The sequence below is a fragment of the Paramisgurnus dabryanus genome, chromosome 1 (genome assembly GCF_030506205.2).
Source record: "Paramisgurnus dabryanus chromosome 1, PD_genome_1.1, whole genome shotgun sequence".
Lineage (NCBI taxonomy): Eukaryota > Metazoa > Chordata > Actinopteri > Cypriniformes > Cobitidae > Paramisgurnus > Paramisgurnus dabryanus.
Window position 1 is genome coordinate 58,919,565 of NC_133337.1, and position 58,675 is coordinate 58,978,239.

The 58,675-nt window shown below is 36.6% G+C and overlaps 2 protein-coding genes across 2 annotated transcripts; both read right to left on the bottom strand.

The window, feature by feature from the left end:
- Positions 1 to 449: 449 nt before the first annotated feature.
- Positions 450 to 11,010, bottom strand: LOC135720494 (sterile alpha motif domain-containing protein 3-like). Its single transcript, XM_065242642.2, has 7 exons — positions 10,751 to 11,010; positions 8,052 to 8,099; positions 5,416 to 5,561; positions 4,233 to 5,243; positions 3,225 to 3,380; positions 2,581 to 2,673; positions 450 to 1,979 (listed from the first exon to the last, which is right to left on the bottom strand). Exons 4-7 carry the CDS (start codon positions 5,229 to 5,231, stop codon positions 1,671 to 1,673), a joined length of 1,557 nt encoding a protein of 518 aa, XP_065098714.1. The 5' UTR covers positions 5,232 to 5,243; positions 5,416 to 5,561; positions 8,052 to 8,099; positions 10,751 to 11,010; the 3' UTR covers positions 450 to 1,670.
- A 3,457-nt stretch (positions 11,011 to 14,467) lies between these two features.
- On the bottom strand, positions 14,468 to 53,240 carry htra1b (HtrA serine peptidase 1b). The gene is made up of 9 exons (XM_065242643.1): positions 52,603 to 53,240; positions 41,844 to 41,946; positions 39,987 to 40,191; positions 21,539 to 21,733; positions 20,960 to 20,992; positions 20,496 to 20,610; positions 19,640 to 19,697; positions 19,164 to 19,259; positions 14,468 to 17,193 (listed from the first exon to the last, which is right to left on the bottom strand). Exons 1-9 carry the CDS (start codon positions 53,063 to 53,065, stop codon positions 17,025 to 17,027), a joined length of 1,437 nt encoding a protein of 478 aa, XP_065098715.1. The 5' UTR covers positions 53,066 to 53,240; the 3' UTR covers positions 14,468 to 17,024.
- Between the last annotated feature and the right edge of the window lie 5,435 nt (positions 53,241 to 58,675).

Sequence of the window (58,675 nt, forward strand, 5' to 3'; positions counted from 1 at the left end):
TAATAAAGTTTTTGGTTAACTTGTAAAACACACCTGCCTATATTACATATCTTTGTCACGTCATTTTAAGTGTTTGATCACCACATTTGTGAGTGATCATTGCAAAAAAAGTATTTATATATAGTATATTCTGTTAATGTATACACTCTTAGAAATGAAATGTTGTATTTAATTAAGTAAGTTATGTCAACCGGTCCCACATAACTTAGTTGCTTAAATGTAAAAGGTAATATACAATTAATTGTAACATAATGTTTTAATTAAATCGCTCATAACTATGTTAATTAAATGGAACATCATACACTTATTTTGAATAAATGTAAATTATTACATTGAATTTAATGACTATAGCTTGAACTAACATGACCTGATTAAGTTCAATTTATTAAACTGAATTAAGCTTTGCTAATGTTATCCATTTGTGTTGATTGTGCTTAAACAGAGTAACTAAGTTCCAGTCATTAAATCTGTAGGTCAAATAAAAACTACTGAAGTAACTTTAATTATTTTTATTCAACATTGAAATATAATTTGTCAAAAGGTTCACTATCTGGGACTATCATGACTGACAAAATGTTTGAAAATATGCAAGCAAAACTTACATACAAATACAAAGTGTACAAATAAAATTTAAGACAGTAACATAAATCCACTTATAAAATGCAATTAGACCAATATAAAAAAATTAAAACAAAAAAAATTATGTGAATTGCTTTCACCAGCTGATGTTTAATCCCATAGCTTTATAGTCAGATAAAAAGTGAATCTGAACATTGACAACATAAACATTTTATAGGTGTTGCCTGCCGAAATAAAAATAGAGGCAAATCCTTTTGTTTTTTAGCTTAATAAACTGTTTTAACTATAACACTCAGACTAACAAACTAAATGGAAAAATGATTGCCGCATGCGCACTCCATGTCCACTATGTGCCAGATTTTATGTCTCAACTTTTTTTTCCATCACAAAATACATCACTGACATTGGGACAATGAGATATACAGTAATTTACCCTCTTTTTTTACCGTCAGAAACACAATGAGGCTAAATAATCATGTATATGCAGTAGCGTAATATTTAACCATTCCATTTAAGTGGAAATTTGGAGAGCCGAACCTCTACCTCTTTAAACAAATACATTTTTTATAACTTAGTAAACTCAGTAAAGTGAACTCAGTAACTTCACCTGACTTTAATAAACTTAATATCTTAAGCACGTTTAAATTCCCATCAAATTGATGAATTCAAAAAACAAATATAAATAAAAATTCAAAAATATAAAACTTGTATGTGAAGCTTTTACCATCCGACAACGTTCAATTTATGTATAATGTTTATGTAACCAAAAAAAAAAAAAACAATCCAGATTTCTACACCAGTGCACAATGTACAATTTAATATATTTTGATCCAATTAGAAATCACCAAACAAATTTCAATTTCCACAACAAACATTCTGTCTTGCTAGATGTTTTGTCTAGCAGCAGTCCAAAATCCAAAAGAACTGTCGATGAGCAACTACAATTTTGTCTGCTTTAGGTGATCTTACCACGTGTAATGGCAATTATTACAAACAGTCATTGGTCGCAGCTTTATTTTGTCTGGCAGCAGTCCAAAAATAAGAACATGGTCAATTAAAGTATTTTCCAGTCTTATCTGGTGCAAGTGGTTTTACTCATGCAGTTTGTTTTTGAGGACCTGCACTTTAGTGGAGAGCTTGTTCCCATCCAATTCCATCAACACTTTCTGAAAAAATTCAAAAGTGTATCGCAACTCCTTGGGATAACTCAAGTTTAAACAGTACATCAAGCCAAACAGGACTGCACATCCATTTGCAATCTCTCTCAGATCTTGCAGCACTGTGCAGCCTTCAATGACGACGCCAACATCCTCAGGTGGATCTGTAGCATCTGCTCCATCAGGTCGAACAATGTAGACACCCAAAGCCACTCTCTCCATTTCTGTCATATCCTCAATAGCCTGAAAGAGACACATTATTAATTATGCATCATTAGTAACAAACCCAAAATATGTTAAGTCTACAATTAGAGAACACAATACTCATTCCCAAAAAGTATATATGCTTATTATTTTGGTTGTCTGTTTGAATAAGGCAGATTGTTTATTTGGCTTAACTTAACTTGGCTTAACTTTAACAAAAATGTTATAATGTAGAAATTGTTGGCCATTATGTTTTTGGATAATTAATCCAATTAACCATCATATTCAAATTTCTTTGAAAATTAGATATATTGCCACCATGGGCAAGTGGTTCTCAATTCCGGTACCGGGGACCCACAGCTCTGCACATTTTATATGTCTCCTTTATCTGACACACCCAGTTCAGTTCATAGAGCTCCTTCCTAACGAGCTGGTGATCTGAATCAGGTATGTTAAATAAGGGAGACATACAAACTGTGCAGAGCTGTGGTCCCCCAGGACTGGAATTGAAAACCAATAGATAACATGCATGTTCTTAGCCTACACAACACACATCTCAATTCACAGATTTGTGAAATTAAAATATAAAAAATACCTATATTCTGTATACATTTTCTGATTGACAAAGAATGTAACTTACGCAGTACTCCTTAATAAGGCTGTCTGGCTTTTCATTCAAATAGACGCACAACGCCTTTAGGATGCATGTCCGTCGTACTTCAACACTGGGATTCTGTGGTAAACCAACAACTGATTTTGAACATTTTATTTGAAAAAACTGCCATTATCACATTGACAAATCTATTATGACCTTATTCTACCATGCTTTTTTATTAATTGATTTGTGCAATTTTTTAATTGATTTGTGTTTTCTCAAGTTTATACCATTAACAACCTTTAAGAAGGCAGTATCGTTCAGTTTGACAAAAAAAAAATCGAATGGACGAATGAACAAGTGCATCAGGCAATTCAGAAAAGCAGAGTCAACACTTCACAAGCAGAATTGCAGATGTACAACTGACATTTCATGGTAAACGTGCACAAAATATAAAGTATCCTTTTTATAAATTACAAACATTTACAGAAATACCTATATTTGTACAAATCATAGAATTTTCTATTTGTGGATAGCAAATTATATTTGTACAAAGTGTAGTATTTGTGGATTATGATATTTGCAAATAATTTATTTTTCAAGACCGTAATACAAAAAAAGCATAATTATGTAAAAGTAAATGTTAAACCCCCATGGGTCAGAGCCCTAAATAAACCCAAAACACATACCTTGTCCATTTCTGCAATGATTATGTCGATATCATGTCTTGCTGTTCCCCCCTTCTTTTTGAATACCCTTATTAGATGGCTGGAGTAATGATCCAGTCGGGACATAAAGGTTGAGAACAGAGGGACTGTGGTGATGAGGGTGAATTCTGCATTTACCTGAAACATATTAAAATACAGATTCACTACGAGTCTTTTAAGTTAAAACAAATATATTTAAAATGATCACATATGGTGTAGAGCAGGAATGTCAAAATCTGTGGGCTATATTTAGTCCATGGTACAATTATATCCAATTTGCCTCGATGTGGTGGTTCAATGTATCTGTAACCATTTTATATGGATGTGTGTGTAATGTGCATTGTAATAAAAGGTAGAACAACCACATGTGTAGATTCTTACCACATTGCCTCCAAACCTTTGTCAATTAAATATGTGCTCATTTTAGTTTTAATCCCAAATACAGTATTTAGACCTTAATTCCATATATTTAAATTAAAGGAGAACTCCAGTCAAATTTAACATTGAGCTCGTTTTTTTGTAAATTTGGAGTGCTGTCAGTACACAGAACAACGGAAAAACCCTGTTGACTTAAATGGGGCAACTTTTAAATTGGGGCAACTCGATTGTTGAGTTTGTGCGCGTGACTAAGCAACAGTGTAGACTCAGACGGGCGTGCATGAACTCGACAATCGACTACTTTGGATTTTGACCGAAAACAGGAAGAAAATACAGGCATGTACGCTGCTTGAATTAACTTTCATATTTTCCACATCTACTGCAGGTTAAAAGCAGGCATAAAAGCAGGTTTTAAAAGGTGCCCCAATTAAGTCAACAGGGTGCAAATTTTAAAAACGGTATAACACAGTGTAGACAACATCGATTATTTTGTTTTTTTTGTTCTGTGTATTGACAGCAATCCAAATTTCCAAAAAACAAAACAAAAAACAAGCTCAATGTTAAATTTGACCGGAGTTCTCCTTTAAATACAGATGATGAATAATACTTTACCTGGCTCTCAGAAAACAGGGCTGGCCATCTGTTTTTGAACTCCGCTATGAAGGGCATATCTTTAACGACTTCCTGTCTTCTATAGGCAAAGGTTCTTTCCATTTTACTTTTGATTAGCTGTTGGTTGTTCTTCTTTTTCACCTCCAATGTAAGTGCTTTCCTTTCTTCCTCAAGGCTCTCTTTAGTTTCGCCTGCAGGGTAATCAGGACAATAGTTGACTTCTGCTTTCCGTGGCTTCTTTACCTGGTTAGGTCCATGAATCAAGGCACCTCGCTTTTCTTTTACAGCATTGATGCTCAACTCGGGGCAGCCAATGCTCCTTAGTCTGGTGCGGTAGTTTGCCATTTTGTACTTTAGACTAATTTTCCATCCATAAAAGCCAGTGACAGATCCTTTCTCCTTTAAAAAGGGATACTTTGTTATCAGAGCCTGAGCCACATCATCAAGCTCTGTACTAGAAGGATAAACTTTGTATTTGATGATTTCTGATGCCAAACCATCTAGTATATCAGACCTAAGTTTGTTACTTGTTTTTAGAAGAGTTCCACTGCTGCAGAAGGCTTGATTTGCCTTTTCTAACTGAATCTGTACCTCATAACTGAACTGAGGTATTTCAAAGTTTGTGGGCCATGGCTGTGATCTAAGGGAAGCACCCGAAGATGTAGATTCAGCGGAGGAAAGTATGTCTGTGTCTGATGATGAGGACAGCAAAACATCATCTTCCCCTTGCGGAATAGTAGTGAATGTGAGTGTGACTGTCTCATCTGACAAGTTAATAACTTTAACTGTGCTCTTGTCTTTGATTTCTGAAGTTGCCGTTAAGTTCACAAACTCATTGTCGAAATCAACGTCTCTATACTGCAGCCTGAAATTTCCAGATAGGCCGAATTGTCTTTGAATCTCTCCTTTAAGGTCTTCTATGGAATCGGGTATTCCATTGGGCAGGATTAATTTTGGTGCGTCGTCTACTCCCAATATGACTCTCAGAGTTGCAGACATCTTGTATTTATTCTGCAAAACAAAAGTAAATTTTCTTTAAGGATAATTCATATTGAGTCTGAAAAGGCCTATATGTTTTCTATCAAAATGCAATTAGTTTTTGTATTATGAATTTGAGCACACTTTTGCTACACGACACCATTTTGATTAACCAATAAATTAGAAATGCATTTTAAAAAAGTACCTGTCATGTGTACAAATCTCTTTAAAGTCACCATTCGTAGGGATCCAACTTTGTAGTCGGCCAAAGGATACTGGTCAGCAAGCTCCTTCAAACCAACAGCTGCAAGCTCTCTTGTTGGATGTAACTCATAAGCTCGATAGTGCTCTCTGTACCATGAGATGAGTTTTTTGACAATGAAAATCAAATCATCTTTTATAATGCACAGCTGAATTATTTCAGAGAATTCTGGTAGACCCCCACATGATCCATGCACAACTATCATACCCTTTTTGTAGTTTATGCCATTAACAGTGACACTTTGGGCAAGGTTAACATCAGTGATGTCAGGGTATGTCTGGGTAATTGTGTTCAAAACATCCTCATTAAGGACATCAATGGGGACTTTTGAAACTCGTGCAACATCCAAGGAAGGCTTTTCATTGTCAGGACATAGCATATTATAGGAAACCATAAACTGATGCTTTGTAGCTAAAGACAAAGTTATGTTCCTGAAGTTATTTGTATGCCTAACAACTTGCTTGAAAAAGCTGTGTTTGGCCTCGAACCGCATAGTCCATAATGACACAAGGGGACCAAAACATTTAATCATTTCTGGATAGTGTTCCAGAAAATGATGTTTTGGCAACAACTTCTGATCAGGAAAGAGTTCCTGATAACGTTCTCGATGCTCTGAGATTTTGCACTCCAAATATGCAATCGATTCAAGACAATGAACAGGGGCAACAACCAATTCAGCAATGTCCTTTAAATCCAAAATCACCTGCCAAGCAGGTTCATCACTGGGAACAAGTTTACCAATGATAAAAGGAAGTAATCGAAGAAGACACCAGTTTTCGTGGGCATTGCCACCCACTGTGCGTTTCTTTTGAAAGGTTTTAGGTAGCAAATGAGGCCGGTTTGTTTTATCCCCCTCTTTGTATGGAAAAGAATGAATAAGATTATTAAGGTGTTCAAGAGTGAATAACTTCTTAGATAAAAGCACATTAATGCACCGTGCTAGTTCTACAGGAACTATGCCCTCAAACAAATCATGGACAATATCTGGGGGGTAACCACTTGTCACATTAAAGTGAGACAGACTGTCAGTTAAAACACAAGAAGTTTTTACACCAAAGCAGCTTTCACCTTTTTCTTGAGCTGTCTTTACGTGAAGCTGATGAACGTCCTTGGTTCTACGCTCAAATACCCCTGATTTCACTTCTGTTTCCTGAATTTCAGAATGCTGAGCTGTACAAAAGCGACAGAAATATTTTCCTGAAAAACTCTCTACAAATCCAGCTAGCCCATGAGCCCCCAGATTATCCGCAACAACGCATTGTACTGTGCCCTTGATAAATGACCCAAGTTGTGTAACAAACAGCCCTTGCTGCTCCAAAGTCACTATATCATGCAAAAGAGGCTCAAATATTTTTTTGTAGCCATAAGTTTTAACATGATCACTTTTGCATAGCAATGCTAAGTAGATTGAGGACAGGACTGAGCTGCTACCAGGAGGCAAGTTACCTAAAATCCAGTAGACTGCACACAGTTTGTGTTTTTTGCGTGAAGTACCCAACGGATTGCAAACTTCAAAGTCATCAATGTACAAACATAAGGAAATCCTTAAATCTTCATTTGAAAAGAAAGGGTTGTTTTTGTGGTATTCACCATCCTGAAAAGAAGCATACTGGTCTACATTTGCAGAAGAAACTGCATGATTATCAAGAAGCTTATCAACTATATCTTTACGTTCAAGTAGCTGCTGTAGAGAATTTAGTAAGGGAACGTACTGAAAGGTTTTGTTGGACCTTGCCTCTAGTACATACTCCACAGGTTCCACAACCTTAAAGTTTTCCTTATAATACTGTTTACGTTTGAAGGCTGAGGCTAATGGACCACCCTTAGCTATAGCTATTGCCAAAGGATTATTGGCAGAAATGGCTAAGATGAGTTCATTAATTACTGACTGATTAACTTGAAGGTTATGCTTATTGAAAATGTCAAAAGCTGTACTGTGTGATACAGGGACTGCAGCAGAAGTAAAAATGAAATGCAACTCTTCCAGTAACTGATCAATTACAGAGCTTGGTACATGCGACAAAGTCTCTAATTTCAGAAGGACTGATGCCAATTTTTTAATTATTGTATCTTGCAAGTTCTCGTTTTCTGCCTCCGCTTCAATCAAATTGTCACAATCTAAATCAGAAGCAATTTCAGCAGTTGAATCCTCTTCAGATAGTTGACGCTCACCATTTGTATCACGTCCTTTCAATAGTTCAACTTTAAAGTCTTTTATAGTACAATGTGCATGCTTCCTATTCTTATGGGATTTGAAAGTAGCATATATATTGGTTTGAAAAGAACAATTTTCAAACATACAAGTTACTGTTTCATAACTCCTCAGATGGTTGTTAACATGAGCAAAGTACTCTCTACTAGATGCTATTTCACTTCCTGGACACAAAAGGCATGTCAATATTTCTTGTTCTGTTGTAGTCCTTAAAGGTAAAACATTAACATGACTTCGACTCAAATGAGTTTTAAGTGCATTCCAAGTTTTGAATGAGCATGGGCATTCATAGTATGTGCATGGATATCTGGAGTGTCCCTGGCCATAATGGCCATGGTTCAATTTATAGTGTTTTAGTAATTGGTACCTTGTAGATTTACTTTCAGAACACTGTTTACACCTCCACATTCAGAGCCTAAAAAAAAAAAACATGAAAGTGTTAATGATACAGAGTCCCTTCCAAATCTATAACAAGTATATTTTGAGCCACTGGCTCATCTCATGATGGGTTCAAAGTGTATGGGCGCCTTAATGCCCGGTTCAAATTACACGATTTTGCACAATCCATTAGATGTACGGTCTTGTAGAGACGGGTGTCAGGACGCAAGATTCGATCGTTTAATTTCGTATACCCTAGTGTGTCATAGTGGGCGACAACCTACATCGCATTGGTGATGCTTCAGAAAAGACTAGCAGGTTTCTTTTTTTTCTGTCCTCCACAACGGGTTTCGTCAAGAGTGAATGATTGACAGTGCGTGTTCAAGAGAGCAAGTGTGTGTGCGAGTGAGTGAGCAACAGCGAATGTGTGTGTGAATGAGGGAGCAAACGTGTGTGCGGTGAGCGAGCAAGTGTGTGTGTGTGTGTGTGCAAGTGAGTGACAGTGAGTCTGCGAAGAGAGTGTGTGAGGAAATGTGTGTGTGTGTGTGTGTGTGTGTGTGTGTGTGTGTGTGTGTGTGTGTGTGTGTGTGTGTGTGTGTGTGTGTGTGTGTGTGTGTGTGTGTGTGTGTGTGTGTGTGTGTGTGTGTGTGTGTGTGTGTGTGTGTGTGTGTGTGTGTGTGTGTGTGTGTGTGTGTGTGTGTGTGTGTGTGTGTGTGTGTGTGTGTGTGTGTGTGTGTGAGAGAGAGAGAGAGAGAGAGAGAGAGAGAGAGAGAGAGAGAGAGAGAGAGAGAGAGAGAGAGAGAGAGAGAGAGAGAGAGAGAGAGAGAGAGAGAGAGAGAGAGAGAGAGAGTGCACGCACGAGTGAGTGTAAGCGACAGTGTTTGTGTGTGTGTCTGAGTGTGTGTGTGTAAGTGCATGCACGAGTGAGTGTGAGCGACAGTGTGTGTGTGTGTGTGTGGGTGTGCACGCACGAGTGAGTGAAAGTGAGCGAGCGACAGAGTGTGTGTGTGTGTGTGTAAGAGATAGAGAGAGTGCACGCACGAGTGAGTGTGAGCGACAGTGTTTGTGTGTGTGCACGTATGAGTGAGTGAGTGAGAGTGACAGAGTGTGTGTTTTGTGTGCGAGAGCAATGTGAGTGTGTGTGTCTGTGCGATAGCAACGTGTGTGTGTCTGTGTGCGATAGCCTTGTGAGTGTTCGTGAGTGACAGTGTGTGCGTACGAGTGAGCGATGTGAGTGTTTGTGCACGTGCCAAGATCGGTTCTTTTTTATGACTTTGCAACATGCACAAAGGAAAGCACATATCTCAATGAACATCTCACTATTTTTTATTCTGCTATTTATTCCATTCAATCGCCGGTTTCACACTGCAAGCGTGAGCAGCACGTATGTGTAGCGTGAGCAGCGCGTGTCCATTGTGCTTTCACACCGGCTGCGTTTGCAGCGCATACTGTGCAGACAGTATAAAAATCTCAAGTTCACATTACTTTATTTTACATGCATTAATGAGCAAAACCTCTTCAAGATGCTTTTTGATAGTCAGTGTAATTAATTTAACTGTGATTTGATTAATCCACATTGTTTTCGTGCTGTTCTGGTCTGTGTAATGACAGATATAGAAACAATACACAATTATAGACATAAAAAGCCCATGGCACATTAAATCTGTTTCTCTGAAGTTTTAAGATAAAATAAAAAAACTTCATGATTTACAGCATGAAGCAGTCGATTGTGTTTCCCTTCAACAGTTTAAGCCAGGGGTGGGGAACCCTGGTCCTGGAGGGCCACTGTCCTGCAGAGTTTAGTTCCAACCCTAATTAAACACACCTGAACAATCTAATTCAAGTCTTCAGGATTACTTGGAAATTAAATTCAGGTGTGTTCGGTTAGGGTTGGAATTAAACTCTGTTGGACAGTGGCCCTCCAGGACCCAGGGTTCCCCACTCCTGGTTTAAGCATAGATTTATAGATGTACCCATTTCTCTGAAGATTATAAATGAGGACTCATTTAGTGCTGGGCAGACAGTGAATGACAGGGCAGTCTGTGTTTTTAAATTGCATTCCTTTCTTTCAAATTGCTCAAAGGCATGACTAATAGGCGTCACAATTATTTTTTTGGTGAACTTACACTTTTTCGCGTCAATCCACGACCATTTATAGCATAAGCAATGCATTACTTTAATTGAGCGTGACCAGCGCAGCACAAATAGAGTCGACGCCGAAACCATCGGCACGCAGCACTGTTCATTCAGCGACGCTCCTGCCACGCGAGCACGCGCTGCTCACGCGTGCGTTGTACATGCTTTAACTTGTTAACACGGGCGCCGAAAAACACGCTCCGCTCACGCTTGCGGTGTGAAACCGACGTGACGTGACGTCACGCTTCATTCACGTGTGGCAGTGAAGTTATTTATAGTTTTTTCATTAACACGACGTATTTAACATGGTACTCACATTACAACACGGTTCAGCCCAGTGTGTCAGCCATGGCGTTGCGATAGTTTTTTTAAATGAGATCTTGGTAACTTTTTTAACGTAATAAAACTGTCTAGAAATCATTTGGATGGTTAAACAACCTGTTCTATTGAGCGCGTTTATTTATAACTCCTTTATTTCCATCACTGACGGCAACATTCTGTTGTCACAAACGTGCAATCATAAAATATATTACTAAAAAAAGTTATACTTACCAAATAGTTTATGGATGATAACAGATTCAAAGTTGTACGCGAACAGTTGGAAAATGCCGTCCACGGGTCGTCTCGTCTTCTCTGCATGTGCGATTACTACGGAAAGCGATTTGGGACAATCTTCATCCGCTAGTAGGTTTAAAGTGATCTGGTTACATTGGTTTTAATCTGTTAAATTTTTTAGACTTAAAATGTTATACTTTTAATTTAATGCAAAGAAACTTGCTTATTTTTACTGTATAAAAATAATACTTTTAGTAATTTTAACATAAACCAGTACTTAAATTTAACTACACGCATGCTTCATTTCTAAGAGTGTATAGGGTATTATATGTACAGTAGCCTGCTGTAGTATAATATACTGTAGTATATGTGTACTGTACTATAATATACACATAAAGAATATCGGCCGATATATCGTTATCGGTGTTTTTTTACTCCCTAATATCTGTATCGGCATCGGACCCATAAAATGCATATCGGTCGGGCTCTACCGCATACGTCATCAAGGTTTAATATTTCGGGTTTAATTTCAGAAAAGCAACCATTACATTTCAAGGTAAGAATGAAACTACAATGATTGTATGTCTTAAAAGAAATAAATCTTAATTTTCTAATGTATTTTAACTGAAATGTGAGAACCTCGATGACGTATGCGGTCGAGCAACGCGACTTCCGGAGAACGAACCCGAAAACATGTTCGGGACGTGTCCGGCGGAACTGGCACGAATGGCCACCCTAACTGCAGTTGAATTGATATTAATTGGAATGCACAACCAAAAAACGAGATTTCTGAAAAATAATTATATAGTAAAATAGTTATCTCGTTTTGCAACGAAACTCTTCATATGTTTGTTTAGTATAATTATTAATAACAATTCATAATTATTATTATAAAGTGCTAAAATACAGTTCATTTTGTAAGGTCTTTATACACTGATAATATAGTATATTATACTGCATTTCTATTGAGAGATCCTTCTAAAAATGACACAATGCACCTTTAAATATGACATGTTTTCATGAGATGAACCCATTGCTACAGCAAAGTTAATGAATCCTGAGAATTATGTAACAGTGAAATTGTTAAACTCTGGCTGTAATATTCCCGAAAGAAAACAAATAGACGTGTGGTTATCGTGAAGTATGACTGAATTGTTGTAAATGACATCTCGTATTAGAAGTTTTTATTCCATCTCTGGGCTCAGGTCACCCCAAGTCCAATCAACGTCCTCCAAGATCAACTGAAGCTGTTGCTGAGAGGAAATAAATGCAATTCTGGCATTATACCTGAATTCTTGTGCCTGAAGTCATCATGAAAACATCCCAAAAGTTATCGCTCGGATCTAATAAACTTACACAGGAGGGATGAGAGGGAGTTTGTGCATTGTGTTTGCTTTCAATCATACTGCACACGTTGCTTTTATTTACAGTATTCACCTTATTTTTGATGTAAATGTGGGCACCGCCATCTTTGAGCTCCTTTGTGTAAGACTTCCGGTGAGCAGTGTTACCAGATTGGAAATGTCCAAGTATCGTACCAGAACCTCAAAATTATGGTATTTGGAAGAAAATTATTGTCAAATGTGCAGAATACAGCTATTTTATCTAGACAAACAACTTTTGATAGCCTGTAGATTTTCCCAGTGGATAAATGACCAAGTGTACCTTAGTCGAAGAGTCAAAACAACTGGAAAAAGAAAAAGAGTCATTCTCAACGATGATTGGCCGAGAAGACATAACGTCAAAAGAGATGGAGTTGTGGCAAGAAGGGAAACAGCGACTGCTGAAATCACATGAAATCTAGCCGAATGAGCACTGTTTTAATCCTTATCCTACCCCCAAACCTAACTTTAAACCCAACATTTCGCGAGATTTAGGCCATAGCTGTATCCCTTCTAGCCAAAACCGCATTTGCATTCTCCTCACAATTAGGGGGTAGACGTAGGATTAACAGATAGATCAATAAGTACCATTTGAGGTGTCACAAAATGTGGAAATTATTGTACATTATGGGATTTTTTTTTCATTATTGATCGTACATTGTACAGAGGTAAAAATTATAGTACAAATACGATAATTATCATACATCTGGCAACACTGCTGTGTGCCGTTTTGACTGGCTTATTAATGTTTACTATGAGACCGGCATAATTTGTGCATTTATGGGTTACCATAACAGCTGGTACCAAAGCAGTTAATCCTACAAAACATTTGTTTTAACCGTAATGCATGCACAAGAATGTGTATGTGGTTGCACGTGCATCTGTATTCACACATCCATTCAGTAAAACCTTTCATAGACAGTAAACAATAAATACAATAATTGTTCAAAAACATCTACTATTCTGATTTTTCCAATTTATTAGGAAATTTTCTTATAAAAGTGGACTAATCCTTTAAGCCCTGTATATTATCAGGCTATGCGTAACCTTTGCATTGCCCAACTAGTTGTGCTACAGCCTAGGAACACTAAGCATAACTCCTGTGGTGTGATGTGCTGTCATACCCTTATATTGCAACTACGCTCATGTGATGTTTTATTAAAGTATGATATTATTTAACACTATGTTTGTTACATACTACTTTGAATTGCATTAGGTCTCAACACACTGTGCCTTCAATGGACTGACAAATGAGGGCAGCATATCACAACGGAGTGATGGTGAAGTTCTGTCATCTAGTATGAAAAACAGAACCTATATCAGACAAGGACAGAAATTGTGTTTGAAGGGTTTTAATATGATGATGGACTTGTTTTGATTTAATTTAGCCTATAGTGAGATTAGGTAGGTTCCTTTCATGTATGTATCCATCTCTAACTTAACACGTAATCCCAACCATAACCAAAAAATGCTACTATAATCAGAGTAATAAAATAACAATGACCTAAACCCAACCAAACATCTGACTGAACGATTGAACCAACATGGACTTGATCCAGGATCATGTCATAGTGAAATCATATTAAATTTGTTTTGACACGTGTGACTAACAGAATGTACTGGAAGATCGGCACTGAGCTCAGTGATTTGGCCGGATTTTGAAGAAAATCTCTTGAAGAGCAGTAACAGTCCAGATCAATGACAGCTTTATAAATCCTTCACCGTTCATGTTGTTTCAGGAGAGCCAGACCACAAGTCATGAGTCTGATACATTTGAACCAATTGATGAAATATTAGGAACCGTTAATGCGTAACAGGATGTTGAACAGTGGGGTATTCACGTGCATGCAAGAGTGACATCCAAACTAGACAGAAAATGAATGTGTTGGATTCAGTTTTGTTAAAGACATCACACATTGGAAAGAGCTGAGGAAGAACTCAAGTGAACCTTTTAAAAAACACTAAATGTTCAAGTTTGGTTATTGTATGGTATTTAATGTGAATTGTTTGATGGTTGAGTTTGCCTTATATTGGCGACCTTAGAAAATGCGTTCGATGTATATGTGGCCCTACCAGCTAAAGTCTTTTTTTGTGATTCACTGTTTTCTACATAAAATCATCCTAACATAATGTAAAGTATATTCTGTAAAACATAGCCTAACCTTGATATCTTTAACACTAATAGAGTAAGATCGTGTTACAAATTAAAATCAAATTTTGATGCTCCAAATCTTATCCTTAGATTAGGAGACTTTAATCTGGATTTCACAGAAAGGGCCACATATTGTATTATATTGTATTGTATGGTCAAAAAGCAGAAAATTGAAACAGATTAAAAATATTACCCTTCTTTAATTCCATTTCTGAAATTAGCGTCTGACAAACACACAGACACAAAAACATTTAGAAAGGGAAGGGAATTAGAGATAATATTCAGATATTCTCCAATGGTTCACATCTGCCCACAATTCAGCAGCGTTTGGTCAAAAAGTATGTTTTACATTTATTATCTTCAAGCGCAGTATTACAAAATTTTATTTAAAGTAAAAGTTTTAAAACCTGAGGTGTACTTAAACCCACTAAAATAACCAAGTAATAATATGAAAAAATAACACTTTACAACAAGGTTATTTGTTAACATTAGTTAATGCATATTTAGCTAACATGAACAATAAAAAATACAGCATTTATTATTTTATTATCTTATATTATTTTATTATCTTAGTTCATGTTAATTTGAATAAGTTTTTGAAAATCAAGTTGTAACTGTTAACATTAGTAAATACACAATAAACAAATGTATTGGCATTAACTAACATTACTAAATGCAGGAAAATGATATTGTTTTTTTGTTAGTTCATGTTAGCTTGTGCATTTACTAATGTTAACAAATACAACCTTATCGTGAAGTGTTATCTATGAAACTATATAAGAATATATAAGTAGCTTGGATTTATAGAGTGTGTTACTCAAATAAAGTTTAGGTTTCAATCCATAAAATTTTGTGATTTGTGTGTAAACTGTAATTTATTTAGTTAGTGGATCACTTCTTAAAGGGGACATTTCACAATAGTTTTTCATGATGTCAAATAAATCTTACGTGTCCCCAGAGTATGTATGTGAAGTTTTAGCTCAAAATACCTTACAGATAATTTATTTTAGCATGTTAAAATTGCCACTTTGTGGGTTTGAGCAAAACTGTGCCGTTTTTATGTGTGTCCTTTTAAATGCAAATGAGTTGATTTCTGCACTAGTTAGGGATAACCAACCCAGTCTCACCCCATTTCGTCAATATTTGACGACACTTGACCATTCGTCAATATGTGACGCGGAGGGTATACCTTTTGCGTCATTTTGTGACGAACTGGGGACTTCAATACTATTTCGTCCGTTGCATTCTCTTCTCCTATTTTCTTACCAATTTCGCGTCGGTTTAGGGTTAGATTTACATAATGACATCCCTACCCAAACCTAACTCTAACCCCAACGCCAGGTGACAACTGTTTAATTTCGCGTACACGGTTTAATTTCGCGTACACGGTTTAATTTTGCGTAATCTAACCCTAAACCGACGCGAAATTGGTAAGAAAATAGGAGAAGAGAATGCAACGGACGTAATAGTATTGAAGTCCCCAGTTCGTCAAAAAATGACGCGAAAGGTATACCCTCCGCGTCACATATTGACGAATGGTCAAGTGTCGTCAAATATTGACGAAATGGGGTGAGACTGTGTTACGATAACGCATTACAAGTAACGCGCATTACGTAATAATATTACTATTCTGACGTAACAAGTAAAGTAACGCATTACTTTATAAATGAACACATTAATATTTGAGTTACTTTTTCAAAAAAGTAATGCGAGTTACTTTTCCGTTTAATTAATTCAATTTAAAAATAAAATAATGTACTGAATTAAACTGAACATATAAATGTAGATTTACGCACTCTGTGCGCCTGAGCGGGAACAGTTTGAGTCAGAAACGGAGATGGCAAGCCAGAGCTTGACATTTTTGCGATCATAAAAAACACCTGCAAGGCCTGAAAGAGATTAAGCCTCAGCCAAGTAAGAAAAAGTAACTTTAAAAGTAACTTTCCCCAACACTGGCCATGGTTGGATAGTGCAGATTAAGGGGTGGTATTATCTCCTTCTGACATCACAAGGGGAGCCAAATTTCAATTACCTATTTTTTCACATGCTTGCAGAGAATGGTTTACCAAAACTAAGTTACTGGGTTGATCTTTTTCACATTTTCTAAGTTGATAGAAGCACTGGGGACCCAATTATTGCACTTGAACATGAAAAAAAGCTCCCCTTGCAGATTACGAATAGTGTAGCTATTGTCAATTAAATATTGCTTTTAAAAAATGAAGTTGAAACTACATTGAAATGTGGATTGTACAAAAGCAAATATCATGATTTAAAACATCAAAGCTTATAGGACTGTATGTTAAAAGATGCATCATCACCAAAAATCAATTTCTCTACAGAGAAAACAAACAAGACATTTACTTCTGGATCAGACTGGTGCACTCTACAAGTCAAGTATAAGGTTTGGATGTAAATGTAGAAATGATAAAAGCTGAGTACAGAAATCATTGCCTTGCTGACGAATACATAACAACCAAATATACTGTGAGTGTCAATGAACTGTCTGTATCTTAACTTTAACGCTCATATTTACAAAGGGCCCTTTTTAAAACAGTACAATATACACTAATGAATAACTGGAAAAGGACTATGCATCTGGGTAAAAGTAGGGTTATCTCCTGTCTAAGCGTTCAGTTGGGGTGTGAAAGTATTTATTACAGATTCTAGAACGAGTGATGCTCTGCACACACACACAGTCAAAGTCTGAGATCCAGCTCACTGGTGAGCGTTAGGGAGGTCAAGGGTCAATCTCCTCGGGTTTGATGGTAAGGATGATGTCCTCGTTGCCTCGTCTCACCACTGTCCTCAGAGTCTCGTCTTTCTTGATGGCCGTGCTGACGTCGCTGGCTGACGCGATCCTCTGACTGTTGATGCTGATTATGACATCGCTCTCCTTCAGACCACCCCTGTAAAACAAGAGAAGATGTCTGAATTAATTAACATCATTGAATTTACAAAGTTGGATTTTTGATATGCATCTTTGAGCTGCTTTCATTTAAAAGCACCTTGTCCTGTTTAATTTTAACATATACCATTAACATTGGTTTGTCTTAAGATGCACACTTGTAGTGTTTTTGTAAAGTATGTTTGTAAAAACCTCTTAAATGACCTAATATAAATAATGCCTAGTCCTGGATTAACCTTAACTCTGTCCGGGAAACTGCCCCATAATGTTGTTTTTGACTTGAGGTTGCATTTTTTCTTTATAGTATTTTATGTCCCAACAATATCACCGATACTTTACTGTAGTACCTTTTTATCTCAAATATTTTTTTGTTCTGTTTAATTGTGTAAATTTATTTACAACTGAAAACTCTATATTTGAACTACACTTTAGTTTAGTATTTTTAAGGCACTTTATATGTTAAATGAAAAGTGCTGGCGCCCCAGTGTTTACATTACATGTAGTTGCACCTCAGAACAGGCTAAGTTCATATTATTAATTTATTTTATGATAGCTTATAAGAAATTGAATGCTTACATTCTCTAGTCATTGCTAACTGGCATTGGCAGATGATAACTTCAAACTTCAAAATCCCATGTACTACTACTATTGTAGCATTGAAATCATTTAAACTCTGTCTGTCCACAATGATGATGTGGTTTCTTTTGAACTGTGCACTTCTTATGTTCACCCACGCACAATGAAATCTCTTTTATTGTTTATTGTTTAACTTTGGTGACAAACCTTATGGGAAAATGAAAAAACGCGTAATGGAAATTTGGGTAGGGGAGAACCTTTGTTACAAAAGTAACAAAGCGATTTTCTCAGTGTCCTAACTACATTTGCATTCTAAACTACGACTATCAACCCTTGACAGAGCTGACAAATATTGCATTATTTCATCATCTTTTCGCAAGTGTAGGTCCATAAGCTGTTTCCAATCAAGTAAAGCGGTCATTTTTTCCTTATAGCGTGTTGTGTTTCTTGTTTCACGTGTTACAGTTGTGATCAATCTACAGGTTATTTAGTGCTCTAATACATCCTGAAGTTTGACTTCTCAGAGTTTGTCAAAATAAAAGTAAATCGAGTTTGAATGTCAGGAGTTTCTGTCTGGACGAAAGTAACACTTGTTACTGCTACTGTTGAATTATGTTGAAAATTTATATTATTCTAATTTGATTTAATTCAATTTTATAGTGTTCAAACTGTTGAAAAAGGTTTTATTTTGAAACATTTGATGAAAACGTAATTTAATATTTTTTTGCAAAGATAAATGACAAAATGTTTGCAGTTACATATTATCAAGGTCATAGTCATGTATATTTACTAAAAACAAGTGTTTAACACAAAAATCTATTGTGTTACTTGTGACCCACCTCAAAAGTAACTACTTATGTGCGCTACTTATGTTTAAAGTGAAATTATACTGAAGTTGTTTTACATTTGTTCAAAATTCCATCTGGTATTGATTGACCACACTTGTCAAATATTGACAACAGCGAAAATATAGCTCTGTCTAAAACATTAGTTTTAAAAATTAAGTTTTTCTAAAATCTGGTCCTTTCACCCCTGCTCTCCCCTACTTTTATAGAGTACGTGTTGCTTCAGCAATTAGTACAAATATGATGTAAAATTGTGCAAAGAGTTTTGGCTTTTTGGGCTTCATATATAAGCCATCCTGTTCATACCCAGTAATTTGCAGTGCAATAATAGTAAATTAGGCATTGGTCCACTTTGTGTACGTTATACTGGCACCTGTGGATGCAGCTTAAAGTAAATGTTTATGTTTACTAGTGCAAATACCCAATCACAGCTTTATTAATCACTATCACCAGTAAATAATTTATTACTACACATAAAAATATTTAAAAATGGGATATGGAGCCACAGTTTTATAGTGGCTACATGTCAGATCTGTAATGGGTTACTCACACTTCAGCAGGTGTTTTTGGGATGACTTCAATGACGTAAGCTCCAGAGGTCACATCTGGGAAATCGCTCTGTCTTTCCTTTAGCTCCTTAGCAAGTCTATAATAGAGTAATATTAGTATATACATGAATTTGCTTGCATACAGCTGATTATGTACAACACTTATGTAATAATTATATATATTCTTATGCATACTGCTTATTACACAGCTTACTAAAATTCTTGATTCTGATTGGTCAGTTGTGACATTCAGAGGTCTGTTAACAATTGATAACATACTGCTCGTTTGGGTACTATGACTCATATTGACCCGTACTACTTGATGTTTAATATATTGCTTTCTTTTGCCAGCATAAACAAAATAGCCAAATATTCTGTATCCAATTATTTACTCATGTGGCAAATAGCCATGTCATAAGTGGGATAAAGTCCATTCAGTCCTGTCTGGGATTTTTTTGCAGTAACAACTGGGACTTACGTTGGGGTAAGCGTCATCATCCTTACACCAATATACCTCTTCTTTGTGGCTGTTTTTCCTAAAGACATAATACACTTAATATTATGAATAAGAATTAATGTTTAAAGGAACACGCCCAGATTTTGGGAATTTAGCTTATTCACCGTATCCCCCAGAGTTAGATAAGTCCATACATACCTTTCTCATCTCCGTGTGTGCTGTAACTCTGTCTTATGCAGCCCCCGCTAGCTTAGCACAAAGACTGGAAGTGAATGGCCTCAGCTAGCATACTGCTCCCAATAAGTGACAAAATAACGCGAACATTTTCCTATTTATGTGTTGTGATTTGTATAGTCACACCGTGTATAAATAATAAGGTGATATGAGACACAGCTAGCTTCTAACAGTATACATACTGGAATCTATATTCTCAGAAGGTGAAGCACTGCTACTGGGCGGAGTGATTTGCTCACAGCATCCGAGAGAATTGTGCAAATCACTCCGCCCAAGTAGCAGTGCTTCGCCTTCTGAGAATGTAGTTCCCAGTATGTATACTGTTAAAAGATAGCTGTGTCTGATATGACCTTGTAATTTGTACACGGTGTGACTATACAAATCACAACACATAAATAGGAAAATGTTGGCATTATTTTGTCAATTATTGGGAGCAGTTTGCTAGCTGGAGCCATTCACTTCCAGTCTTGTGCTAAGCAAAGCTAGCGGGGCTGCGTCAGACAAAGTTACAGCACGCACGGAGATGAGAAAGGTATTTATGGACTTATCTAACTCTGGGGGATACGGTGAATAAGCTAAATTCCCAAAATCTGGGCGTGTTCCTTTAATAGTTTTTGAAATTTGCATATTACTTGTTCCTTACCTTTAGCTTGTCTGTCATGAGACTCAGCCAGGAATTGTCGGATCTTGTCAGAAGGAATGGCAAAAGAAATTCCCGCTGTCACCTTTAGCGTGTTGATTCCAATCACTTCGCCATCCTGCAGCGACAATGCAAATGTAAATGTGAACCCACAAACACCCTGCACATCTGGAGTACACAGATGTCTTCCTGTCACGATTTGACAGTGATCGCAATAAATGCATGTGTTCACAGTCACGGCTGATTCAACACTGACTGCTTTTGCCAACACATGTTTCGATGCTCATGGTTAATAAAAACATTGTGCCATAATCATTACTGATTGTGCTCCAGGTCTGCATTCAATGAAGCACATAAAAAGACTAAGCGCATGACCACCATCTGATATTATGCAAGAAACTAAATTTTTATTGATAGCATATGAGTAGGCTACGACTTAATACAAATAAGACAAATTAGAAACTTACCAAGTTCACCAGAGGTCCTCCCGAATTACCGTACTGAAATACAAAAAGAGTTTTAGTTATAAGAAATCAAATGTGTTTGACTCACAGTAAAAGTTAATGAATTACTTTTTTCACTGTTTTTATATTTATAGGCCGATAGCAAATGAAGATATCTGAGATTATTCCAGTTTTTATTAAATAATAGTAAAAGATTATGCCAAACTATGTGAAAATATTTGGTTATCACATGTGGTGCAACATGTAAAACACAGCTAAAGTAATTTTTGGAGATTCACTATTTTCTACATAAAATCATCCTACATAATGGAAATAACATTCTGTGAAAATATAACCTTGATATCTTTAATATTGACACTAAGGTCATGTCAAAGATTTAAATTTGTTAAAAAAGATGTTGAATTTTCCTATTTTTAATTGATTAAAAATTTGTATTTATTGCATTTTTTAATAAAATGTGGAAAGAGGAAGACAAAAAGTACAAAAATAATTGTCCCATCACTGACTTTTTTCACACTTGTATTACCTAACAAACAGAGTTTTAATGTTTGTGATTATAAAATATATATAAAGCGTGCTCACATTGATAATAGCATCCGTTTGAATGTAGTCCATGTCCGAATTACGCAGACCCAGTTCTTTACCGCCCCTCTGAGTTGTGCTGACGATGCCTGTGGTCACTGTGTTCTGAAGAGAGAACGGACTGCCGATAGCGACCACAAACTCGCCTGGTCTCAGATCAGCTGATCTGCCCAACAGCAGCACTGGAAGTTTTGTCTGCAAAATAAATAGAAAAAATTGTAAAGCCACACTTTGTAAATCTGTCTTCATATGCAGCATCTATTGGGTTGCTTTTTATAAAACCCTGTTTAAATCTCTAACCCTGCTTTTTCTAACTAAACTAGATATGTTGAAAAGCAAGAGCACATAACATCAACATGTTTAGTACAGTAATAAAAATTATAAAATTATCTTAATATACCAGCTCTCCTTTGTAATGCAATTGGGTGAACTCAACATTTTTTTTAAACTACAAAAAACAATAAACCTCCATCATAAAAGTAATCCATGCGACAAAAATAAAAACTCAAAATGGTGAGTAAATGATGACATAATTTTTATTTTTTGTGAAGTGTTATTAAATCAAGAGACACCTTTAAGATTACTGGGGTCTCATTCTGAGGAGACACATCAGAGAGGCATGCCTATTTAATGTATCATCCACTTTCAAAGCTCCCTTATAATTATATTTATAAACATAACCATTAATGTCTTACCATAAACTTACTCTTTCGAGCATTTGCCTGTGTGCTTTGGCTTACTGGTTTGTTTCACGATCCTCTTTTGGTTTAGATCATGTTTTAATGAATAGTTTCATTAAGCTGAACTGCTCTCTAAGATTGCAAGCTGGCTTAAACCAAAAATCAGAAGAAACAGCCCATAATGCTTTCATCACCATGAATTACAGCTGTTATGAGGTTTTTTGGGTCAGGAGTTGGTTTGCATCAGAAGCCTGGCATGATGGTTTAACATCACTACCCGGCTATGTGCTGAAGTCAGCATGATGAGGTGATTTGCCTTGTGCAGTGCTTTAAAAAGTTCTCAGTTCTTAGATGATGTCAAATTTGTACGTCTGTAATGCTGACAATACGTAAATAATTAATGTATTAGTCCTGTCAAAACGTCAATAATATACATTCCAGTGTGTACTAAAACGTAAGTAAATGTATAAAAATACACACGTATTCTCACAAGATCACGTTGCCAACCCATACAACTGTTTTGGTCATTGTCCGTTACCCCAAATATGACGGCAGGTGAAACTTGATATACTTTAGCATTGGCTCTCATGTGTGTATATTTAAAACCAAAAATGTTTATGAAACAATTTGTACTTGTACAAATGCAGAAAAACTAAATGAGTCTAATCTGATGCATAAGGCAACCTTGAAACGCAACCGCAGGTTGTGATTGCTGCTGGTCGCTAGATGGCGCTTATCCCTGAAACGTAACTGTACGTCACAATAAGCTGCTTTCACAAACAAACTATGGGGTCTTATTTTTGGAGTCTTCAATAACCGCCACAGCCAAACAGCAGCCTGATGAGACTTTACATTATCATTCTCTTTCACTCTGGAGGATGTAAAACGTTTCTCCTTTTGGCATCATCAGGATGGTCATATGGTACTTGAAAGAAATAACAAAATGATTGTATTTCAAAGTAAATACTATATGCAAATCAGTATGAGCTCATATGTGGGGTTGAAGTACAGTCTATCATGATAGAGGTTTGTGTGGGTGCTTATGTGTGCTGGTATGTACAGCTGTCAGCTTGTGGCCTAAGGATATTTCAAGATGGAAAAAATGATGGTATTCCTATTAATCAGAGACGAGAGAACTTCAAATGGATTTTTTTTAACAAATCTAAAGGATAGTACGGTTTGTGGCACTACACTATCATTGACAAATTGACAGTCTTTTTTTTGCAGTTACTGATTTATTAAGTGTGCTCTTTTTGTGTAGGCTGCATTTTTAAGTTTAATCCTTCAACACAATTTTTTTTCCATTTGAAGATACTGTATGTAGATTACAAAGGAAATACTTTTTACATGTATTATCCTTGTGTCACTTTGCAATATATAAACGTATATTCATTCGTTTTGTATTACCCAATGAATAAGTAATTCAATTACACATTGATCTATTATTAAAACTGCAGTCCTAGAAATGTGAAACCGTAGGAGGTCAGAGAAGGACAAGCTGATATTTTTCGAAGTTATTTATTTACTTTGCATTCCAGGCAATTTGGTTTGCAGATGCACAATCAATGTTTGGCTAAAGATAACAAACGCCTTTAATACGCCTACACTCGTTCCCACCATCCCTGAATACACACGTGACAACCTACAATCACATTTCTAAAGCCAGTGGACCACGGCCTGGTCTGAATCCAGCTTTTCTAAATTTAGTCTCCAAATTATATGTATTTCTCTATGTAAGACAATATGCACACAGACCATAATTTAGTTGTTACAGTATAACACTGCACCTGCTTTGGATAGGAAACTGGAGCTTTGATGCTTTAATCTTAAGCCATTTTCAAACAGATATTGCGGAAAATACATGGAAAATGCATCCGGGATTGTTTGATTTTTGGAAAATTCACACTGCCAATGATTTTCTAGAACCTGTGTGTGCGTTCATACAGATAGCGTAAATATCCTGTAAAGACACGTGACATGTTTAAATTCAAGCTGCAGCTTCTGAAGTTTGCTTATTATCCATTATTTCTCTTTCCAGAAACCATTTGCGCACTTTTTTATGGTAAGATTATAAAGGAGCATGTGATGTGCCGTTCTAGTATGCTGGTGAATGATCTCAGCTTCAGATTGGATATCTGACAAGCTCCCGAGCTTTGCTTTATTTCAGTTTGCGGATATTTCTCATTGTGAATGTTAATCTGCATGTAAATCCATCTATTTAAAGAGCTGAACCATAACTTCATTGTTGCAATGAAACGTGCATCCTCACTACGGCATGCCCCTTACGGCATTGTTTCTGAGTCTTGTTCACACAGAGGGCTTTCAGGGAATGTTACGGGAATATTACTAGGTCCTCTTTCCAAGAGCGATACCAGAACATCTATGGGACGGGTTTGCATTCACACAGAAGTCTGTCGGCTAATTTTACAGGTATTTTCTGGGACCAAAGTGCTGTTTGAATGAGGTTTTTTGTTTGTTAGCTTTTAACCTACATGTCAGTGTATAAATGTTTAGTCCATCTGCATTTACAAAGTCCTAGATTTAAAAACCTAGATAAACATGAACAATTTCACAAGCAGTTGTAACTTTAAAAAGCATAGATTTTCAGCTTTATAATGGCATTGGATAGTGCCCCTTTTTAAAGCTTGCAAAAGCGCATCCATTCTGAGGAGAAGCAATAGGTTTTTGTAAAGAAACAAACTATTCATGAGCTTGTTGAAGTCAGGTGGAAGGCTGACCTATGACCCAACGTTACAAAAAACATCCATTTACCTCATAAGACATTTATTAACTGTATGGATTATTTGTTGATGGATCAATTAACTTTATGGAGCTTTAAAAATGGGGCACTATCAAGTGTCATTATAAATCTGAAAAGGATATTATTTCATTTAAAGCAACACTAAAGAGGTTAAAAACGTAATTGTTCATTAGCACTGTCGTAAATACTGCAGCATAGCTGGCTCTGATTGGATTGTAGGTCTGCCGTAAAGCAAGTTTTTGTAGTTTTCACTCGAACTACAGGACCACTACCCGACGGTTGGAAACTTCTTTAGTGCGGTTTTGGGCGATAGAGGGCTGCAAAGCAAATGTGAAAGTGCAATTCACCCTGTTTTGAGTGGATGAACCACTGAAACTTTTTTGGAAACGTTATTTTAAGGTAAAAAAAAACTCTTTGGTGTTGCTTTAACTCTGAATGTGTTTAGCTGAAAGAAGAAAGTCATTCATACCTTGGATGAGTTAAGTAAAATATGGGCTAATTTTAGGGTGAACTGTTCCTTTAATAAGTCAGATTTAACTGAGGTGTTTTCTTGAATTATTAAATGCATCTGTAATCGAATATTTTACTTTTGCTGAGTTAAACTCTTTGCATGTCCTCAGAAGCTTCAGGACAGAAACATTTAGTGCCGAAGAAGATAACTGGTGAAAGATGATCAGAATGTCAAGAACTGTCATGAAATATTATCAATAGTCATGTCCCAAAGCAAAACTCAGAAAACACTCCCTCCTTCACAATACAAAGAATGATAGTCAACTATGAAGCAGTACTGGGAAAAACTGATAGAAAATGAGTGAGATTTGGACACTGATGAAAATATTTGACTGAAGAGAGAGACTCGAAGCTTGGCCACAACTTTACATCTTTTTGTAAATCAATGCAGCACCAGCAAATATTGAAGTTCCCTGTAAAATATTGCACCATACAGGGAGTCAAATTATTAAAGCATTTCAGATTTTGGACAGCACTACAAATCTCTCACATATCTTATGCACTGCATACTGTAGAGAATAGAAAACTATTACAGCCATGTGTGATGACGACAAAGTTGATTACCAAGACACCTGCTGACACGTTCACTGAGAAGTTATTGTATCTTGGCATGACAACAGATCACTTTGTCTGTCTTATTATAGATCACAAAAACACAATGCTGGTATATAAAATCAAGGCATTTGAGTTGGTTGGCAAGGCATGGCATACACGTATGTACAACTTCTGTTTACTGTTGTCTCAAAATAACGTCTTTAAATAAAAGATCATCTGCAAGACGATTTAATCGGCTTGTGTAGTCTGTTAGAGTAGAGAAGAGGATTTGCAGACAAGTCCCTTCAATCTCTTTACAAGTGGATCACTGATGTGAATATAGAAGCTAATTGAGAAAAGAAAGTACCTTTGCCAGACCAACTCAATGTGATTTCAATCTGATCCACTGATGTTTTGACTCTGCTGATTTCACTACAGGCTGTGACTCAACTGCCTCAAGCTGTTATGTTCATCAAACCGGGAATTGATGTCTATATAAATCTAAACCTGCTATCTTTAAATCCACTGGGAAATGGCAAGTTGTTGAGTCATGCACCCTAACCATAGATTAACCCTAACCTGACATATTGGTGTCTGAATAACACATCTAGCCATTGCTGTAAAAACCATGAGTGTCTTTACATGCACAGAATAAGCGGATAACTAACAAAAATCTGATTATTATAGAAAATAATGCATTTACATGCAAATAAATAAACCGGCTAATGCAGAAAACTGCATTTACATGGGATTTGGACATTTGTCCGGTGTCTCAGGTAGAGGTAGTTACATCATAGTACAATAGTTGTTCAAAAAAGCAGACGTAATATCTGTATTAATCTGTCTTAAGCTTTGTTGTATCTCTTCTCATATCTGCAGAACCTGTAAATGTAAAATGAGCTTTCATTTTCGCAGTTTCTCTGCCAATGCTTTAGTCGAGTGGAGACTTTTATGCGTTACTTTGCGCTTAATGGAGACTTTTGCACTTACTTTGCACTTAATAGACATGCACACATGAACAAAACTGCGAGAAAGCCGGTTAAGGTGTTTACATGCCACACGAAATCAGGGCACCTGACCTGTGCCGATCATTTTTTGCTTACACCGTTTATGAGCTTTCCCCGATAAAAGAAAACCATTTTATGTGTTTACATGACCCACATGTTATCAGTTTATTAAGCATAAACGGTGTAAGACTGTGCAAGTCCATGATTTGTTTCTTGCTAGTTGAAAACTGATGGTATTTTGGGGGTTCCACTTTATATTAAGTGGCCCTTATACCTGTAAACTTACATGTAAAAAAATCCCACTTTATTTGCGGGGCAGGTTGGGGCATGTCATTAAAATACAAAAAACTTCTACGTTGTGTGGAATTCTCCATAGCTTACATATATTTGTGAATATATGAAGAGTTTCGTTGCAAAACGAGATAACCACTGTTTTTTTAATTGTGCAGAAATCTCGTTTTTTGGTTGTGCATTCCAATTAATTTCAACCGCGATCTGACGGTTGGAAACTTCTTTAGTACGGTTTTGGCCGATAGAGGGCTGGAAAGCGAATGTGAAAGTGGCGTTCACCCTGTTTCTAGTGGATGAATGACTGAAACTTTTTTGGAAACGTTATTTTAAGGTATTTTTGGTGTTGCTTTAACCAAGCTTTGACTGACTTTGACTTAGACTTTAAAGACTTGACTGGAATTCAACCTCTAGCTAATTTAAAATCATGTAAATAGCAGGACTCCCACATAGCATTCTGCATTTTGTCCTACATACAAAATCTGTCATTCTCTTACAAACAGAATGATACACAACAGAAACATGCACCTTCTTCCAGGACTCATCCATAAACACACTGGATGAGAAGACTTACAGTAAATAATTGAAAACTGTTTTAAAAAGTCTGATGAGTCAGGATGATTTGGACATGAACAGTGTATATAAAAACCCCTTCTAGAGTAAATCAATCTCAGCCCAGCTCTCCACATCCTCTCTAAACCCAAAATCTACCAGAAACACTATGACTGTGACTACCCATTTCTCAGCAAAAGTAAATGAGATATATGGTATCATGTCCAAAATCAATCTGACTGGTTAAAATTTTTTGACTTTGGCTCCATTTAATGGACTGACAGGGTCTGTTTTTGTCATTTTACTACTATCATAAAATGCAAGAGTGACATGATCATTTTAAATTCCAAAAAACAACAACATTTCATTGAAAACTAGAGAATGAATACATTTAAATGTAATTCAAACTCAAACTCAATGCAGAAAACAATACTGGAATTGAACTTTTAACTGTATACTTTTGATCTGAACCAACACGTGCAAGGTCCTACAGACAGTCAGGGACACACTCTCGATCTGCTCATTAGTAAGGGTCTAAACATTTCATCCACTGTTATCTGACCATTCCTGTGTTACTTTGATTTATTGATCTGTCCTGCCACTGATGCTAAGTCTGTCTATGTCAAAAACAGGTTCATGAATGAGAACGGCAGTGAGGTATTTATGAATGCTATATCAATGTTGCCAAGCATATCACCAGACTCTGTTGATGTTCTCCTTGAATATGTTAACTTAAAAGTTAAAGATGCTATTGATGGTATAGCTCCAGTAAAGGTCAGGATGATCACTGGCCGACGTAAAGCACCTTGGAGAAACACAACAACAGTACAGAGCATGAAAACAACATGCACAAAAGGCTGAACTTATGTGGCAGAAATAGTACATGACTTGAAGTAAATTATAGCACAGCTAGACAGACCTTCTTCTCAAACATTATAAACAACAATATAAACAACACTCTTGCACTCTTTTTGCTACTGTAGAAAGACTAACAAACCCCCAAATCTTCAAATTCCTCATGAAATGATCTCTGACAACAAATGCAATGAGTTTGCAATCTTTTTCTCTGAGAAGATCAGTAATATCAGAATGGCGATCAATACAGCCCTATTATTGTACTGTTGTCAGTCAGATCTCATTTCAACAACCTCAAAAATTAGTACTTTTCTCAGAATTTGACATAATTGATTTAAAAACTAGTTGGATGTAAACTAGTATTTCTGTATTGTATTTGTGTACACTCCATCAGTGTTTGTATACGTTTTTTCCCCCGAATATGGTCCTGTATGACATCATGAAGGAGAGAATTCCTTGCAACAAGAACTTTCTAGTGAAAGATTTGTCATTTAGTTTATAAATCAGGAAATCAAGGGTGTCACCAAAAAGTGTGTTTTTGTTTGTGAGGGAAATTTAACCTTGCTCAGCATCCCAAAGAACCCAACGTTAAGAGAACAGAGGATGCAGTGTGTTACAAATAACGTAAGCTGACTTGATACCTTATTGCTGACTGTGCAAAATTTCAAGCTTAATTTAACAACACTTTGCAAAGACGGAGCTGCTGTTTGCTGTTAAACAGCCATCTGCAGTCAACCGGTTCATTTTCCACAGAGCACTGCAATAAATGTTCTCAGTTTCGTTTTGTTCTATGTGTCTGCCTTGTTTAGCTTTGTATTAACAAAATAAAGTCAGCTATATAACAGAAACCTAACAAATCTCATGATGCGCTTATGCGGCATAGAAGCACATCTAAATAACACGTAAGCAGGTGGACAAAAAGAGACATCCTGGTGTAAAAAAACTTTAAATACTTAAATAAGTCTGCAATCTGAATTGCCAAAACAATCAGAAATACATACAAATTAATTTTCATGTATATTGTTAGTATACAGTTGAAGTGAAAAAGCATTAAATTAGCAGTAGGCTTAATTGGTCATATTATGAGATTTTTTAAGATGTAAAATAACTATTTTGTGTCCCCAGAGTGCATATGTGAAGTTTTAGCTCAATTATTTTTTTTAGCTAAAAAAGTCTGCCGTTTTGGGGTGTGTGGTTTAAAATGCAAATAAGCTGATGAAATGCAAACACTGATCACAATGATGGTGGTTTGTTGTAATTGAAACTCAATTGTGCTGTCAAGTACTTTTTTCTCTCTCTCTTTCTCTCTGCACTATGGCAGTGCTGTGGTTGGATATTGCAGATAAAGGGGGCGGTATTATTTTAATTCGCCTTGCTACCTACCTCACAAAACAAGAGAAATCTGAACAACCTAATTTTTCACACGCTTGCAGAAAATGGCTTACCCGAACAAAGTTACTGGGTTGATCTTTATTACATTTTCTAGGTTGATAGAAGCACTGGGGACCTAGTTATAGCGCTTAAAATTTGAAAAAGTCAGATGACCCCTTTAACCCTGCGGTGGCGCATTAAAAACAAACAAACATTCGAATAGCATTTTGTCTATTGCAGATCAAATATTTGACCATTCGTGCACATCCCTAGTTCAGGAGTGCATATAATGTAAAAAACACAAACCTATAATGAATCAAAAGTTATCCAAGTCTTTGCAGTAAGGAGCTTGACCCAATTTTACTCTGTCTAACCCATAATGGAAGAATGAGGTAAGACCGCTGCCTTGGAAGACAAGACCAAACCTTCTCAAATATGTGCTGAAACAAGTGTGCGTGCCAGCCAAATCTCTTGTGCTAAACACACTGGAGTATGCTTAGACTCCTATGTCATTTAACTGGCATTGATAAGTCTTAAGTACAACACAGCTAACATGAATTCTTGTGAACTTGCTTTGTGGTATGTAAAGCAAAACTGGATCAAGACTCCAGCTGCTGTTTATCCAGAAAATATCTACAGTACTCATTTGTATAAGCGACAGCGAGATGTTGAAGAGCTCTCTTTATTTTAGCCAAAGAAGTGTCATAAAGAAATGTCCAGGCTCTGAGCGAGAACTGAACCAAGACTAACCTCAAAAGTTTGACCCAGATTTTAAAAGACATCTACTGTAAATCAATGTTCCCCATTTAGAGAAATATTTGGCGTATGAAGAACTTATGGTAAGTTGTGGCAGAATAACTGTTGGAATATTTTACCATTGCAGTTGAGCGAAAAATTTGATCCATTATCCATTTAAAGCAGTGAAGTGAAGGTTTATGAGACAGTAATGTTGCCAGAATGGCTTCCAAAATGACCTGAGAGGAAAATTCCAGACAGATACGTTGGTACATTTTTTTGGATCTAATTAAGGGAAAAACTACATAATTTGACCCACATCATTTTAACACTGTAAAGTATCGTGACCCCCAGGGTCGGCGCCAGAGAATACAGAATGAGGGGGCCTCCTGTTTCACTAGGGGGGCACCTCGTTCATCTTATTATTTTATTATTAGTAGTAGTATATTATTATTATTATTATTAATTACTACTACATGGCACTGTAAAATGCTTGGTACTGATTGGCCAGTCGCCACATTCAAAGGTATTTTATTCCTTGAACAACCGCCTGAAACACAGCCTCACACAGGTGCTGCGTGCGAGTCACGTAACAGGGAGTTTAACACCATCAAATTATACAGAATAAATATTCTTAATTAATAACGTATATAAGATTGTATTTACATTGATTAAACCGAATGTTCATCTTTTGACTTTTAACTTGTTTTAATGCGTCTGGCTTTCACCCATTATGAAACGTACATGTTCCCAGAAGGTTTGTATTTCTTAAAAATAAGCTAATAAAAGACATCAAATATAAATGTTATGTCTATATATTTACTCGTATAGCAACTAGCCATGAAATAAGCGGGATTATTACAGCCGGCCAATTTGTTGTCACAAATAAATCCCTCACTATAGTAAAACCATAACTTATCATGACGCTAAAGTGCAAGACTGAAAAACTCACGCAAATCATAAAGACCAGTACATAACCAAATAACAGCAAAAGAAAACAATGTCACTGAGATATCTAACACCAGAATGAACTATGCATTTTACCTTTAGAAGAGCTGCAGGCGACGAAAGGATTTTTAAAACTTTTTAAGAGGGTCCTTTTAAAATTTCTTCATCTTGCTCAAATGCCGAGACTTAGCCTACAAGTGTACATTATTTAGATAGAGAATGAGTTCTCACGCATGGCGATTGAGACCCCGAACGTGACATTAACTTTCAGTGCAGACAAAACACTGGGGATAGCTTTAAGAATTTGTGTTGTTCAAATGTAGTGGCTGCGTGTATGAAACTGGCTGACTATGTTAGCATTGCATTGTGGGTTAGTATTTTAATTATTATTTTTTTATTAATTATACTCCTAATTTTAATCAGTATCCATTGTATAACCAAATTTATTTGCAGCACATTTTTTTAATTATTAAGTTCATTATTATTTTGAGAAGTAAGGGGGCACAGTGACTCAAGTGGCCGGGCCATGCCCCCTAGGGCCCGCTCGTGGCGCCGACACTGGTGACCCCCCAAAAGTAATTTTATTAGCTTCTCCTGAAAGTTACACAGATGTCCCCCTACCACAGTAAATAAAGGGTATTAAACTTATTACATCAAATTAACTATGAAGATTAACTAATGTTTGACCACCACACTGTTAAAACTCCTTGTTGCACTTTGCCACCCTACTAGTGAGTTGCTATAAATTATAAAAATAGTGTCGTTTTCCCAGACAGAGATTAGTTTAGTTAAATTTGGATATTAAAGTCATTTTTAAAAGCATAATTTATAAATAAACACTACTGGTGTGCATCTTGAGACATAAAAAGTGATATGTTTTGAGATATGTCGGAGCAAGTTGTTTTCAATCGAGACAGCACCAACATTTAAGTTAGTCTGGGACTAGGCTTAAGTCCTGTCTGGGAAACGTCTCATGCAAGTTAATTCAGCTTTATTTTTATAATTTATAAATGCAGAATATATAATATTTACAGTGCAAAAAGTGTTGTATCTCATATATCAACTGACCATTTTAAACCTAACAAACTTCTCTTCGTAAAATGTTTTACTGAATATAGTTCTTGTACGTTTTTTCTTTTAAATACACAACACCTGATATGATATTTTGTTTTCAAATGCAATAACTTTGAAACATACAGTATATTTAAGTGTAAAAATACTTTTAGGAGCCACTGTATGTTAGTTACAGTAATTAAAGTCATTATGCACTTACATTTTTAGCAACCCTGACATACAGTACTATAGATTTAAATCCTTGTTAAGAGCCGTTTACACTATAAAAGATAATGATAACTATAAAAACTTTCACACCACAATTATAAAGATAAAGAAATGAAAAACAAGTTTGTAGGAATCAGTTTCAGCATTTTTTTCAGCTGATGACCAATAAAACATACTGCCAATTTTATAATCTCTGGTGTTCTCCTGAATGTTTTTTTTTTGTTTGTTTTTTTGCTTCTGTTGATTGCTGCGCAGGTGGGAAATAATTAGGGTTGCAAAAATCAGGGAATTTTCAAGTCTGGAAACTTTCCATGGAAATTAACAGGAATTTAATGGAAATGTATGGGGAAATAGTGGGAATTTGACAAAATTGCAAGGTTGCCTATAAAGAACTTAAATGTAGTTAAAAAAAAAATGTTTTTTTAAAACAACAAGATTTAATGCAGTTTCAGTTTTTACTTTATACCTTGCACATTCCTTAGTCACATGCACACAGCACACTGCTTATACTAGAATGACTTCTGAAGGATTTTTATCAAATAAATCCAGGTTTGATGAGTGCAAGTATCAGGATTCTTTGATGAATAAAAAGTTACAAAAGAACAGATTTATTCTAATCTTTTTAACAATAAACACTACCGTACAAAAGTTTTGAGGAAAAGATTTGTTTCCATTTTTAAAAAATTGTATGACCTTGCATGCATGTCTTCTTATGACCAAACAAAATGTTTACTTATGTTTGTATATGATATAGTATATTTAAATTTCCCTAAACGTCCAATGTTGAGTAGCGTGCATGCCAGCGACGAGCACACCTTCAGCCTTCAGAGAGGGCATTCGTTTTTGCACACAGACTTTGAAGGGAAGATTATTCAGCATTGATTTACATCAATTTTTGTGACTATAACACTGCAGCATGTATGTTTAGAATTAACATAACGTTCATTATTATATAACATTATAACGTTCATTCATGTTATTATTCATAACATGAGCATTTTTGTTCATTTAGTGTTGATGCTAATATAGTTATATTTGTCTCTTTAATTATCATCACTCTGAACGCCAAAGTAGATATCAAGCAACTCAACCTTACTGTAGGGCATTTCTCTGTTCTTTCTTATTTACATAAAAAATAAGAGAAAACATATAAATTCGGATTTAAGTTTTGTAAGGTACACTAAAAAAGTGACTCATTCAATTTTCTAATTTTTATTTAAGGTAAGTGGTTGCAATCAATTTATTTAAGCTACATTTAAAAAAGAAAATAAAAATAAAAAACTTTTGTTTAAATGTAGCTTAAAATTTGAGTAAATTGAATGAGTAATTTTTTCAGTGTATTAGCAGAAAATAAAGTGTGCATTGACAAAACACAGAAGAACTATTGCTTAAAACACTGGTTGGCATTTGAATACTTTTACTGCTGTTTCGAGACTGTATCCTAATTACAGGGGCTTTCCTGTTGCAGTAAATTATAAAGCACGCACAGCAAGGTCAGACCTTTTGTTTTAATAATATGAAGCTAGCTTACACGACCCACATCAATTTACATATACCACAAACTCAAGACAGAATAGGGCAAAGGGTTCAGATGAAAGAAATCTGATAAAACAGTTTCCTGTGGTCAACCAAACACAGTGAAAACAAGAAATAAGTGGAGTTCTGGAATAAAAAAGAATGGAAGTTTATAGAGTCAGCAGGGTTGCCAGCAAGCTAAAGGAAATTTTTATGTCATGCTAATGAATTAAAGTTTGCTACTGTTTGCTACATCTTACAGCTGTTGTTTTTTGTTTTGTAAAATACTAACAAAACGATTAAGGACTTAAAGGTGCTGTGTGTAGATTTAAGCAGCAATGAGATTGCAAATTGCAACCAACTTCTACAGCTCAGAAAGTTTCTGAACTACTCTTTTGAATTAATATCAGCTTGTAATGCTTGATCAGACTTAGCACATGGTTGCAACCTTGTGCATATACTGTACTATACACTATAAAACTGTGTAAGAACTGGAAAACACTGTCTGTAAACCAGCCCTTCCCAGATGTACACAATCTCACTAACATCCATCGGATCTGTGTATATCATCAACAACATGTTTGGGAGTCAAAAGAACATCTGTGAAATCTGTCGGGTCTGTTAACATACTCAGTCCTACAGCGGAAACACATGTCCGCACACACACACACACACACACACACACACACACACACACACACACACACACACACACACACACACACACACACACACACACATTTTGGTTTCCATGTTTTGTGGGGACATTCCATAGACGTAATGCATTTTATTCCCCTTACCTACCCCATTCCCTAACCCCAACCATTACAGAAACCCTTCTCCTACTTCACATTTTTAAGAAACATCATTTTATTTGATTTATAAGCTGTTTCTTAATGGGGACCTCAAAATGTCCCCACAAGGTCACAAAAATACTGGTATTCCTATCTAATTGGTCCCCACAACGTGATAATTACCAGGAATGCACAAAAACTCTCACACATACCACACCCTCATGGATCTAGATAAGAAACATCAGAAACATACTTTTAAATATTAACACAAATTATCAAAAAAATATCTTGACCCAGATCTGAATGTACAGTCAAAGAGCCGGTGTGTGTCATCCTGACCTGTTTATTATTTCTCTTTACCTGATGTGGCCTGTGGAAACCTGCCTAAAACATTCACTAGATACTAACTGGAAATAAAAACAGCAACATGCTTTAACATGCTACACTGGCATCCGTTTTTCATCTCCACAGGGTAGATTTATCTCATCCAGAATGCAGGGTTAGGCCAGTTTCAAACATCTGCACAGTTTCAGTAAAATACCATACAGTATAAATTGAAAAAAAAAATTTATTTCAGGTTTCATATAATACATTTTATAATGAATTTATTAAAATATAATATTATACAGTACTGTGTAAAAACCTTAGGCCACCATGCCAGAATATTATTTTTATTTTTGCAATGTTATAGTGATCATATATAATTGTTTCTCACAGTCTCTTTAAGAGAATACATCCAGAAAAAAACAGGAAATGTGTATATAGTATTAAAAAACTGTTTAAAAATGTAAACTGATGTGTCACGTTTTTAGGGAAAACTCCCCTTCCACTTAAGCAATAGCAGGAAACTGCAGGATCTCTTAAACCTAAATGAAATTTAATCATAATTTTAAAGAAATTAGTGTTTTTACTTCATTCTGCTCAAAATGCTCAAGATGTGTTTTGTGCCAAGAGAGGCCACACTAAACACAGACAAGGCCTAAAAAAGACATTTAGTCCTGAAATTTTTATTTTTTATTTTTTGTCCACATTTTATATATTTTCTCTTTGTATCTTAATAAAATAGATTGAAAAATAAATATGGATGGACATTAAAACTTCTAAAAAAACAAGTCTAGTGGTGGTGGCCTGAGACTTTTGCACAGTACTGTATATTTTTCTTTTTTCCTATATTGAATTAAATTCTTATTAAATCACGTCACAAACTAAATGATTTATTCAATATTTAAATACAAGATTAAACCACTTTATTTCGAACAAAACATGAAACTTCATTACTCTGACTGCCAGCACAATATACCATCACCAAACATGAACACCATGCGTATTGTTAAATCTGCGTGTTGGTGCATATCTTTTCACTAAGCAAAGCCGTTGTCCTCCATTGCACTGCCAAGAAGAGTCACTTACAAATTTCCAGATCTAAAAATATAAAAATGAGTTTTTCCTTTACAAAAACCCGGAATTGAGTCACTTGCAATGTAAATGCGACCTGAAGGTAAGTTTACTCAACAACGATGTACTAAAAACCTACAAGTTTTTTTTTTGCGCTGATTGCGTGTAAACGTCAACGTTGTTAAAAGATCCCCATTTACACGGATCGCGAACATGTCTAAAAACTATGTATTATGTGTGCCAGGCCAGTAGTTGCCAATGTCATACAATGTCTGAACATGTATTGCACATACATGACTTCACCATTTTCACAAATTCACATTTTTTTTGTTTACACTGAGATGATGTGTAATTTTTAAATACTTGCACTTTGAAACCCATTTTGCATTTTCTGACCCCCAGAACAGTGTTAACATGTTTATGGACAACCAAAACATTTTCTGCTTTTAGTTGTGTTGTGCAAATGGCCAGGGGCGTCATGCACCAATTTTTTTTAAGGGGGCACAGTGTCAACAGCTCACAGAAATTTGTGCATACACAGACATCAAACGAAATATTATAGAGCTTTCAGTCTTTTCCATGGCACTTACATTTCTAACAATCTGAAAACCCCTGCTTTCATGCAAAAACCTCCAAAATAAAAGTGATGACTACTTTCATATCATATACTATTCAATCGGAATAATGACACATTTGCATCATATTCACATCTGAAACGGCATGTTTTATTTAAGTCTTAATGGCTTGTTTAATTGTGTCATTAATGCATTTTGCACAACAACTACATTATCATATAAAATTAATGTAATTTTAAATCCATAAAGTATATAAACAACGAAAATGACATAAGCTATAGCCACGTGATTGATTTTAATGTTCAATAATGATTTTAAAAAATATGTTTAGATAAAATTATTAGAGGAACGGATTTTTGCATTAAATTTTACCTCATGTGAGCATGTGAGATTCCGCGCCCGCGTGAACTTTGGCGAACTTTGGCGTTGTGCCAAGAAGATGAATCTCTGCTAATATAACGTTGAGACGGTCACATTTAAAACCATACATTTTCTACACAGAGAAGGTTAACTGCACATTACCGTACTGGGGTTTGGAAATGTTGTGAGCGTTTCTAACACGTTTTAATTCCTCAGATAGCCAAATGCAGCAGCAAGCCAGCAACTTCAGAGAGCTCGTGAGCGCGCCCAGACACTGATGACGTCTGCGACTGCGCTCTGACTGCAGCGCCAGCTGCCGCCAGAATAAAAGTAATGTAACATGATCAAAACACTATCAAAACGGCGAAAATCTCCGAAAAGTGACAAGGATGCAGCACAGAATGTATAATATTGTGCATATTAACAGATTAAAAGTCAAATAACAGATTAATGGACGCTTATTTGATTTTGAGGTTGGATGAAAATCCATTGGCTCAAAAAAACCAAGGGGGCAGGTGCCCCCTCAGTTTGAATGGGCATGACGCCTCTGCAAATGGCCCCTATTCATGCTGTTTTAGGGGTAGTTAAATAATGACAATTAACTGCAAGTCTTAGCACCGATTTGATTTTCCTAAAAGCCACTTGAGCTTAAAAATAATCTGCACTGGGTTTGGAAATGCTTACCACCCCAAAACAGCCAGACAAACAAAATGGGTGGTGAAACGACCCTCAGGCAAATTCTAAATCTGTTCATTTATAAAACAAGAAGGAATTTTCACCTATTTTTCTACCAATCAATCAAACTCTGTCAGGAAACGCAGTATGAGACAGTTACAATATAAATGATTCACAGTACCGCAGTGACTCAGCAGAACCTGAGCCAAAGGAAGGAAAAACTATGCATAAGAGTCTGGGCTGAATTACAGCAACGTGGCACTTCTGACTGCCAGCACAAGATACCATCACCAAACATGAACACCATGCGTATTGTTAAATCTGCGTGTTGGTGCATATCTTTTTTTGCAACTTCCCACATCAAATCCTTCAGCTGTATCTATTTTTATAAACTTGTACTTTCATTCATGCCTTATTATCTTGCGATCTGTCAGCCAATTAGCTTGCACTTAGCATTAATCAAACTGATTGGGGTTTCAGGTAATTTATAGCAATAACAATGCATTTGAATAGTTGGCATGTTGTAAGCTGTATCATACAGAAAGTTATCAGACCGGGAACAATCACCCACCTCCACCCCCAGCTCCACCTGCCTAGATCTCTTTTCGTTAAACTTGTGCTTAACGTTGCAGAAGCATTATTTGCAAGCTCTTTTGAACTTGCAAGTTTTCATACTTGCTCTAAAACAAGAGCAGCAGCAGCTTAAGCAGATCTTATTCCTCCAAGATGAAATACACTGACATGTCATGACCGCAAATATGACAAAATGTATCCAGAGATTTATTAAAACTGAAATCACGTTTTCTCTCTCTATGCTAGCTGAGAGAAGTTTTCAGTGTAAACTAATGTACATTTCTATGTCTTTTTGACTGCTAATGCTAAAACCTGATAATATATTACAAAGTTTTCCATACAGTATAACATGCACTAAAGCTAAAACAACCCCTTGACTTGTTTGGTGATTGGTCTGGGTGTGGAGTCACAGTTGTTTAGTGGAGAAATTCAACACTGCTTATCAGGGTCTGTCTCTTCCTGTACAGAAGTGACCTCTCTCTAAAACAAAGTCATTATTCTCTGAGCTACACCAAACACAAGCCAAGTAAAGCATACAGAAGTGCAGCTCTGCTCTATTTGGGAAAAATATCAAGAGGTAACCCTGAAACTAGGGCAGCAGATTTCTTTCATAAGTCTAAGATGTTAACATTAAACAAAGTATAATGTATTACTCTTTCTCTCTGTAATGACTCACACTATTTTCCAAAATCTAGCTTCCTTGCTGTCTGTTGCCTACATAAGATTTCTAAAGACTAAGACTAAAAGTCTTTAAAAAAAGACTTCATTTTTCTCATCCTTTGCATCGTCTTGGATGACTTTGTTCTACTGACCTTATAGCAAAGAATTATGGGATTGCCTTATTTTAATGGAAGATACTGTAGGATGCTACATTTGAATTTCTTATGTATTTTCCTACATGAGACATCCTTTATATGTTGAATGTATCGATAATGTATCGATAATGGTAGGCAACTTATTACTCTGTGGAAATGAGTGATTTTGTGTTAGTGCTCACTTCAGCTTTGCCTACTCTAAGCATAAATCTGCGGGTACTCACTGGAGCGTCTATCTTGATGAGAGCGATATCGGCTTTCTCATCCACATCTTTGATCTTGGCATCGTAAGTGGCGCCGGTCTTCAGCTCGACCTTCACCCGATGCTTGTTGGCCACCACATGAGCATTAGTTACAATCAGACCGTCTTCAGACACCACGAATCCAGAGCCACTGGCCACTGCCACCTCCCGCTTGCTGAAAGCCATCCTACCGAAAAAAGAAAGAAGATAACTTTAGGATAGATATTAACCATTAAGTAATATCATTTACATTCCACCGAACAGCAAACATTGAAGGTGGCTGAAAATTCTTTTTCAACATCTCAAAGTCTTTAAAATGAGGTTGCATGCATTTTACCCTCGAAAAAACAAAGTCTTGCTCGATGAGAAACAACTTTTAAAATATTTTGATATTTGTGAGAGGTCTATTCATATCTGGTTTCAAGTCAAAACATGTTTAATGTTGTGGATCACATATAGTATCATTCTTACCAAACAGCACTTAAAATAACATCCGTATTTAGTTTTTTTCTGTCAGAACTTTACAGGCCAGATCCTACTGCTAACCTTTAGCTCTGTTCCAAGACCTAGAGATCATCTTAGGTTCACGATCAACATGAGCAACACTAGCTTGGTCGTCATGCATCTTTCGCAGAAGAATTAATCTCAGAATGCATTGTGACATGGTCAGTAAAAACTGTTAGTTAGTGTCAGAAATGTTGCCTATAAATACAAATCATTCAAATTTATGTTTATATGCTATCATATTTATTTTTATGCTTATAACTATTATGCTGTTAACTTCACATTAGCAGCATGATATTCGAGTCAAGCCCTTTCAATGTGCTTCAAAATGATTGTGAAGTGAGGATTTTGTGTTGAAGTTTGACACAGATAAAGGTCCTTCATGATCTTAAAGGAATATTCCATTTTCTTAAAAGAAAAATCCAGATAATTTACTCACCACCATGTCATCCAAAATGTTGATGTCTTTCTTTGTTCAGTCGAGAAGAAATTATGTTTTTTGAGGAAAACATTGCAGGATTTAATAGAGCCCAACATTTGATACTTAACTCAACACTTAACAGTTTTTTTCAACGGAGTTTCAAAGGACTCTAAACGATCCCAAACGAGGCATAAGGGTCTTATCTAGCAAAACGATTGTAATTTTTGACAAGAAAAATAAACAATTTACACTTTTAAAGCACAACTTCTCGTTAAGATCCGGTCGTGATGCGCCAACGTGACCCCACGCAATACGTCATGACGTCAAGAGGTCACAGAGGACGAACGCGAAACTCCCCCCCAGTGTTTACAAGTGTGTTGAAAGAGGAGCGTTCCGACGTTGTTGTAAGTCGAATGATACTAATTAATGTCTTTGTGTCAGTTTATTGTTTACAATGGTCTGCAAATGTGCGTTTTATATATGTAACACGTGACCTCCCTACGTCACTACGCATTTACGTTAGGTCGCGCTGGACCGGATCTAGACGAGAAGTTGTGCTTTAAAAGTGTATATTTGTTATTTTTCTTGTCAAAAATGACAATCGTTTTGCTAGATAAGACCCTTATGCCTCGTTTGGGATCGTTTATATTCCTTTGAAACTCCGTTGAAAAAAACTGTTACGTGTTGAGTTAAGTGCTAATTGTTGGTGTCTATTAAAGTCCATTAAAATTAGAAAAATCCTGCAATGTTTTCCTCAAAAAACATAATTTCTTCTCGACTGAACAAAGAAAGACATCAACATTTTGGATGACATGGTGGTGAGTAAATTATCTGGATTTTTCTTTTAAGAAAATGGAATATTCCTTAGGTCATTGACTAATAAAGCGTGCAACTGAGGAGACAGGAAGCCATACTTGCGAAACAGCTCAATGTGAACCACAGCTGGAGCGATCTTGTCCACCACATCAGCAATGAAGTTATATTTGTTTCGGAGACTGTCTGGATTCTCCTTGTGACCTGGAAGTATGGCAAACAGAAAGGTCAGAGGCATATACAGTACCAATTCAAATGCAATTTTTACATGCTTGAATAGTGCATTGCATTAAGGTGGCCAGGTGCTCGACAATTCCAGGTTCGGCTACTACGAGACCAATTTTTTATTTTCTATTGCCAAATCATGTGATCTTCAGAAATCATTACACACAGTGTTCTATAGATGGGAACTATTAACTCTTTCCGCGCCAATGAGAAGTTTTTTGTCAATCCATATTTCTGCTATTATCCACTAGGTGGCTCTCTTACACAAATATAAATTAATATAAATATTATGTTATAAATATATAATATAAAGTAAAAAACACTAAAGTATCTATGGATTTAAAAACAGTTAAAACTCTGTGTATGTTTTGATTATCACTCTGAATCTAATCTCTAAAAAAGTCCTTTACAAAAATGCAATTTTCTCAGCTTTTTTGAGGGTATTTTGAAGAAACCTACCCATATGTCAGTAGGATGAAACAATTTGAAAAGATTTGAAAGCAGAGGTTCTGTTCTATCATTTGATATATTATATGCACACATATTTAAAGAAGAACATGTTCGGGAAGGCATTAAACTTTTGTGAAAATCATTAAAAATGTTGATGTTGGCTCACAAATGCTGGCGGGAGAAAAAAACTGAACTAGACAATTTTAAGTAACAGACGTATATAGATTTGTATAATAATACATCCTTAAAGTGCCCAGGCAGTGCAAAAGTGCTTATAAAATTTGGATCTGAGTCAAAGTCTTTTCTAACTTTTATAACACTTTATTTGACCTTGTATAACAATCCTTTCACATCATCTTCGTGCAAACACATATGCATTCTTTTTGCGAGTTGGGTTGCATGCTATCTGTTTTTCCCTACGGCTCTGTGTCTGCCTCTATGCATCCACTGTTTGAAATCGTCTGTGATGAATAGCACCTTGACCCCTCAAACACCAAAACTTTAATGACCTTTTTTTATTTCTAGGAGGTTTGCTGTAATACATAATTGAAAACCGCTCAGCATTTAAGTTGTTAAAGGGTGGCAATTACTGTAATGCAATACAGATGCGTAAACGTTGATGTGCGTTTGCCAAACCAAACACAGCCCACAACATTAATGTGAACCCAAGCTACAGATGCATCCCTGTCATTCTCAATCATAAAAAAATATTTTTTCAATAAAAATGGTTGTAAATATGAGTTACATCATTTCACTAGAAACCAATTCATTAATAAAAAAAATTATAGCTTTATACAAGTGATAGCCTTCACATCATGATTATGGAATTTTGATAATGCTTTTCAGCCCTTATGTTAATATGGCTCCACATCTGTGGAGGGTTTTGCACATTTAAAGTAAGAGAACATTTTATTTATGTCATAGCTGGAACACATCTAACACTCGTGTTTTATATGAAATTCAAGTACAACTAATGATTCGATATGCTCTGGGGGAATGTTAGAGGATCGGGAAATGGCCACATCTGTTTCTCAACAAGGTCATCAACAAAATGATGTTTTGATTTTTCACACATTTTGGGCACTATGACATATAAAGTCACGTTATATTATGAATTTAAAACCTTCTGTGCTCAATCTTATAAGTTCATTTTAACCTCTTGTCTAAATGGTGGCTTGTATAGTGTTCTCTATACCAGCTACTCCCCTGTTCATATGGCATTATGTCCAGGTTATATTCGGTTCTTGTGTATGACTTCATGTGGCACTGCACAGATTGATCGGCCAGTGACATCAAAGTATCACAAAAGTTATTCAAAATCAGTCTCATTGCAGTGCTCTCTTTGATGATATATGTCAGTCGGTCTGCACAGTGCCATGCAAAGATTAATTGAAGCGTCTAGCATGCATTGTTATTGCTTCTATCAAGCCAGGCTGTGGGCTTACTTTTTAATTTAATAGTTATAAAACTACTACTAATTCAATTATAGCTACACTGTTGTTTTTGTTTAGCCACCAGCATTGAAAATTACACATTGTGCTTTGTCATAAGTCTGGCATATTTGTAGCAATAGCCAACAATACACTGTGTGGGTTTATAAATTTTTTTCATTAGGATAAGATCATATATCATAAAGATATTTAAAAAATGTCCACCATAAATATAAAAAAAATGTACTTATCATTAGTAATATGTGTTGCTAAGGACTTTGGACAAAACATTAGCACTATTATGCATTTTGTTGTTGTACATGCATAATTTTCTGAGTATTTTTTATTGTTAATGTTAATTTAGTTTAATTATCATTTTAAAGGAGACATTTCACAAGACTTTTTTGTGTGTGTCCTGTTAAAAGCAAATGAGTTGATCTCTGACATAAATGGCAGTGCTGTGGTTGGATAATGCAGATTAATGGGCGGTTTTTATCCCCTTCTGACATCACAAGAGGAACCACATTTCAAGGATGTTTTTTCACATGCTTGCAGAGAATAGTTTACCAAAACTAAGTTACTGGGTTGATCTTTTTCACATTTTCTACTTGATACAAGCACTGGGGACCCAATTATAGCACTTAAACATGGAAAAAGTGCCCACTTTAAGGCATTTGCAGTGTAATACAATTCATTTTACTGTGAGATGGACAATCACACATTTACCTGAACCTGTTCTTTGAGTTTATAAAGATGACTGATCATGGTGAAAGGCACAAAGACTGTTTATTCTAGAGGATATAGAGGTTGTGCAGAAGTCTTCAGAGTAATAGATTCTGGTTATCAGGTCATGGAGTGCCCTGCAAACTCATCTTTTTGCTTCTCTGCGTGTTGCTGCAGAAAACACTGCTACTTTATCATTCTGAGGCCTGTTGCCTTTCTCGTGGATCGTTATTGTCACGAGCTTGACTTATGCAAGTTTATTTGCTGCAGAGAATCATATCAGACTCAGGAGAACAACATGCAATGAGTCCGCAGCATCTTTGGGGCACCGCTATAAATCTGGATTTTATTCTGAATCTTGCACCAAGCACCATCAGTAGGCTATAGCGAGCGTTTCATTGATTTTAAATGCGAGTTATAGTTTTGTCACAGAGCTTAGTCTTCATATTTTGGTTTGTCTGCACTGAACCTGGGACATTCAATAAAGCTACGCACAAATGCACAACTTAAAGGGAACATTGATTGTAACGTTTGGTGGATCATGTTTTACATTTTTAACCAAAAAATGCTTGTGATTAAACTCCTGGTTGAAGACCAATACTTTAAAACCATGCCGTTTTTTTTAGTATTGAGCCAAGAGGTCAATCTGTTTGTCTGTCTTTTTAATTAATGAGTTTCGCTAGAATTCTCAAAACTTTGGAACACAGTTTTATAAAATACCAGTTAATAAAATATAGGCCTACATTTCATTAGCATCTAAATGACGATCTTTCTCCCCAGGAAGTATCTACTTTGAAAATCTGCTATCTTTGCTTGTGGCTCGATATCTTTTGGTGGTAAGTTGTTTTTGAGCCAGTCACTGCTTGGAGCCATTTCAAGTCACTAATGCAATATGATAAATTACTCTGAAGCTATGCTACAGGCAAATGACCCAGTGATGCTAAACGACCAAGAAAACGCACAGGTGACAAGCTGTGACCTCAGCGGCAGTAAAGAGGTTTCTTTATAAAAGCCATTTCTCACTATTAAGAGGTATTAAACTGGAGAATTATAACAATATACAATTCATTATTATTTAAATAGTTGCATTATACAGTTTGCATGGATACCTTTAAATACTGGAGAAAGTTACAACCAGATGGTATTATCATAGCACCTACCAGCAAAGCCAGCCCGCTAACAAGAAAAACTTTGACCTCTTAATACCATTTGCTGTTATAAACCTAGTAAAGCGTTAGAGATTAACATCTCTCCAGTCTTTTGAGATGTTCTTCTTGATTAGGAGCCATTAGGAGGAAACTTATCTCGCCGTGCATCAAGGTCATTTTAGTACTTATAATGTTATTCTTATGAGATTTTATTATGTGGCCCTGCGTGGCTGCTGAATTTTGGGAGATGAACGTGATCATGCAAACGTCTCTTTTGAGTGACTCATTGCCCAGCACTCCTTATTATGTTTTAGAAAACAGCTGGACACTTGGATGTGTGTTGACCTGATTACTGTACATTACCAGAATGATGATAGGGATAATCTGTTTTTCATTTCATTACAAATAAGCCAATCAAATGACACAATTTGGGCTCTTTTTTAGAAAAAGTAAACACATGCTTAAAGTTAACAAGATATCAAAAGGTTGGCCCTATTTACTTTATAACTACACACTGACAATGGCATTATGTACATGTGAACAAGAGATAAATGTTTTTTATTTTTTAAGTATTATGTAATGGGCTGATGACATCATACTCCTCACAAAGAACCTGTCATGACACATTGGTCCAGCATCCTTGTACAAAAGTTTATTTTTGCCTTTGAAGCTATATTTTATCTGGCCTTTAGGGTTTCATTATGTTAGGGATAATGTGAAATAGCCGGCAAAATAGAGTGGATTTTTGAACATGTTTTGAATTAAGGTTGGGAAGAAATAAGTTGTAACCATGAATTATGATTCATTTGAATCATGTGAAATGGTTCACACATTCCAGGTGAAATTTTGGAGTTTTCTTTTTATGAATGGGGAAGTTTTTATAACAGATGTTGTAGCACAGAGGTCATTAGCCTCATGTGAACTATCCACTGTGTCATCTCAGGATGTGCCAGCTATTCTGGGAAAGCTTGTAAACAGACTTTGTTGTGATGTAACATTGTTACGTGCTTCAATAGGTCATGGACATTATACCAGTAGTGGCAGAGGTCTTGACAATTTTGTTAATCTAATAAAATGTTTATGTTGAATGCACTATAATGCACTTTAAAAATGATGTAATGTATGTAAATGTTCCTATTAAAAAGTGTACGTTTTTCAAGCTCAATTTAGTCCCAAGTAGCATTTTATTTACAAAAAAAAAATATATATATTTTATGTTCTCAAGAAAATTGTAGCCCACCCTATGTGGGGTGGTTGTCAGGGCAATGCTGCAGTATTTTATAAAATGCTATAAAACTGGGGCCACCCTGGCACCGTCTCCCCACACACCAGTTTGGGAACCACGTAGTTAAAGTATCATTCACACACCAAACCTCAGCATAACAAAGTTGAAAACTTAAAATCTGTAAAAACTGTGGTCACATTCCTATTTCCTTTCAAAATGTGCGAATTAAATTTGCGAAAAATACGCCAAATGGAAACATGGAAAGTTTTATGCTCAGATTAAGTGTTGTTTGCGTTTACAGGTCACATGATCAATGCGTTTACAGGTCAACTGATTTGCTCTTGTGGCAAGCGGGAATAATTCACATGCAGCTGGTTTTTATCACAAAATAAAGCCCTTCAGGGTGTCACTGATTACCTTGTCGGGTTCATTTTGTGATAACAACCATCTGGATATAAATTATCACTTCCTTATAGAAACCAAAAGTTTGAGTCTTGCCTCAGACACTGGGTAAGAGCATGCCCACTTTCTGCTAAATTTTCCACATCATTGGTACGCTGCCTAATCCCAGATCTGCCCGTCAATGTAAATTTTACTTTAAACGTGCAGTTTTTCCTAAACCACATGCCACCGGCTGAGACGGGCACAATGGTACTGTATGAATTTCCTCCTGTGATGCAAACTCAGCACTTGGGGTAAACCAAACTCAACATTTGTGTTACTGCAACACACTTCCTTCTCCAGCTAATGTTTGACTGAGATTATTTGTGCTTCAACGTCTGCAGTAAAACAGTAAATCATCCATTTATTGAAGAATCGATGTCTGTCAGCAATTAAACTCTGTCAATATTTTCTTCGCAGTTTGGGGGCTTTTAATGTTCTCTGGGGATCCTTTGGGTGTACGACATTTGGCATGACCCTTGCTCCTTAGGGACATTTACAACATATCAGGGTGTTACTTTAGGGCTTGTTACATTCCAGTGGTTAATTTAATGACATATTTCAATTTTTAATTATGAAATGCAAGGGCGTAGATTTGGTTACATTTCCCATTCTCCCTGGAAAGCATTGCGTTGACAGCGCAAAGGTTGTGGTTTCGTTTAAACGGAACACACATCCTGATATAAAAATTTATTGATGCACTCTAAGTTTGATTAAATTGTGTGCCAAATGCATAAATGTAAATGTGAGCATAGAAATTGGATGAAGAACACACAGCCAAAAACATGCAGGTTTGAAACCTCTACGCAGGGGCGTAACTATCGGTAAGCAGGGTAAGCATTGCTTACGGGCCTGGACCAATCAGGGGCCCGCCCGACTGGAAGAATTTGATTGACAGTCGGTGGGCCCTATCACATATTCGTTACTATCTGCTGTTCCCAGGCTTTCTCATGGGTTTTCAATAGGCTTGTTCGACTTCATGCGGCGCCACAAGAACCCGCAGCCGGATGATGTCAAAGTTCCGCGAGAGCAATTTAAAAGCAAACTCCTCCGTATGGTTTCGCAAATCACTTTCGCGGTAGTTTGACGTCACCCTGCTGTCAATTCTTTGCGTCGCATGAAGTCGAACAAGCCAGCGCCCAATGAAATCACCGCTAGCGATAGAGCCCAACCAACCACAGCCCAGAGTTTCTGTGCACGTTTGAAATCGGCTGGTTTGTATCTTTTGGTTTCTTAGCACAAACAAGAAACGATAATGCTTTAAATACCCAAACACTACACCAGACACATAAAGCAAAGCACAAAGTGCAGCAGTAAGTAAACACATGATTTTATACAGTATGGATCGATCCTACGTATGTAATGATTGAGCTGTGTTTTGTCTGAAGTTTAGAGCTGCTGTGTGCATCATGCCATCCAGAACTGAAGCCCGGAAAATGCAGCTAAAAATTATAATGTGGTTATAATGTAACGCTATAGCCTATAATGTAAGTGAGCATCTTTTTTATGTATTTAGACCTAGGTGTATGTGTGTGTAGTCTCCCAAGGGTTTTTCCTCCTAGGACTTTTTTTTACTTCCCCGGCTAAAATTCCGGGGGGTTTTTTTTCTCCTAGGGGGTTTTTCAACCCGGGGAGGCAGCCTTTTTGGGCTTAACTTCTATACGTTACATTAGTAATACGTTTGCTTATAATGTTGATTTATAGCCGCAGCAAATTTAGCTGCTTGTGCTATCGTGTATTATGTTGTGCTATCTGTCGATTTTCTGTGCTTTTCACTACATCTATTATGTAAAGCTGCTTTGATACAATTACCAAATTGTGAAAAGCGCTATGTAAATAAAATTGAATTGAATTGAATAGTCATAGCAGTGAGTAACAATATGTTATAGTGTGCTGTCACCAGCAGTGTTTTTTCATATGTTATGGTGCGCTGTCACCAGTGTTATGTTTTTGTTGTGGTGCGCGTAGGCTATTTCTGATTTTGTCAGTCATCTAATGTCTCTATGATCCTGTCCTATAAATTGTAGCCTGCTTGTGGACATTGCGTCATCATGTGCTGTAGTAAAGGGCCCGCCTTGATAATTCTGCTTAGGGGCCCGGTGTTTGCTCGTTACGCTGCTGCCTCTACGCATGGGAAAAGAGTCTTATGTTTATATCAAAACTAGACAGTAACTGGGGGATAGAGATAAGTATACTGTATATGTTGCTCTTTATAACTCACTTATTGATTTGCAGATGGAATGATTCATATTTTGGATCTAAATCCTGGTGAAGGCATGACAGGGTTGTTTTGTAATTACATTGTCAATACAAGAAATATCTGTATGATTTAAATTGTGAAGGGCATTGTCACTGAAGGCCTCTCATACTTTTTGACTGCATACTTATATGCAAGCAATAAAAGATTTATATTTGTCACTTCTCATGTGCCTACATGTTTTATTGTTTGTGTATTATATATGCAGTGCAACATTCCTTTTGCAAGACACATACAGGATTTTAATTTTTTTATGTTATCAAATAAAATAAATCATTTGAAATGTGCTGGATATGGCATTTGTTGATTCTATAAAACTAAACGACATTCAATAAATAACAAAAGTATGTTTATAGCCCATTTTCAGTCCCAAATCCCTGGTTGCACCAACACTATCTCACGAGAATTCGTACATATTTTACGAGTTGGCTAATTCATTTTAATTAATACGACCATTCGTAAGTTTTGGTACGATTTGCCTTGACCCATGTGACGTTGGCATTAGGGGTTCGGTTTTGTTGTTGTTGTTTTTTCATGAGAATCATATGCTTTTGCACGATTAACTTCGTATGAATTTTTACGAATTAGCCAACTCATAAAATATGTACGATTTCTTGTGAGATCAGACTGACAGGCGACGCTAAAGTCTAGTGCTAGACTACGGCACATGTTTGAGCTGTCTCAACTGAAAATAACCTTAAAATAAGCCATGTTTATTAAAGATGCTTAAACATCTTAATTTAGCCAAGGCCTAGTCGTGGCTGTTAGCTAAGCCTTGTCTGTGAAACCAGGCCAAAGTGTCCACAGCTGAAGAAACACTCATTAAAATATATAGCATGTCTTTTCTTCACATTATGGGTTAAGACATAACAACAGCTCAAGGACTTAAAATTTTGACCCAGATATGAATCCTTGGAGAAAATATTTGTTAGATAATGTCCGGCTTCATGAACTGCAGATGTCTTATTGTAATGACCTCAGCTGAGCGAAAACAGAGTTTCGGCTCTGGATCTGCTGTGAGGTTTGAACGTAACCGTGGTGCACACACACAATCTCTAGACTTTATAACACTTTTGGGCCAGTCAAACTATGACTGAAACCAGGATGAAGTGATAAGGATCAAGGCCCGATTTGGACATCAATACATCCAATGACACATATACCTAATTAATTACATTGGTTTGGAGTCTTATTTAGTGTTTGTAAGACATAAGAAATTCAACTTTGGACAGAATGCTTCCAAAAATGTACGGCACACTTAGTGTTCTACCCTGCTGTCTACTACCTACACAGGCACGCTACAATCTTCATACACAACAACAATAATTGATTCCTAACTCCTAAGAAGAGACACAATGCTGCAGTTATGGGTTCTGCATGTCCACTCCAAGCAGGATTCAAGTGGTGGGTGTTCAAGATGGCATAGTTGTGTACACTAATAAGAAAAGCCACAGCCCCTAGAATTAGCTAGTGCATCTCTTGAGGACAGGGGAGTAAAGTTTACACACCCTACCATTTATCACGCACCAGATGACATCTGCTACACTGCCCATCATCTGGATGCCTTACAAAGCTCGCACCACTAGGTCTTGAATCAAAGACTTGGAGTGAATTTCAGGTTTGAGCGTTGACAATGAGGGAAACCACCCCTTTTTAAAATGTTTTGCTGACTAAATTTGTTTCATTCTTTTTGCACTTAAATAACCTCTTTGGATTTATGTTGGGCAAGATCCAATAGATCAACTAGATTGATGCTCATTACATTATGAGCTCTGCTTTCTCTCTCTCTCTCTCTCTCTCTCTCTCTCTCTCTCTCTCTCTCTCTCTCTCTTTGGAATCTATGTGATTTCTGGAGAATCTGGCTGAACTACTGCTAACCTCTACGAGAATGTGTTTAGGTTTGAACTTCTTGAGCTCTTGTTTGGTTATCTGCTGGGGTTTCTGTTTTAGCATGAGCTTCAGTATATTTCCAGTGCCAAGCATAAATCCCAAATACCTTAGAGTTCGGTTCCTGGTAATGGAGCTTCAGACAAACTGGCAACATTTCATAAGCTCCTGCGTATTTACTAATCTATTTTAAGAGTAGGTGTGAGTAAATAAAGTGGAAAAACATTAGGACATGCCAGCAAACTAAATTGTATATTTTGTATGCATTGCTCTTGTGTGATTGGAATAATTGCTCAAATAGTTTACTGCAGGCTAAAGGAATTTTCACATCTTCATTTAGTCATTTAGCAGACGCTTTTGTCCAAAGTGAATTACAAATGAGGTAAACAATAGAAGCAATTAGAGCAACACAAGAACAGCAGTACATAAGTGCACTGGAAATAGTTTCATCAAGTCTAACACAGTATACATTTTTTTTGGTACATTAGACATGTTTTTGCATTCATGCTCACTGTTTTTAAAAATGCAATTTGTGAGTGCAAATGGGCACACATAACATAAACATCTTTGACTCACACCATGCATTTAAGATGCTGTGCTTAAAGTTATATATAAATAGTACAAAAGTATTTGACAGTGTGATGCCATAGATCATAATATCACAAAGCGCTGTTCCCAAAACCCAAAATTATGTTTAGCACACTAGGTTTTGACATTATGATGCTCATAATGTTGTCTAGACAGAAAGTACACTAGGTTTTGATGCTGTGATGCTCAGTGTGATTTCTAGATACAGCAAACAAGGTTTTAACGTTATACAAAACTGCTGAGGAGGCAGCACACCTGGTTTTGACGTTATGATACCCATGCAGACAGCACACTATAGGTTTCATCGTTATAGGTTTCATCGTTATTTTTCTAAAAAAAAAAAAATGCTAAACACTCAGCACATGTTTTGACGTTATGATGTCCATAATGTTGTCTGCGTAGGCAGCAAACTTAGTTAATGCAGCTCAAACATGCTATCTGTATCAAAAAAAGTAAGTATTATATCACTAGTTTTTGAGTGTTTACCTTTGCCGCAGGCTCCCCTCTGGATGAAGATGACAGGCGGCTGTTGAAGTTTCTGCGCCCGGTTGCTGACTCTCTTGAGCTCGCAGATGTTCCTGTATGAGACCCCATCACTGCCGCACACGGGATCCGGGTTCTTACACACGCACACGCCACTCTTTCCTCTCCTCCTCACCGTGGCCGTGGATCCGACCCCGTCAGACACCACGCACTCCAGACCTTCTCCACACTCCGGGTCTCCAAGTTTCCCCGTGCCGCCACATGGCTCGTTCTCACCGGACGCGCACACCTGACAGCAGTCGCACTGGTCCAGGATGTCTCCGGCCAGACAGCTGGCCGGTACGGGCGGACACAGACTCTTGTCGCATCGGTCCGGACAACCGATCACGTAACGCTTGGAGATGTGCGCGTCGCACAGCAGCGGCACCAGGATCAGAGAAGCGCATAAAACCCATAGATGCATCATTGTAATTATTCTGCGAGAACGATGCTTTTAAAAACAAATAAATTTTAACAACACTGAAATCTTTTTTAAGTAAGTGAGCTAAATAGTCAAAAGTCAAGGAACGGACAAAAAGGTAAAGCGCGTAAACTTCAGTTGCTTTGTTGCGCTTCAGTGGCCGTTATCCTTCTCCTCAATGACATGCTTTATAAAGCCTTGGAGTATAAACACGGATGCTAATTGGTTGGTTATCTATGGCGTCACAGACGTGGGCGGGAATAGGTGCAATGGTAAACAAGTCGGTAACGCGCCAAACATGTGTCTAAATAATACATCATGGTAACATTCACTTTTTAATTGAATACAGTCGTAAAAATATTATACAGACATAATATTATGATTTGAAGCAACACACAAAAGTTTTGAATAAGGCTATGCCCAAAAATGCAATTTTGATGAGGACAACAATGACAATGACTAGCTTTTGTGACCATGATGCCCAAAAAAATGCTGTAGTAGTAAGATTTCATACTATGATGCCCAAAAATACTGTGTGCAGCAAAAGTTTAGATTTTTATTCCGGTACTTACTATCAGAAAAGGTATAAAAGCTATGACTAGGAAATGGTCCTAAAATGAACCTTTCAGGTATACCAGTCCCTTTGAGGTAGCCTCCTATTAATGCCCCCTTTAGCTAGAAATGTGTACTTTTAAAGGTCCCATTCTTTCTGTGTTTTTGAAGCTTTGATTGTGTTTACAGTGTGCAAAATAACATGTGTTCATGTTTTATGTGTAAAAAACATGGTATTTTTCACACAATTTACTTATCTTTTTAGCGCTGTTTTCACTGTCCTCAAAACGGTCTGATGTCTTCCTTGTTCAATGAAGTCCCTCCATCAGAAACACGTAACGAGTTCTGATTGTGTAGTTTGTTTAGTGTGTTGTTAATCGATATCAGCTTAGCTTGCCGTTAGCTTAGCTGGTCACTGACGTATTCCTGTGGGCGGAGTTTAGTAAAAAAACTGTTCTAGTGACAACATTAAAGCAGGAAGTAGAGGGCTGTAGTCCAAACTGGCCGTTCACTGTAGGCTTTGAAAGGGGAATTCTGTTAAAGAAAATATATCGCCTGGCAGTGAACGTTAAGCGTTATCATTTTACAGGTATTTTTTATACTATTATAGCAACATTACACACCAACTAGGGTTTAAAAGATGGGATCGGAAAGAAGATGACCTTTAAAAAAAATGTACTGCCCTGGTGAGCTTTTGTACCTTTGGTTTCTGAGAGTGTACTTTGGCATTCAAGCATCACATCAGTTCAGTTCAGTTCATAATGATGACAATACAATTCATTCATTCATTTAGTGTAGTAATGTTAAAACTACATTTAGTTATTTGCAACAGTCTTTAATTGTAAGAAAAGTCTATATCATTTGACAGAAGTAGCCCTTACTGCCATATCAATTTGATTCAAAAACATTTCAAAACACACAACAAGAGCAAAGGCATTTCAGGAAGAACAAAGTTATAAGCTCTGTGTCCACAGCTCCACCCAGCTGCAGCATTCATTTGATTAAATATTCAGCTCTGAAATCATTGTTGCTCAATATTATGTGTTCTTCTAAACTGCACAGCACCTTCTGTCTCCATCTCTAAAGATTCTAGGAACGTACCATCAAGTGAACAATAGCAACTAGACATTTCATCTGTTTTGTGTTTTTCAGTCTGTATTATGGACACTTAACAAGGAACTGTAAGTTTTAGTTAGGGTTAGGTTTATTCAGCACATACAACAAAAGACATCAAGTGTATCTCAAGTAAAAAAAAAAAAAAAAACATAAAATAGTTTTGAGTAAAAAACAAAAGTCATTGATTATCTTCCTCTCTAGCACTTGCATTTTCAGATTTTTCAAGATTGGCATGATGTGTGAAAGGATAATAATTTAAATGTGGGACTGTTTTTTACTCTGAGCTAGCAGATGACCTCAGAAGACATGTAATATATTATGGTAAATAAATACTTACAGTATAACACTTGAAACGCACTGTTTAAAGCAGATGAACTTGTGTTCAGTAATGAGCTGTAATCCTTGATGAATTTTTAAATGTGTATGTCACAGTGTTGCAGGTTCAAGCTGTCCTCCCATGCGTGCAGTTCTCTCTGAAGGGAGTATCTCCAGTATTATGTAAATTGATCTTCGAATACACTCCCTGCAACGCGGTCACTTTCACAATGACTATATTCTGGGATTTGAAGCTATAACTATGGACCAAAATATGACATGAATCATGTGCATTGATATTTGTGTTTGCCAAGAAAATTGCTGTTTCTAATATTTTAGGTTATCCATAGTAACGCATTTATCTTGGACTCACTACTTCATGCCTCAGATAGGAGTAATAACTCAAATTGTGTGGCTTAATAAGGCAAACAAAACAATTCAGGTACGAATTTATCTACAAAATGAAATTTTAAAGAGATGGGTGGATGGATGGGCGCTTGTGAATTGGACCACTTTAATCACCACCCAGAACAGCATAACAACCACACAGCAACATCCCAGGGGTTTGGGCATTACTTGCTTTTAAATCCCAAACTGTTGATATTGAAGTGGAGCACACCTTGTCCTGCACATGCAGTGTTTACTAAAGTTACTGTTACTAGTGTTTCCTCACTTTATTAAAGGAATATGTAAGGGTGGGAACGCAATCATGACATCATCTAACATACTTTTTCAAGTAAAACACAGTTACATATACTACAGGAATTAGACCTAATTTGCAATTACAGCGTTTGGTGGGGGAATTTCATTACATAACAGTAAACTGTCACAGCTCTCCTATAATCATGTTTGACTTGGTATAATTTTTTGCAGGCTATGCAGCATATGCTGAAACATACTGTAAACTAAATTTAAGAGCAAGTTTTACTTCTATCATACAGGATTTTAATCCTCACTGCATTTCTGCTTTAATATAGCCAGGATTTCCCCATGCTGCCTTGCGTGCAATTTATTCCACCTGCAAGTCTCTATGAGACTGGTCTGGTGTTAGCCAGGCTAGCTTTAATACAGTGTCAGAAAAAACTGTCACTGGGGCAGTATCACTTTAAAAGGTTCATATAATTTGTAGCATATGTTTACATTTGGTACCAGTATGTACCTTTGAGGCACTAATATGAACTCTTTAGGTACAAAGCTGTACTTTTTTAAAGAGTAGTACCATCATTCTTACCTTGAAGATGCACCCGAAATCCTGGCCCGTATAGTATGGCACGTATAGTAATATAATACTAAAGCAATAAACCCCAAGAAGCAGTGGGTTACCAGTGCATTTTATAACAGCTAAGGGGCGTTGTTAGGCACGACGCGAAGCGGAGTGCTTAAAACCCCCTTAGCTGTTATAAAATGCACTAACCACACTGCTTCGAGAGGGTTTATTGCGTTTATAAAACGGTTACTTCTTATGCATAACGTTAGAGGGATTTTATAAAATAAAACACAAATAAGTTGTAATTATATTTGTACAAATATTACTCTTCCGCCAAACAAAGTAGTTCCTCAGAATCAAGTGTGACTGAAACAGAGCGCAGATTACAACCAACAGAGATGCAGCAAAGACACAATGAAAATATGATTTAAGACTGTGGTGTTTATTTAAATAAATCACCATTCATCTAATTTATACATTAACATTTATATCGTGCAACTGTTGAAGTGATGATCAAATATGCTTGGAAGCATGCTTAACTCTTTCCCCGTCAGCGTTTTTTTTTTTAAGTTGCCACCCAGTTTTAGTTTGCAGAAAAATTATCTTCTTTAAATAAACATAAAATATCAAATGAAAGAACAGACCATCCGCTTTCAAACAAAAACAAAAAAACGTTTCATCCTACCTTCATTTGTTCTCTTATCACCTCTCAAATTTTTTAGCTAAAAGCGGAGATAATTCCATTTTTGAAGAACTTATGTAAGAGATCAGATTCAAAGCCATCAAAACTTACACGCTGTGTTTTCAGTGTTGAGTGAATGCGTCAGTGTTTAAATTGGATAAGATCGCCACCCAGTGGATAATAGCGGACGTATGAACTTGAGTTAGAAACTCCTCAGACAACGTTTTCTCTTTATCGACGAGATGACGCAACAATATTTATTGACAGTTATCTGGATATCGTAGGGTGACCATACGTGCCATTCTTCTCGGACGCGTCCTGGCCAGGATTTCAGTGCGTCTTCCAGAAGTCGTATTTGTTGACCGCATACGCCATTCAGTTAAAAACATAAGACATACAATCGTAGTTTCATTTTTACCTTAAAATGTAATGGTTGATTTTCTGTAATAATAATAATAATAATCATCTATGACGTATGCGGTCGACCCGAAATCCTGTCCAGGACGCGTCCGGTAAGAATGGCACGTATGGTCATCCTAGGATATCGCCATTAAAGCTCCACTGTGTAAGATCTACTCCCATCTAGCGGTGAAAGTCTATATGACAAGCAACTGAATAATACTTTATAGCCCCCCCCATTCGGAACGCGTTTTAACTCGTACGGTGGCCCGGCCGTGTCATGCCAAGGTTAACATGGCTTCCAGTAGCAAAAGCAATGAGTACAAAATGAACAATTTGCAATGTCCTTTGCCTGTGATCCATCAAAGCACACAGATTTATGTTTAACATGAAAAAAGTCTGATTGTCATGATATGTCCGCTTAAAATCACATACAAAAAGCAACCATGACGGGTTTAAATGGACGCGAATTAATATTATGTCAAAGTACAATGCTTATGTTTTAAGTAAACGTTACATGTCCGTGTATATGTAAGAGCTTTCTCTCATATTGGTGAAAAAAGATCACGCAACTTTCACACGCTTGTAAAATGAAACGAAATACGCGCAGATCAGACGCTTTTATCAGAGTATTATGTCAGACATTATGTCAGAGTACAATGCTTATGTTTTAAGTAAACGTTACATGTCCGTGTATATGTAAGAGCTTTCTCTCATATTGGTGAAAAAAGATCGCGCAACTTTCACACGCTTGTAAAATGAAACGAAAGACGCGCAGATCAGACACTTTTATCAATGAAAGGCTAAAAATAGCGCTGTCACCGTGTGTTTGTGCTAGAGGTCAGAAAAGATGAAAAACATTTATCTCAGTACCTCAGATTACATAAATGGGCGGAGAGACGGCGTGTGTCGGTTTGAACACATTAAACCACATGCATGTTTACACTAACAAGTGTTATGCATAATCATGCTAAAGTTAGCCAAGGAACTATAAAACTTCAAGTTTACAACATGGACTGTATAGATGTAAACGAATATGCTGAATTACCTGTGGAGAATATAACGTAGAAAGTGCAACTTCAGTGTCCCTTGAGCCCCCTCTTGGAAAACTAACTCCAATAGTGACTTTGGTCTTGATGTTTTTCTTGTCACGTTGTCGTTTAAAATCCCCGTTTCGCATCCTTGGCGACTTGTTTTAATGTCCTCGAGAATATGTCCTCATCAGGCTTTCAAATCAAAGCATTAGATCGCAGGTTCATCACGGTGTGCGGTTGTTGTAAAATCCGAAGGATTCAGCTACGCGGTCACAGGCTGGATACGTCATCAAGCCTGGTTTATTTAAATC

Excerpts from the sequence above, each read along its gene's own strand:
- LOC135720494 (XM_065242642.2), bottom strand. The coding sequence starts at position 5,231 with ATGTCTGCAACTCTGAGAGTCATATTGGGAGTAGACGACGCACCAAAA. Across the intron at positions 3,381-4,232 it reads CCCTGTTTTCTGAGAGCCAG|GTAAATGCAGAATTCACCCT; the intron begins GTAAAGTATTAT and ends AATATGTTTCAG. Across the intron at positions 2,674-3,224 it reads TCATTGCAGAAATGGACAAG|AATCCCAGTGTTGAAGTACG; the intron begins GTATGTGTTTTG and ends GGTTTACCACAG.
- htra1b (XM_065242643.1), bottom strand. The coding sequence starts at position 53,065 with ATGATGCATCTATGGGTTTTATGCGCTTCTCTGATCCTGGTGCCGCTG. Across the intron at positions 41,947-52,602 it reads GAGGGGAGCCTGCGGCAAAG|GTCACAAGGAGAATCCAGAC; the intron begins GTAAACACTCAA and ends CCATACTTCCAG. Across the intron at positions 20,993-21,538 it reads AAACGGATGCTATTATCAAT|TACGGTAATTCGGGAGGACC; the intron begins GTGAGCACGCTT and ends TTTGTATTTCAG.